General features: G+C 36.5%; 2 protein-coding genes and 2 pseudogenes across 4 annotated transcripts; 3 read left to right on the forward strand and 1 right to left on the reverse strand.

The window, feature by feature from the left end:
• The first annotated feature begins 10174 nt into the window (after positions 1-10174).
• On the forward strand, positions 10175-13695 carry LOC143573255 (BEL1-like homeodomain protein 1). Its single transcript, XM_077058185.1, has 4 exons — positions 10175-10901; positions 11318-11691; positions 11766-11826; positions 13071-13695. The coding sequence occupies exons 1-4, from the start codon at positions 10203-10205 to the stop codon at positions 13611-13613; spliced, it is 1677 nt and encodes a 558-aa protein (XP_076914300.1). The 5' UTR covers positions 10175-10202; the 3' UTR covers positions 13614-13695.
• A 9139-nt stretch (positions 13696-22834) lies between these two features.
• On the forward strand, positions 22835-24731 carry LOC143573248 (E3 ubiquitin-protein ligase PUB23 pseudogene; annotated as a pseudogene). The gene is made up of 2 exons (XR_013142393.1): positions 22835-24171; positions 24577-24731. The product of XR_013142393.1 is annotated as an E3 ubiquitin-protein ligase PUB23 pseudogene (transcript).
• A 6611-nt stretch (positions 24732-31342) lies between these two features.
• Positions 31343-41774, reverse strand: LOC143573258 (protein virilizer homolog; annotated as a pseudogene). Its single transcript, XR_013142394.1, has 28 exons — positions 41190-41774; positions 40944-41030; positions 40689-40811; positions 39983-40610; positions 39039-39404; positions 38844-38948; positions 38541-38723; positions 38329-38470; positions 37650-37828; positions 37479-37564; positions 37350-37398; positions 37202-37268; positions 36586-37068; positions 36415-36514; positions 36205-36338; positions 36039-36106; positions 35737-35953; positions 35432-35647; positions 35190-35345; positions 35058-35111; positions 34818-34951; positions 34671-34740; positions 34550-34602; positions 34369-34501; positions 33244-34283; positions 32734-33178; positions 31714-31785; positions 31343-31403 (listed from the first exon to the last, which is right to left on the reverse strand). The product of XR_013142394.1 is annotated as a protein virilizer homolog (transcript).
• Positions 41775-62357: 20583 nt separating this feature from the next.
• LOC143573250 (uncharacterized) lies at positions 62358-67603 on the forward strand. Its single transcript, XM_077058179.1, has 12 exons — positions 62358-62434; positions 62567-62587; positions 62688-62788; positions 63564-63621; positions 64154-64197; positions 64276-64356; positions 64441-64511; positions 64604-64714; positions 65721-65803; positions 65887-66103; positions 66211-66294; positions 67393-67603. Exons 1-12 carry the CDS (start codon positions 62413-62415, stop codon positions 67460-67462), a joined length of 963 nt encoding a protein of 320 aa, XP_076914294.1. The 5' UTR covers positions 62358-62412; the 3' UTR covers positions 67463-67603.
• Positions 67604-72089: the final 4486 nt, after the last annotated feature.

Below are 72089 nucleotides of genomic sequence, written 5' to 3' on the forward strand. Positions count from 1 at the left end.
GAATCTACACAAGTGGAACTCAACGCTCCTGACTTGCGAGGAGGTTACAGAACCTACCAGCATCACACCCAAAGATCAAGCAGAAAAGTCGGGAATTTCTGCACGTGACATTAGGACTTCTGCGGGAAGAATCCCCATGGAAAACCTTAAAAACTAAAACCTTTTCAAAACCCCTTGTTTAAGTCCAAAAGTTCACCTCACTTATTAACAATTTCATGAGAAGAACATTGGACTGGGGAGACTTGAAGAGGGAGGTGCCAGCAGAGCCCAGTTGGACCCGCAAGACTCACCCTTGAAAAGGGACGTCTGCGCAGAGACCAACTGGATCCGCAGGACCCACCATGCTCAGAGACGTGACGTCCTTACGCGCAGTACGCAAGCTGTTCCCCGCAAGAAAAGCCTCCCAATGGTGAAGTACTCTGCCTGTTCCCGCAGCTGCGGATACAAGCCATCAGGGAAGGCTACCTGCGCAGCAAAGCTACACGCACAAGGCACTTAGCTCTCATAATAATTCAGTAATGTCACCTGAAGAAGGAATGAGCAAAGCCGGGAACTCTCCCGCACAAAGCCGGGAGAACTCCCGCCCAAATGAGCCAGTCCGTACGATATCTGGAAGATCTTTTGTACTGTACCTGACGAGGTATGGACAAAAGATCTGACCAAAGATACGACAGCTCACTGACAACAGTATGACGAGCAGCACGCTCTTGTACTGTATGTCACTATTAGCCGCTGCCTACTCACCAACCTGTCGGAGGACGTGCATAGCCTGCAGTTGGTGGAACAGGAATAGTACACAGCCGGCCTGGTCACTATCAGCCGCTTGCCTACCCCACCAACTACCCAGCATGGCATGTGCGTAGCCCACAGTTGGCAGAACAGGAACACTATTCAGCCGGCCGTACCTTCTTGCAAACCTACCTTCGGCTATAAATACTCCAACACCTTGGAATGGTATATGATCTTATCATCTCATCTTATATCTTATATCTTATACCTGATATCTGCTCTAGCAATCTCTTAATATACACTTATATTCAAGAGCAATCTAGTCTGATTCTCTCACCGCCCGAGGGTGGTCACAAGGAGGTACCCTCCCCCTTCCCAGTGACGAGCTCACGGGTGTCTGTTTTGCAGGTTATCAGAAGAACCATCTTTGCCGGGTCTAACCCCTCGTGGGAAACATCTATTTAACCCCCAGATTATCCGTAATCTGCCCGGGGTCGATTAGTGTTTCTTCAGTTGTACTTTAACGACCTTGACGTAATATAAAGGACAGTTACTTATAAGTGTATTTCAATAAATAAGTTGTTAATAGTTAGATCTGTTTATTTTATTTTCAAATATTAGGTAAACCATTAGTTTATGTTAGGAAGATTCAGTATTTTTATGGGGCAATTTCATAAAATAGTAACCAAGTTTCAAAAGTGTTTCAAATTAGGTCATTCAACTTTAAAAAGTGTTCCAATTAGGTCACTCAACTTTCATATTTTATTAAATTAAAGGTTTTAACATGTTTTTTTAATGCTTTTTAATTTTTGTTTCACATAGAAAATCTTTTTATCTTTTTTTTTATGTTGACGTTGAGTGGCGGCGTGGATTTTATTTTTTATTTTTGAATTTTAATAAATTTTACGTTTTTTATTTTTTTTTAAAATATAACTACCTATATTGCAAATTCCGACCCCCACATCTTATTCTCCATTTCTTTCTTATCAAACAAAAAAAATCGGTGAGACTCGATTTGAAGATTTAGTGACCCGATTTAAGAAAAATATGCATGAGTGACCTAATTGAAACATTTTTGAAACTTTGTTACTATTCTATGAGATATTCCCTATTTTTTTTATTTAACATAGTTCATGTTGGGTAATTAACATTCAAATTGATGTCTTTAAGTTTTTTTTAGTGTTAGAAAAATAAAATGAAAAGAAACTGAATTGAGAAGAGGTTTGTGTCCCACCGCCCACGTAATAAAAGAAAACCCGTCAAGGCAAGGCGGTCCTGGTGGAGCCGAAATAAAAACGTCTGTATATTTTAATGAATAACGAAATATATAAGCTAAAATTTTAAACAAGGATTAAAGTTATGTATAAAAAAACGTTTTGTACCGAATATGTTTAAAATGACTAAGATTCATGCCTAATTTATAAATAAATATTAAAAAGATGTATGAATTTTGGTCCCAGAAAATCGAAAAATTACAGGTGTCATGCCGGTTCGGCTCACACTACCCTAGGAATGGCCATGCATGAAGGTTTTTATAAAGATAAATAAAACGAAACAAAACTTAAATTCCTTAGCAATAGGGAACGAACGGTTGCCACACAAGGTTATTGTAACCTATAGAGTACTAAATAATCTTACGAAAACAATATAATAAAAAATACATGAGCATAAATGGCATAACTCAAATAAAATAAAAAACCAAAAAATATATGAATTAGTTTGTATAAAACTTAAAATTATTAATAAGTTATAAACAAATGATAGCTTATCGCTATTATAATATTATTTGTCAATTTATGTTTTTATGATTTCATCTAAGCATAATTAAGAGATTTTTTTATTTTTTTTTACAAATTTTACATGTTAAATAACTTTTATGATAAAAAAAACAAAATAAAATAAAATCATGTTGCCTTTTTATGTGCAAAACAGTGTTAAGAGGACTTTTTACAAGAAACACATAGGTTAGTTTTTTTATAGCATTGTCCTTAAGTTTGAAGATAAGTATATAAACTTGTTATTCTATGTTGATAATAAATAAATGAATGTCATTCGTAGGTTAATTACCTAATTAGATAAAAGTCAAATAGACTTCTAGGGGTTTGGTATTGAATAAAAGATTTCACTTTCTAATCTTTCTCATTTCCATATAACACTATTTATGGAATTGTGACAGAAAGAAGCGGTAGTTTGTTGCAAGGGCAAAGCTTCATTGAGGTCCGGGGTGGCCTCGGCCCTCCCTGTTTTTTTGCGTAGTAGTGTAAATTTACCTGTTTTCGGCCGAAAATTTATATGCGTATTGTAAGTTTAGCTTTTTTCGGCCGAAAAATTTGAGCCCCCCCCTCGTTTGTAAAGTTTTGTATACATTTTGAGCTCAGCCCCCGGTGCCTCAGTCCAAGCTTCGCCACTAGTTTATTGTATTTGAACGCTTTTAAGTCAAACATAATTAATCTTGATGACTGCTTTGTGATCTTAGACTAATTTAGACTGCATCTTTAAGTGACTAGGCGTCTTACATCATAGTTCTACAAGCCTAATTGGAATCTAGCTCATTTCTAACACTCTATTATAGTAGATATGAAATAAGATCATATACATTTTATTCTTAATATGAAAAAAGGGAGAACCAATTTTTTGTTATTATTAGGTTTAATTTTTATAGGTTTTTGTTGTTATTTTTTGTTCGAATTTGCTAATTTTCGATTATGAGGCGTTATAAGTATTTACTTATTTATATTTTGTTGTTATTAGTAGATTTTTTTCTTTTACTGTTATAAGTATGTGTTGGTATTTACTGTTATTATTTTTTTCTTAATTTTGATTCTTTTGTTGTAATTTTTAGGTTTTTTTCTTTGTTATTACAAATCATTGTTTATGAATATTGGTATTGTAGCAGGTATTGTTTCTTACATTCTTATTTTTTTATAAATTAGTATTATTTCCTATGTTCTCATGTTAAGATTATAATGTACATGAACCTTCCCTAGCTAGTAGATGTTGGTTCTACATTGCAATGAACTTTATGGTAGCCATGCATCATGTTCTAATGTTCCAAAGTATTAGCACGCTTCAAACTCGGCTTTCATCGAAATATCCCTCATATATTCAATCAACCATATACGTTATAGATGTCAAATTGATTCGCTAGTCTAACTCCTAAGTGATATCCTTTCCTCATTTAATTTCAAACTACATATTTAGAATAGTTAATTTAGTTCAAGTTATGTTATTACTTTCAAGGCCGTCTTTGAGGCATGGCAGGGTAATCGACGGCCACAGGCCCAACACCTTGCTAGGTCCAAAATTTTTTTTTTCAAAATAAATTATATGTATTTTTATAAAAAAAATAAGTATAAACAATGTTTCAACACAATTACATAACTACTAGCTTGGTCTAGTGGTAAAGGGCTATGACATCTAACCAAAAGGTTGTGAGTTATAGTCTTATTTAAGACAATTTTTAGATTATTTTTATACAAAAGTTTTTTACACAACTCAAATCATAATCAAATAAGCCCATTTAAAATTAAATTGTTTAAATCCAACAAAATATTTTTTTACTTAAGGGCCAAAAAAATTTCGCCTTTGGCCCAAAAATTTTTTCGCCTTCTCGGAGCCGGCCCTGATTACTTTACATAAATCATTTTAATTAAGCTTCTAGATTAAATAATGATAAGGGTTGATTATTAGTAGTTGCACGCACAGTACCTATAATTTTTTTATTTTTTATTTATTGTTAATTTTTGGCTCCATATATTAAATAAAATGATTCAATTACAATAGAGAGGTGGATAAGCGGGCAACAAGCTGCACCACACCACCCCCTTTTAAATAGCACAGTATCTATGAATCGAATCATCGATACTTGTCCTTATCCTAACTGTATTATATGTTGTGATATGTGCACTTGTTTATACTTGTAATTAGTTGATTAGTTATCATTTTATAAATTTTAGAACTAATTATGCAGTTTTTACTAATTACTATTACTTTATATACTATCCAACACACATCAACATATATGTAATGATGCTTCAAACTCCTTTACAATAAAGAGTTAAAAGTTTTGCAAATATTTCACTTCTTAAAGAGAGAGAGGGAAATAATAAAGATAGATAACGTTAGTTAATTTATGCTAACGTCTTAAAAATTATAATTATTTAGATTTTAGAAAGCCTTCTCAATCTAAGTATGTAGAAAAATACAACGCGAAAACATCATAAAATGACATGAAGAAACATACAAACTAAGGGGCTGTTTGGTGGAGTCTGAATCTGAACCATTCAGAGGCAAACGTCTGAATCGGTCAGATTCAGAGCGTTTGGTTCAACCCTTGGGTCTGATTCGGTCAGATATTTTACCTCTGAATGATTCAGGGTGAAACTGATGCTGAAGCTGAATGAATCAGATGCTTGTTGAATGAAATCAAGACCAAATTACCCTCCATTTATAATCCGACCACCATGCTTGATGAGTCGTCGCCGGAGAACCAGCAAGGTCTCGTCGGAGATGCGGCTCAAGGTGAAACCCTAACCGCCGTCATCCATTCTCGTTGTAAAACCGACCTCAGCAACAATCGAACACAGCCACCACAACCTTTCACCATTTATTGTTGCATCCACCCTTCAAATGTCGTCATTAACAAAGTCACCGGAGAATCGATGGGCTTTATCTGATGACCGGTGACCAAAAAAAAGGTAAGAGACGAAGGGGAAAGGTTATGTTGTTCAACAAAAGCCTACCAACACACCACCATCACTAGCCGCCGTGCACCGCTTCTCTTGAGGTTCTCCGGTGGAGGTCCGTTAGCAATTTCTGGGTAAGAGACAAATTAGGGATAATATATATTTTTTATAGTCTGTATAGTATTGTATATATTTGTTTAGTATTTGTTTAGTATTGCATATAACTTTTATTACAATTTTGTTTAGTATTATATTAAATGTATATTATTTGAATAAATAGTTTAAAATTTTCTAACTTTTTAATATATTTATAGATTCTAATTTCCCGTTTTTTGTTTAAAGAACTAGAAAATACATTTTTTTTCATTAATGAATATAAATCTAGTTTGTTTATAATCATTTAGATCTTTTGAATGAGATTAATACCAAATCTACGTAAAGGGGTAAAATAGTAATTTTACATAGTTATTCAGATGTCTAACCAAACAGACACATTTCATTCAGCTCTTACTGTTTCAGATCATCTTACTCGTTCAGATCTCTTACCCATTCAGCATTTAATAATTCAGAGGTTTCCCTAAGCTAGGGAAATAACCATAAAGATATCCACACGCACACACAAACCCACAAATTAATATAAATAAAACATTAAGAAGTACAGGAAAAAAAGAAAGAAACTTTAATTTTGAAAGCAATAAAGTAGAATGTATGATGGTATATGGCCCAGTCTTCCCTAAAGGATTTAATATCAATGAAAATATCTAAAATATCCATTTTGATCATCCATGTCAAAGTTTTGTTCATCTAATCATTTTTTTCCAAAATGTGCATCTATGTATTTTACCTTCGAACCATCCTTAAACTTGGTGAGACTCACAGATTTTAACCAATAACTACTTGTCGCGTGTCTCTTTTACCATCTGACTTCTCAGATGTTCCGCTAGATAATGTCTTTATTTTTTAATGCTTGGTTATATTTTCATTAGATTATAACTTTTATTTGATTTTGAAACTTTACAAATTAATTTAAAAACATGCAACAGATATTAATTTTGAAATTGGTTTAACTGTCATTGTCAAGGTTATTAAAAAATATATAGCTTTTTGCTAGAATTGACATTATCAAAGTTTAGATTAACACTTTGATTAACTTAAATAAGTGTTTACAAAATTTGAATGTTCTTAGTTTAATATTTTAAATACTTAAGTGACATGTATGCACGTCCACTTTAGTAACAAGCTATACCTTTTATAAAGTAACAAATAATTTAAACATTAGAAGATTAAAAAAACAAATAATAATCAAATAAAAAGGTTAGAATTTTGTCCCAATTGGCAGGAACATGATGGATGACCCGAATGTACTGGGTTTGAATCCTGATTCCTATCAGATTTTACCAGAGCATTAAAACATGTCGTGCTTTCGAGCGAGGTGAGCCAACTGGGTTTTACCGGAAACGCCAAGCCAAACTCGGATGTCAGCGTGGATCCCGATCATGTCAACGTAGTTGACCTGAGTGAGGTGGTAGGGCGCGACGTGCTCACGCGGTGAGATAACTTAACTGTGAAAGCGTGACGTGTTCGCGTAGTGAGATAAGTTAACTTTGAAAGTCAATGTTTGGGAAAAAAATTAGAAAGTGTTAGAGCATTCCCAACCCATCCCCCATAATTATGTGAGGGGGATTGGTAAATTATAGGGTAGAGTTTTGAATGGTTGTGAGTGTAAATTATAGGGTGGAGAGAGAAATGTAGTGATTTTTTGTAAATTTGGGGAAACATATAGGGAACATTGTTTGCCCCTACTTATTTTTTAATATTTGTTAAATTGGTTGTGAGTAGAGGAGAGAGAAAACTGTAATAAGAAATGTATAAAAAATATTATTTAATTAAACAGAAAAGAGAAATGTAATGTTTTATAGTGTAATTATAGGGATAAGGACGGGGGATGGACTATGAATGCTCTTAGGGCAAGTGAAGGAGACATTTCCTCATTTATCTGCTGTTTATATCCTCTAACACAACTTTGACACATATATAAGGCTGAGGGGTGTGGGGGGCTCTTACGGGGGGCGCGAGTGGGGGCTCCAGCCAATAATATTGTGACGTGTGGCAGAGAGAGAAACTGGATAAGGGGGGTGTTGGAGCCCCCGCTGGAGCCCCTGGCCCTGGTGTGGAGGGGCTCCAGCAGGGGCTCCAGCGGATTTTTTTTTTATTTTTTTATAAATATATTAAAAAAACGTATTATTAAAAAAACTCATAAATTATTAAAAAAAACACACATTAAAAAAAACACATTAATATCTAAAAATAAAATAAAAATTAAAGTACTAAAAAAACATTATTCTTATTCTTCGGCTTGGTCTTCTTCGATCAACCTCTTTCGGATACGTTCCTTTTGCTTTTCCATCAGCATTTGATCGACCGGATTTAGGTTACTGAAGTCTCTTGTAAGGAAGTCCGAATCTCTCATTCGACTTTTTTCCTTTTTGTCATTAGAGACCACCTCCATGGTTTTGTTGAATTTATTGAGGGATTCAACAAGATCGACGATGTTTACGGCTCCCCCCTCAGCCGGTTTTTTCCCCTTGGCGTCCCGTCCCAATGGCCGCCTCCTCGGCGGTGAAGACGTTTCCTCCCCCGCAATGTTTAGGTCGAATCCAACGCGGCAATCCGACCCGGCGGAAGTGCTATACGCTCCAGACGAACTAGTTTTAGTCCGTTTCGGCCCTACTTCCGCATCATGGTCCGGCGCCACAAGCTCAACCCACTTGGAACACCTTTTCAACCTCTCCCACAACTTTAAATCGTCCCACGTCTTCACCGTCCCATACCTCCGCAAACACTCCTGCCTCCACTCTTCGACAGTGAAATTGTAAACCGCCAAATCATCACTGCCACTTGGTCTCATACGACCGGCGTTCCTGTTGAAAAGATTAGTAAACAAGCCGACAAATTTTCTGATTTCGGACCACCGACCCGAAATCATATTGGCGTTTCGCTCTGTACTCCCAACGAGCGTATAGAACGTCTCCCTAACCTTTGTCTAAAAAACCTTGCTTTTTTGGTAGTCGGCTGCAAAATGAATAATTAAATTAGATTTCCAGTTAACTTTTTTATTAAAAATCATTTTTAAAAACGTTAAAACAATTACCGCAACGCCGATCCTCAGAAATGACTATCCAAGCCCGACACAAGGCTTCCTTCTCATCCGATGACCACGGAGTGGTTTTCCGTTTCGTCCTCGGAGTCGAAGCCGGTCCCGGCCCGTCCGTTGCAAGTTGTTTTTTCCGGTGGACGCGTCTTCTTGCTCCCGTAGCATCACCGTGTGATTCTTGTGTCTCTGGAACAACAAAGTTAGGAGACGGTTGTATGTTGGATGGTTGAAAGCCGGATGTTTCTTGCGGCCCCGAATAAAACATCGGTTGGTCTGGTGACGACCATAAATCGTCGTCAATATAATCTGAATCTAGGTTTGGGTACCAATTTCCAGACATTTTTGGGTATTATATAGGAGTTTGGGATATTATATAAGGGTTTGTAAGGTGAAATTGTGTTTTGATATGGTTGAAATGGGAGTAATTTGGGGTATTATATAGAGGTTTAAGGGGTTTTTTTTAAAAAAATCGGAGCTCCAACGGCTCTTTTGGGCGGGCCCAACGGCTCTTTCTCTCTCTTCTCCCGCGACCACACTCACGCCTGCCTGGGGGCTCGCGCTCGCGCCCCGGTTTGCGCCCCGGTGGTGTGGGGTTAGCGCCTGGGGGCGCGAGCAGAGGGGCTCTCGCGCCCAGGTTAGCGTCCCACACCCCTCAGCCTAACAACAGCATCAATCCCTATTTTATTATTATTATTATTATTATATATATTCCTACTCTACTCTCTCACACCTAAACACACATATATATCTATCTATCAACCTACATCTTTCTCTCTCTAAAAGTTATCTTTCAAGAGTACTGAACAGGTTATTATGAACATCAAAGCTTCTGCATCAAATGATTTGAATAAGGAAGGTCAAATCAAACATCCCTTAACTTCAGTTTTCAAGAACAAATCTTTGTAATTCAGTTCTAGTTTAGAGAGAGAAACATATATCTATATCTATATCTATCTTAATCTGATTTATATTGAAATCAAGTTGAAAGTTTTTATATTTTATAAACTTTCTTTTTCAGTGTTTCTAAAGCTCAGACAATTAATGAATATTTCACCTTTCTTCCTATCTTTTTGGATAATAATATTAATAAGCTTGAGATAATATCATATTAATATTTTATATTACATGTGGCTATCTAATGATCTATATATTTATCTACAGTCTACAAGTGTCTAGGAATCAATATCTTTCATATATATATATATTATACATATATATAGATATTAATCATATTAACCTCTATGCCTGCAGTTGTTTAATCATGAATTCATGATCATGATGATGATAATAATAATAATGATGATGATGATGTAACACGTGCACAATCATCATATGTTCAGGTACCTCCAACTTCAATAATATTACCATTGATAATATATATATCATTTACTGATGATCATTCTTGAATTAAATTATCAGGTTTTATTTAATAATATTTCTGGGAGTTCAAGCAGATATTTTTCAGTTAATATTACAGTTGCGTATGGGTTGAGAAAACAGGTAAAATAAAAAAATATGTTTTGTTTATTATAATAATATTATTTTATTATTGGCTAATCTTGTGCATACAAGTGTTTTTTTTTCTGATAATAAAGAATAATTGTTTGCAGATTTATTTATAAAATAAAACATCTATGGCTACTTATTATAATGGAGCTTCAGATAATATTCAAAATGGAGATGGGTTGCAAACACTAGTTCTAATGAATCCAGAATATGCATATTATTCATATACACAAGGGAATATTAATAATTATGCTTTTCTTGATCATTCGAATAATCCGGGAAACAATCCGACTATGGGGGGGCCACCATCGCCCGCTCCGACACAACAACTAGTTGGCATACCGATGACAGTATCTCAGCCGGCATCAGTTCATTCCAAGCACGGGACCATCCAGCGGGGCCAATACATGTACAATCCTGTTGAGATGGTCCCGCGTGAGGTCACATCTTTTCAACAAGGTCTTTCTTTAAGCCTGTCTTCTCAACAATCGAGGTACGCGTCGCAGGCCGCCCGAGGCGGCTGCGGTGGTGGGTCCACTTCATCTGGAGTGAGTAATAATAATAATAATAATAATAATAATATGTTGTTGGATTCAAAGTATTTGAAAGCAACACAAGAAATTCTTGAAGAAGTTGTGAATGTTGCAATCAAGAATCCTGATCAATCCACCAAGAATTTGAATATTGCTTGCGGCGATCCAGGCGAACATGGATCGCCGCCAGTGGTCAGCAGAGAAGCCGAAACCGCCGTCAAATCTGAACTTAGTACAGCTGAAAGACAAGAAATCCAGATGAAGAAAGCAAAGCTTGTAAACATGCTTGATGAGGTTCCAAATGAAATCTATTATTATTATTATTATTATTATTATTATTATTATCATTATAACTGCTACTACTATTGCTACTAGGCCCTGGCAACGGCGAGCCAAAAACACGGCCTAGCCATGTTTTTCTCGGGGGCACTAAATTTATATATATGTTTTTTTATAATTATAAAACCGAAAAATTTATTGAGTCCTCTATATAAAATATTAAAACCTCAAAACTAGTACTATGTTCAGTTATGTTTATTGTTATAACGTTAATCGTCAATTAAAAAAAATAGTTTATATAATTCGTTAGAGCCTAAAGGCCTTTTTTTTGCTCGTATAGGGCATTTAAATCCTCGTCTATGCAATTATTATTATTATTATTAAAGATTGAACCTTTTTTCTAAATTAATTTATGGGTTTTGAATTTAAAGGTGGAGCATAGATACAGACAATATCATCACCAGATGCAGCTAGTAATATCATGGTTTGAACAAGCAGCTGGGCTCGGGTCTGCGAAAACATACACCGCACTCGCTTTACAGACGATTTCAAAGCAATTCCGGTCCTTAAAAGACACGATAACCGGACAGATTAAGGCTGCCCGAGTTAGTTTAGGGGAAGACAATAATGATAAAGCGGATGGTGGCGGTTCGAGGCTAAAATTTGTGGATAATCAGCTCAGGCAACAGAGAGCTTTGCAGCAACTGGGAATGATCCAACATAATGCTTGGAGACCTCAAAGAGGATTACCCGAACGCGCTGTTTCGGTTCTTCGTGCTTGGCTTTTCGAACACTTTCTTCACCCGTAAGAATCGAAATGTTCGAATAATTGTTTTGAGTTTTATGGATTTGTGATTGATTTATATGAATTTGGTTCAGGTATCCAAAGGATTCTGATAAACATATGCTTGCCAAACAAACAGGACTTACAAGAAGTCAGGTGACTGATAATCTATTAATTTGTATGTCGGTTTTTGGGTGCGCGTGTAACTGAAAAAACTGATCCAAAACTGAAAACCCGATCTGAAACCGAAAAAACAGAACCAAAACAAAAACCTACAGTTTGGTTTTGTAATATGTAAAAACCGAACTTACGATTCGGTTTTGGTTTTGCACGTAATACAAACCGAAAAACCGAATTTATAGATTTTCAATTTTCTTTAATTTTTTAATTTAGGTCATTTATAACAATTTAATAAATATGTTATTAACTAACAAAATAATTTAGGGCCTAGTTTCTTTTTCCGACCCAATTTCACAAGCTTAAATGACAAAACCAAAACCAAAATCAAACCCAATCCAAAAGCCAAAAAGCGTTAAGTGAAACCGAATAGTAACGATTTTATAAAATTTTATTTAAAGCAATTTATAGTAGTTTAATAAATTTTTAACTCAAACATTTTAGCTCTAAGTATATAATAATCAATTAGTTATTTATTAACAAATTGACCTTGCCCAAATTCATTGTTTTGGGCCAAATTTGTTTTTTCGGCCCAAACTTTCAAGCTTATCCAGCAATACCAAAAACCAAAACCGAACTGAACCCAATCTTAAAACTGAAACCAAATGGTTTTTCAAAATTTCAAAATAAGAAGTTTCGGTTTAGCTCAATATCAACCCAAACTGAACTATGCACACCCATAATTTGTTTATTTTGGTATGTTTCAAGCGAGAGTTCAAGTTCTATTAAGTTACACAACACAAGTTTTAATATGATAACCCAAATTTTTAATATTTGTAATTTTGCAATCGGTATAAAGTATTGTCGGCCGCAACACCTTGCAGGACAACAACTAGTTAGTTATTAATTAACAAACTAAATTAGACCCAAGCTTAAAAGGCAAAACCGAAACACACCCAATCCGAAAACCGAAACCAAACACACTACACACCTAGGGTTGTTCACAAGTCGAGCCAGGGTGGGTTCCAGCTCGAGCTCGAATTTAAATGAGACAGCTCACCTCGAGCTAATTTTATTTGAGCTTTTATCGAGCAAGCTACGGGTCTTGAGTCGAACATAACCCAATATGAAAATGAAAAAGCCAAAGCAGAACACTTTTCAAAAATTCAAAAAATTTTAAACAGAAGTTTCGATTTTTGTTTCGGTTTTTGCTCGAACAGACCCAAACCAAACCGTACACACCCGTAGTTTGATTATTATACAAATATTTGTAATGTATATAGGTTTCGAATTGGTTCATCAATGCTCGAGTGAGGCTATGGAAGCCAATGGTAGAAGAAATGTATCTCGAAGAAACTAAAAACACCACCCAAAACCAAAACAATCCATCTTCGCCGGAAAACTTGCCGGAAAACTCGCCGGAAAATCAAAACCCAGCATTCCGGCCACCCAAACACGAGCAATCCGTCCATAAACCGCCGCCACTCACCTCTCCGTCCACCGTCACACCCACCACCACCGTCAATTTCCAAAACCCCTCTAGTTTCACCCTCGCCGGAACCCTAGAACTCGCCGGAATCGCCCAATTCAGCCCCAAGAAGCCCAGAAACGACCCGCAAGACGGTGGTTTCACGATCACCGGTAACAATTCGACCGATTTCATCGGCGGGTACCCGATCGGAGAGATTGGAAGGTTCGCCGGAGATCAGTTTCAACAGCATTATTCCGGTAACGGCGTCTCGTTGACTTTGGGTCTGCCGGACGGTCAGAATTTAGCGATTTCCGGCAGCCATCAGATTTTGCCGGATTTTGTTGCGCGAATTTAATCAAGAAATTAGGGTTTAAGGATATTATATATATAGATATAGATATAGATATAGATATAGATTTAGGGTTTTAATGAAATTGGTTAAGGATTGTATCGTAATTTTGTATCATTAGATGCATAGTTGGATTGTATGTATGTATGTAAAACTAGTTATATGTATATTTGGATTGGGGGTATACAAAAAAAAAACAATATTTATAATCATATATTCATATCATTTTTCCTCTTGTGCATAAAAGTCTAAATTAGAGGTGTACATATCTGTTTATGGGTTCAAACTGAATAGGTTTGATTGACTTTGGTCAAAATCAGTCCAGGTTGGATTTTAGGGGAAAACAGTTGAACCCATGGGAACCGATTTGGGTCGGGACGAAGCTGTTTTCTTTAAAGTCGGTCGGGTCTTGGAACGGTTTGCGTCTCCGAGTTATAGCTGGTATATGAACAGTCTGGTTGGGTTGTTTGAAAACCGGTTTTGGTGTGTTATCGGGGCAATTCTTAAACCGGTTTATCGGTCTGAAACCGTTTTTCTCCCAATTCATCAAAGGAAGAGCATATTGTTTTCTTTGAATTGAAACTATTCCCGTTATTGTTTTCTTGAGTAAATTCCGCATTGGCGTGTTGAATTATCAATATTAACTAGGCACGCTCTTGGTTGGTTGTTTTAGAAACTACAATTAGTTCAACAAAATTTGATGAAATTGTGTATGAAACTATGCTTATATTGAAGCATACCATGTTTGTTATAGTGTTTAATATTTGAAAAATATCCAACGTTAGCAGTGCCGGCTCTACTAGTGAAGCTAGGGCTTGAGGCCTCCATATTTTGAAAGCTTGTATAACCTGGGTTTGTTGAAAGGTTGAGAGATTGATCGAATTAGAAGGAGAGCCGTTTAACAAGCATCCTCAAGGTTTACAACAACTAGGTGAAGTGTGCAGATAATGAAACTAGGTAAAAACATGTGGTTAAATGGGAAAGCAGAATGTGAGTCACTAATTTTCTTTTCTTTTCTTTTCTTTTTCTTCTTTTTTACTATTTGTATGTGGTATACTTTTTTTTCCTATTAAAATGCTTTTACTCTTATTTTTATTAATCCATTTGTTTTATGCACATATCCATTAAGCATGTTCTTTATAGTTATATATTAATCTATTTGTGTTTGATGTACATATCCATTAACTAAGTTATAAATTATATATGCTTATCAATATTTAACCTTTTTATTATAATGAATATTTAATTCATATTTGTATAGTAGATGTGTAATAACCAAAGGTTGAACATTAAGACTTTTACATTCGTATTACACATAAATCATGCTATTAACATTTATTATTATCGATATTTAAGAAATAAAAAAGCGGGTTGATAACAATAAGACTCGAAAAAAGGCCTCAATTTTTCAAGTTGCTTTAGGTCTCTAAAAAGGTTGGGCCGGCCCTGGACGTTAGAGTAGCCAACTAACTTGGGATTTTATATTTTTGAAAGATACATAACATGTGTACTACAAAGATAATGAAATGTGTGTAAGTACTATGACTTGTAACTTGTTAGTGCATACACAAGGAAAACAATAATGGGTCACATATAATTAGGAGCATAGGAGGTTACATCAATGTCCCACTTGCACTTAAAGTGTGGTACTTCAAGACCAATAGTTTCTTCATCATTAAATTGGATAATGGATCATTTTGATACATTTATTCAAGACTAACAAATTTTTCTATAAATAATTTTCTAATAAAGTAGTGTTTATACTGAAATAAATGTCAAACGGGTAACAAGTTGTGCTGCTATTCATATTTAAGTAGCAAAACTAAGTTGTTTTAAATAGCATTCATAAATCGTGGGATCATAATATTACTATTCATGAAATCACAGCAAGTAGCTTCACAGCTTGAGGCGTTAGGATATCAAATGCAATTATGCAAATAGTATAAACACATGTTGGTTGTCAAGACACGTTTTCTCGTGTTTGGTTACTTTGCAAACAACTTTAACGCCACTTGACATGCCGTGAAAACATTACTCCTCAAGCTCACAAGAGGGGAAACCTCTATCAGATCTAGACATCTAACGAGTCGGTCAAGAAACTCACACGTGCTTCATTTACGAAATTTGATGGCTTTCTTCAATAAACAAGACAATTGTTTCATATGCATCTACATTATATGAGTCCATATAATCGTTGAATGATACTATAAGGTTCTCATAATTTGGTCACCAATGAGGTAGTTAGGCTCGGCTTATAAGTAGAACAAAGTTGAGTCATCGCTTAGGGCCCACTAAACTAGGGGCTTCAAATTAGGAGAGAGATCATGCGAGAAGTCAATTTATAATGAGAAGTAAAAGAATTAAACAATAACTATTAATTATATTTGATCTAGTTATTAATTATATTTGATCTATTGCATACATTCAAGTTTGTAAGTTTGTAATTCTAAGATGTCTTATTTAAACGGATTTAATGCGGCAAGGGTATTCTGATATTTTATTGTTTATAATCATTTTAGAAACCCAAGTGTGTTAAATATCTAAATCTTGCATGCATCATAAATCAATTTCAAACTTTCCATAAATAAAAGGATTGTTAAATAAGATATCTACGCATATGTATGGGATGTTTTGTGATGTGTATATACCAACGATAACTCCTAAACTTAAATGATTAAAAGCTTAAAAACATATCTGATTTGACATCAACTAGGGGTGAGTAGGGTCTTACCCGCAATACCCGACTCGGACCCATTTTAGGGTATTCTCGGAACCCAGGAACTGACCCTGTTATAAATAATCAGGTTAATCTCTTCGAGTCTCGTGAGCATTACTTCATTTATGCTCACTTTTATAGGAGGAGCAAACGGGTCTTGCCCGCCATACTCGGCCTGGACCCGATTAATAGTATTCTTTATACATGGGAAACAACTATATTAAAATATGATTGGGTTTGATCAATTCGGGTATCGTGAGACTTGGGGGTCTTACTTGGTTTATGTTCACCCCTAACATCAACAGTTCGCCAAAAAGTCAAGTTTAGGCGTTGCATACAAATATTGGCCACATTAGCACATGGTTAAGTGAAAGAGGTCTATTGTCCAACATATAGAAGTCTCACTCACCCAAAAGGGTAAAGTCTCGCTTGCAACTGAGGAAATGAGAGAAGCAATCCACAAGGAGCCGACTTGGTCAATGAGTCCCATCATATAAGGATGTCTTTGGCATCCCATGTATTCTCATTCTAAACCCGTTTCTCTTACTCACTACTCTCTTCTTACTCCAATTATACTTTCTTAAGAACAAGTAGGTTATTCTCACGCTGAAGGTTGATCACATGAGATCACATCGTGCAATGAGTTAACACTTTGTTCATCTGCGCAGATCCATTTAAGCAATTAGGCCATGTAGCCGTCTACATCATCCCTTACCATTATTTGTTGTAACCACATTATGATGTCTTACGCATATATTTTTATTTCATATAAAATGATTATGATGTACATTACCCGTTTCTTTAATTCGATCAACCTATCCGATATGTATGTCCAGTGAACCAATAAGTTGTCGGGTTAGATATTTGGTATGCTATTGTAAACATCGACTAAAACCATACCTCTCTATCAAAAATGTTGAAGATGATACTTAATCCTCCCTATGATAATGATAATGATAATGATAATGATAATGATAATGATAATGATAATGATAATGATAATGATAATGATAATGATAATAATAATAATAATAATAATAATAATAATAATAATAATAATAATAATAATAATAATAATAATAATAATAATAATAATAATAATAATATGCTTACATGGGAAAGCCGAAAGAACCTTGTAATGGTAAGGTACAATTCCGTAAATTAGTGGGGATAATAAAATATATAAACTTTTAAAAGTGAACACTATATAAAAACAAAGAAAACCAAAACAGCGTTTTATTTTTTTATTTTAACTTCTTCTTCTTCTTAATTTTTCGCTTTTTGAACCGAAAGTAAGCATTACCATTTCAAAGATAATAAATTTACATCTATACCTTTTAAAACCTAAGATGTTTTGTCAATTATCAGTTTATTGCTTCTATTTTGATCTTTACAATTTAAAACTATTTAAATTTCTAAAATTCTTAATTACCATTTATTTGTTAATAGATAACACTATTAATACTAATTAAAAAGATGAAAACTAGCAAGCAAATAGTTAAATTGTTGTTTTGTATAATGATTCTCTCTTATCAATGTATTATAAATTTATTCTTTTCGTATTTCATTTAGTTTACAAAATATTATTTTTCATCAGTTATTTGTATAGTACATGTGTCTTAAGTTGACATATTTTATAATTAACTTATAATATATACAAGCAGTTTAAATAAACAAAGAAACCCTGCTTTTTGGATTTTCCATAATATTCAACCATAGTATTAGAGAAAAGTTTATAACGTAAACTGCGGATTTTGTGGTTATGGACCGTTCAAATCTGTTATTTAAACAAAATTTAAAGTGTGTCTTTTTCGTCCATAGAGTTTAATTTTTGCTGTAATTTCCGTCCATGTCATTAACATATTTTGGACTAAAATAACAAATTTTAACAAACCATATGAACGAAAATTATAATGAAAATGAAACTCTGTCACACCCTCAATATCCACTAACGGAGTTTTACCTTCAGAGGGTGTGAACTAACAGGATCGGAATCATTAGTTACAATCAAACCATAAATAAAGTTTTCAAAACACGAAAACATTTAAGTGTAAATAAGTGCGGAAGCGTAAAAACATTTAAACCCAATAGTTGCGCCACGCAGGACGACTTAAAACCCAATTAATAATAACAGTTTAAAAATGAGTTTGCATAACATAAGCGTTCAAAGTAATGCATGATCCTATACCGCGCGCCCGCCTCGGCTACCTAAGAATAACATACTAAAAGTGTCAACACGGGGTTGGTGAGTTCACAAGTGTATATAAAATAAAGCGTTTGCGTTTAGCGTTTTGCGTTTAGCGTTACCAGATAGTGTTAAATCAATTATATATCTACAGGTAGCTAGCCTATTAAGCAAGTATTACTAAGTGTTCGACACCGAAGCTGACTGTTTATCATGTGCCTTGCCACCAGGTCTATCCCGACCATGGTAATGTGTTAGCAAAAATTACACCCACTCGACCTCCAGTCGAGCTTAGCGTTGGGTGGGGTTTGTCAAACCCAGTAGTACTACTCAACAGTGACTCGCTATTATCCAATACTAAACGGTTCGATGTGTGAAGGACTTCAATTGTTTCGTTTGCCACTTAGTCTTTACAAGTGATATATAATAAATAACAAAATCTAAAAGCGTTTCGGAGTATGTATTCTCCCCCAAGTAAAAAGCGTTTTAAAATAGTTAAAAGGGGAACGTGAAACTCACTGTTTGCGAAGAATTCCAAAAACAAGTCACCCAAGTGATGCGTGTCACCGAAAACTCTCACTAGCGTTCTAAAAACAACAAGGAGATTTTCTAAGTGTCGGAACTATTATCGAGTCTCTAGACTCGGCACATAATACCTATGCACAAGATACGTTTCGTGTTTCGTTTGTGAATCGTGTGTGTCTCAACAAGCACATTAGTGATACGTTACGTGTGTGAACAACTATTTACGTGTCAAATGTTAATGGTGTACATTACTAGCAATTATTCCCCGCAAGGGCAATTTGGTCAAAACATAACAATTATCTAGCAATTAGCACGTTTCATGTATTTTCACAAAGTTCAGCAGCTAGTTTCATCAATACAGAATTTTACTTGAAAGATTACTCTATTCAACTGGTCATAGCATCTCAATTAATTCACCAAAAATCGTCACAAAAGCATACATGAATTGGGTTTCCAGAACATATTTTATTGTATTTTTATTCTACATAGATTTCTCACAATGATCAAAACATTACAGCGAACTCACAGCAGTCAAAATCATGCGCAACAGAATGTTATTTGTTATTCCCGTTAAATGGAAAATCCAATTAATGCAAGACCAATTGGGTTAGGTTCTTAACTCAACAAGTTAACTTCCAGAAGTGGAACCAACGCATTTGGTCTTGTAGTTCATGATATATGATATTTACAAAACAACCTAACAGCAGGTCTCACAATTCAGATTTGCACTTCAGTTTTGTAAAATAATAAAAGTTAACCTTTACTTGTCCAAAAATTACAAACTTGGACTTTATTGAAACTAGACTCATCATGGTACCCTGTAGTGTTAACAAACTCGACCAATTTCCACATTAACATTTAGTTACAGTTGTCTAAACATAATTTACAATCTGTCCAGTACCAGTTTTGACCTTTAATCACATTTAATTCGTTTGAGTAACCAAAACACCTCCAAATTAGGCGTGGTTGGACTTTATGAAAACTAGACTCAGAGTACTACCTTGTAGACTCATAAATAGCTCAGTTTGCTTTTATATTCAACAAGTTACATGTCGTTCAAGTTTAACAATCTTTGCTGTCCAAAACTCAGCAAGCACAAATAATCGTCTAACATGCATCCTAAGCATACGACATAACTCCAACATGCAATAAACATTATTAATCATAAAAATCAGTAGTAACCCTCTAGAGTTTACAAACAATCAATAATTCATCAATCTTTCACCGTTCAAAATCACATATGATCATCAATATCAATAACCAACACATAATCAATCATCCTCTAGCAATAATCAATCATAAGAACACTTAATACATGATATTCAATAATTAGGGTTTCATATTTATACCTTAAAAACGCAGAAACAACCAAGAGAAACGTGAGAGGTGCTTAGAAACGAGTGTAGGATGCTCCGATTACGAAGAACAAGATCAAAACACAGTGATATGTGTGTGTGTGTGGGCTGCCGATCGCCAGGGAGAAGGGGGGGGGGCTGCCGATCGGATGTGAGGGAGAGAAAGAGATTAGGGTTTATTATTATTATTAAATAATAACATGTTACACATAGGTCCCTCAACTTTTAAATATTACTTTTCTAGCTTAAATTAACTTGTTTGCATCTTGAGTTAGTGTTCTAACCAATATTATCACATAACACATAAGTCTAACACATAATTATCACATAATTATTGTTTTGTTGTTTTTCGTTTATTCACCAATGGTTTGCGTCAACTCGTTTGCGTTTCGGTACAATCCCGAAAGACTACACATGTAGTAATTTGTCAAGCGTAATTTAAAACCTTATTTTAAATGTAATGAGATGTGCGTTATAGATCAAGTGATCTTAAGTTTGAATTGACGGAGTTTGAGTTAACGGAGTTAACCTGAAATTGACGGGTGTCACAAACTCCGAGAACAGAAATTGCAAATCTAAAGCTTTTTGATTAAAATAATAAAATTTAAAAAATCCACGAGTATGAAAACTGCACTTTACTCAAGTTTATAATCTATGAATTTTAAAGATATATTAACATAAACATAAGACTGGTCTTGCTCTCAAAACATTTAGGTACATCCAATCGACCTAATTCATTTATCTATCGACAAACGTCGGTAGCCAGCCAGACTTCAAAATATTTAAAGTCTATAATTCAATAAGAAACAGGTCATTGTTGTGAGTTGTGACTATTTACAAATATGCTATCAAAGTTTTCTTTTGTTTACAAACTTGTCACTTTGTTTTTGGTTTTTATCAATTTTAGATCATGATATTTTGTACATTTTCAAGTTTTCATTTGTTCTATTAATGTAATTTTATTAGCATGTCTTTTTTTGTGGTGAAATTAACATCAAGTTGACTTTTAAGTGTTTTTTTATTTATATTTTTAAACGACTAAAATCCGTCGATAATTTACATCGTTTGTCTAACTTGGGTTAGGACACATGATCTTCCAGAGTTCCAGTAAAAGGCAAAAGTCTCTATCAACTAAGCTAGTTTCACATTTACTACTTAAAGTGTTGTATTTAAGATAGTTTTAAAAAATTCTACAATTTATAGACTATAATTTAGGATTGAAGCTCGAAAATACCATTTATATGGAATTCGCTTTAGGGCTTTAGAAAATTGAGTAGTTCCTCATTTATAATCTTAAGGATTCTAAGACTTGTCTTGAACCTTCCATGACTACCATTTTCGTCTAGACTTATATAGTTAGTTGTAGAGTGTTCTTAAGCCTTGATTTTTTATGTAGTACACGAAAACTTGTAGTTTTCAAGAATTAAAATCAAAATTTAGAAGGGACGACACACAACTTGTCTCGTCTTTCGTTTTTGTTTAATAGGTGTCTTCGATAAACACTATGAATTAAGAACTTGATTATCAGTTAATGTATTTTTTCTCTTCATCAAAACTTTATCATGTTCCATAAACGCCAAAGGGGGTATACATTCACGAACAATGTCATGTAGTGATTAATGTTGTCGTTCTTTATAGGCATAACCAAAACGATACACATATGTAGATTACACATCTCAATTAATCAATTTCCTAGCTCAATATGAAAATTAGATGGATCTAGAACTAGAAAACCCTTAAGGTAAACACACACAAAAGAAAAAAAGAATAAACATACGAAAATCTAAACAAAGCACATACAATATAAAATTTCTGATGACAGCATTAAACCAGCGCGACAACAATCTTAAAATTGTTTACGTAACCGAAAAACATCACAAATGTAAGCACAACATATTAAAGCAAGGTCATACTTCCTTTGGTAATCTATAATCAAAATTCTTTAGATCAATACATCATGAAATATTCAAACCATAGTATTTTACTATTTTAGAATCCAAGATAACAAGCTTATAAATCTCACTCACTAAATGCAAAAAATGACAAACTTGAATGACCTAAAGTTGCAATTTCTTAACAATGAAGTCTTATCCTTCAAAGTTCACACTTTGCCACCGCACTCTTGCACATGCATTTATTAATAACAAAGTAAAGTTGTCTACATCTCGAGCCTCAAAACACCTTTGAAAAGTCAAACCTCTTCTCTCTTTGACCAACCACTTGCCTTATTTTTCTTTATTTTGACTTTCAACACACAAAAAAATATTCCATTTTCTCACTTATTCCCCCACCATATATATATTAAACCAACACATTAGTACATTACCATTTCATTTCCTCATAACACCAAAATATAAACACTACAACTATCATTCATCAAACATTCAAACCTCAAAAAAAGCCCTAAAAACCTTCATTCATTCATTTATTTTCCAATGGGTGAAGTTCCAACTTTTTTCATATGTCCAATCTCTTTAGAGCTCATGAAAGACCCCGTAACGCTTCCAACCGGTATCACATACGACCGCGAAAGCATCGAGAAATGGCTATACACCAAAAAAAACAACACTTGCCCGGTCACGAAACAAGTCATTTTTGATCATGTAGACCTTACCCCGAACCACACCCTTCGTCGATTAATCCAATCTTGGTCCACAATTAACCCGATATCCGGTGTTGACCACCTCCCAACCCCGCGGGCCCCGGTCTCCAAACCCGAGATCCTCAAACTGTTAAAAGATTTAAAGCACCCAAACACACGAATGACGAGTTTAAAAAGGTTGAAAGTTATTGTTTTGGAGAGTGAAACAAATAAGAAGTCAATGGAAGTTGTGGGAGCAGTTGATTACTTAGCTAAATATGTTTTAAATGATCATTCATGTTATATTAATCATTCTGATCATCAAGATTTAGGGTTTGAGTTCATGAACACCGCGGTCGACGAAGCGATTAATATTATTCATCATATGCATATTTCAAAAACTTTGTTACAAAGTTTGTTCATGATCAAGACTGGTGACTTTGTTGAGACGTTAACACGCGTGTTGCAACGCGCGGGTAATAATTACGAAACTCGTACATACACCATCATGTTGTTGAAACTAATGTTTGAAGCCGCGGAAGCCATGCACATGCACGTAGTATTAAAACCCGAGTTCTTTGAAGAGTTGGTTAAAGTGTTGAATGATAATATTTCACAAAAGGTGACCAAAGCTACATTGAAACTACTTATTAATGTTTGTTTATCGGGTAGGAATCGAATAAGAGCGAGTGAGGCGGGTGCGGTTTCGGGTTTGATTGATATGTTATTAGATACTATGGACAAAAGAATATCCGAAATGGTGTTAATGGCATTGGATCTTCTTTGTCAATGTGCTGAAGGAAGGAGTGAGTTGTTGAAGCATAGTGCGGGTTTAGCGGTTGTTTCGAAAAGGATATTTAGGGTTTCGCCTTTGGCGAGTGAGAGGGCGGTGAGGATTGTGCATTCGGTGGCGAAGTTTTCGGGTAAAGGTGGTGTGGTGGTGGAGATGTTGCAATTAGGGGTGGTGGGAAAGCTTTGTTTGGTGTTGCAAGTTGATTGTGGGAGTAAAATGAAGGAAAAGGCTATTTGAGGTTCTTAAGATGCATGCCAGGGTTTGGAACAATGCTTCTTGTATACCACATACTTTGATGGCTTCATATCCATCATAAAAATGAAATTTTTGAAGGTTTAGGTTTAGATGATTATTTGAAGAGTACAATACACTTGATTGATTTTGTAAAAAGATATACTTTGTGATTGTAGTTTGTTTAGAATTAACTTATCATCATCATTATCATCGTACTCAGTATATCCCACCAATAGCAAAGCTATGGTAGGGTCTGAGGAGGGTAAGATGTAGACAGCCTTACCTCTACCCTATAAGGATAGAGAGGCTGCTTTCGGTGAGACCCCCGGCTCGATAGTAGTTTTGCATCAAGCCTTGGACATAAGGCACATAGCACTCAATCATCGGGACACCGGCTGATCGGTGCATGTACCCTTGTCTTTCGGCTATCAACGCCACTACATGATGCCTGATTAACCGTCCGTCCCTTTTAAAGTTATTTTCACGAGATTAGTAAAATAACGTCAAAATTAGTGCAATTTCACTTTTGCCCACCCGAGGGTTCACACATATATACATCATATGTGCGCACCACAAGCAGGGCTATTTAGAATTAACTTAATTGAGTATAATTTTATATATCATTGTTTTGAGCACACAAATTTGGTGCTCTATTAATTTCCATCAATTTATTATGATTAAATTGTTGATTTTGATCAAGTTATGTTTTTTTTTATAAATGTGAACCATAAAGATGTTTGGAGATTGTTTTAGGTTGACGGAATAAATTATTCAATTCGATGGAGTTTATATATTTATTTGTATTGTGTCGTGTTTGACGTACTGAAAATCGTGATAAGATTTGAATCGGTCTATTTATTGGTTGTACGTGAATATTAGTAATATACAGTGACTTCATAACAATTTAAACAACTAATTACTCTTGATCATATAAAATATTTTTGTAATTGGTGTCTTTTAAATTGTTTTTGTCTTCTTATCTTTTTATTTCCGGTTACAAACTTAGTTTTATATATTAAGCACTAGATTAAAGGAAATCGGTGACAGTGAATAGATAATTAATTAATTTAGTAAATGAAGTTGTTGAAAGTTAGAAGGTGATAAAGATTTAAACATGGAAATTAATATTAACTACTAAAATTTATTGATAGTTAAGAGAAGGGATTACTCCATAGAATAGTAACCAACTTTAAAAGTTGTTTCAATCAGGTTATTGATAAAAACTTTTGTTCCAATCAGGTCACTAAACTTTCATTTTTGTTCCAATCCTAGATATTTTACCTAGATAGCAGGTAATCTAGGTTTTTTTTAATTTGTCAATGTTTTTACGTTGCATAATAACTTTTAAAGTTTGCGAAAATTAATAAAAATGCGAAATATAATTTTAAAATTCCGAAAATTTGCAAAAAGAAGTTCGGAAAATTGAGTTCGGCTTAGAACGGGTCAAGGTCGGAACGGGTCAAAACGGGTTTCGGGTCAGTTTTTTTAACCAACGAATCAACGTGTTTTTAACACGTTACAGCTCGTTTTAACAGCAAACAACTCGTTTAAGCGATTTTTTCAGTTCGTTAGCAGCTCTTTTAAACGATTTTTCAGTTCGTTTCAGCACCTAACAGCTCATTTAAACGATTTTTCAGTTCGTTTCAGCACCTAACAGCTCGTTTAAGCGATTTTTAAGTTCATTTAAGCACCTAACAGCTCGTTTAAGCGATTTTTAAGTTAGTTTCAGCACCTAACAGCTCGTTTAAGCGACTTTTCAGTTCGTTTCAGCACCTAACAGCTCGTTTAAGCGATTTTTCAGTTCATTTCAGCACATAACAGCTCGTTTAAAGCGATTTTTTAGTTCGTTTCAGCATTTAACAGCTCGTTTAAGCGATTTTTCAGTTCCTGTCAGCACCTAACAGCTCGTTTAAGCGATTTTTCAATTTGTTTCAGCACCTAATTGCTTAAACGGGCTGTTAGGTGCTGAAACGAACTAAAAAAATCGCTTAAACGAGCTGTTAAATGCAGAAACGAACTGAAAAATCGCTTAAACGAGCTGTTATGTGCTGAAACAAACTGAAAAATCGCTTAAACGAGTGAAAAATCGCTTAAACAAGCTGTTAAATGCTGAAACAAACTGAAAAATCGCTTAAACGAGCTGTTAAATGCTGAAACAAACTGAAAAATCGCTTAAACGAGCTGTTATGTGCTGAAACGAACTGAAAAATCGCATAAACGAGCTGTTAGATACTGAAACGAACTGAAAAATCGCTTAAACGAGCTGTTAGATGCTGAAACGAACTTAAAAATTGCTTAAACGAGCTGTTAGGTGCTGAAACTAACTTAAAAATCGCTTAAACGAGCTGTTAGGTGCAGAAACAAACTAAAAATTGCTTAAACGAGCTGTTAAGTGCTGAAACGAACTGAAAAAAATCGTTTAAACGAGCTTTTGCTGTTAAAACGAGCTGTAACGTGTTGAAAACGCGTTGATTCGTTGGTTTAAAAAAACTGACCCAGAACCCGTTTCGACCTTGACCCGTTTTAACCCGAACCTCAATTTTCCGAACTTTTTTTTGCAAATTTTTGAAATTTTAAAATTATATTTCGCATTTTTACTAAGTTTCGCAACCTTTAAAAGTTATTATATAAAGTAAAAACATTAAAAAAATTTAAAAAACCTAGATACCTGCTATTCAGGTAAAATATATAGGATTGAAACAAAAATGAAAGTTCAGTGATCTGATTGAAACAAAAGTTTTTATCAGTGACCTGATTGAAACAACTTTCAAAGTTGGTTACTATTCTATGGAGTAATCTCTTAAGAGAAATATATAAAAAAAATGGTCAATTTCATATAATAGTAATCAAATTTTAAAAAAATAATCAATTTTGAATAGCCTTAGATAGGCAAGTGTACGCAATCTATTCTTTATAAATATATTTACTGCCCATTTTAGTTTATATCTAAAGGTTAAAAGAAAATCAAGTTTGTTAGAGTATCATAATATTAAGTAATAGAGTTATTAACTTATTTGTTAGGTAGGTTTCTCTTTATGTGACCCTTTATATCAATTTAGTTATTAGAATATACAATTTTTGTTAACATGTTTATAATGTTTAATTAATTTGTTTTAGGGTATTAAGTAAATTAATATTATTACATTTAATAAATAATAGTTGGTGGGTCGGGCCATGCCGTGTCGGAAGGACCAAAAATCGGATCTTGAAAACCTTACAGCTAAGATTTTTCGGTGGTGTATGAACTCATATTATTATATAATAAAGTGTTATATATGCTTTTCTTTTGATCTGTAAGATGCATTTGTAACAACTTAAAAATAACAAATATAAAAAAATATTTCCTAACATGACAAATTTAAACCATCATACAATTGGTTTTCCTCCTTATTTTACCTCTCATTGTATTATTTTAGTTTTTTTTAACAGCTAAACTCCTTGTCATTTTGAGAGGTATTGACAAATTTTGATTCGTCAGGATCAAATCTGGGTAACCCCTATGTATGCATGTAAATGAACTGAATGTTCGGTGTATTGATTGACGGAAAGTTCGTTTATGTTCGTTTATTCAATATACGAACGAACATGAACAAATTTATTGTGTAACATGAACACATGTTTGATGTTTCGTATGTTCATTTATGTTAGTGAATATTCGTTTATGTTTGTTTATTTATGTTCATTTATGTTTGTTTACATATTAATAGAAAATATTAAATGTTATCTTGAAAAGACATCTACTTATTGGTTTTATATTTGTTTATTTAAGTGTGTTCGTTTATATTCGTTTATGTTTGTTTGTGTTCATTTACATTTGCTCATATATGTCTATTCATCTTTGTTCAGTTATGTTCGTGAATTGTTTGTTTATAACTTAAACAAACAAACATAAATGAATACTAACATGTACATTTTTTAAATAAACAAACACGAAATATATGTTCAATCAACTGTTTGTGTTCATGTTTGTTTAAGTTAAATGAACAACATGAACCGATGAACATGCCCTTATTCATTTTCATTCGGTTCTTTTACAGTTTTAATAGGATAAAGTTTTTACGAAAACCCCCTAACTACAAGAGTATAGCCTGATTCACATTGCAACTTCCGGATATATATATATATATATATATATATATATATATATATATATATAATTTACACTTATCTAAGAGTCAAGATGAAGACTAAAATTTAGGTAAAAGATAAAGAAAAAGTGTATGAAATTATATATATTATGAGTTTATGACTTATAATACCCAATTACGTACGTACCCATGGTTGAATGTGAACTTATTTATGAGTGATCGTATTAAATAGTTATTAATAATAATAATAATAATAATAATAATAATAAATATAAAATAGATAAATGGATGCTGAAGTCGGCCTGCCACCTAAATAATTTATTATTCAATTTTTGTTATAAATTAAAGTAAAACAGGTGGTAAGCCGCAATGTTGGAACAAGAAATTTCATTTCTATAAACCAACTTCAGACTAGCATTTAATAAATTTTAAATGTAGATAACAGATTATAATTCTTATAACAAATTGGTGTTCATTACTTTCTAAAATAAATATTATGTTTTATAGCCAAGTTTCCACAAAATAAATATTGTCATTTTTTTTATAATAATGATCAAATATTTGTAAAGTATATTAGTAAGCATTTTCTTATTAATATTAATAATGGTGAAATATTAATAGTAATGGGATTAAACCCTTGATTTCTACTTCAATTTCATCAAGATTGAGTTAAGCATTAGTAAATTAAGAAGTAATGTCATCACCGTTGCCTAGATGAATATGATAATATGGACAAACACTATCTTTTATACATAATATCACGACTTTATTTTTTGAATTTTTTACTTTCAGTTGTTATTTTTAGTTTCGGCATGACATCGATACCATAATTAACCAAATGGATACCGATAAAACTCTCGCCTCAACGCGCAGAGGAATTCCACTAGTTTGATTACGTTTGCATAATACAAACCGGTGAGAGTGAAAGGAAAACTATTTCATCTTTCATCAACACTTTTTTTTAACAGTTATATGTTATAAACAAGGCCCAAAGTTAAGTCTACAAAGCGACAAAACAAAGGAACCAAAACTACACAACGAAAGAAAAGAGAAAACATGATTACAACATATTTGGATGGTTTGATCTAACACCTAACCATAAAATAGCATTCTCCTCTATCCTCTTCAAAATCGTGACCTCCCGCAAATGTTTATTGTTAAAGATCACATCGTTTCTGGCTTTTTGCACTTGCAAAGAATCCAAAAGGTAATTAGGAAAACCGCTTGAATTTGTCTTCCTATTCTCTTTATCCATCGCATGAACATCGCAAAATCAACCCCCTTTCCCTCTTCTTCTCTACCTCACACATAATACACCCTTTATTCATTATGTCCACTTCCCTTCAAAGTGAAGCGTCCGATTCTATCCAATTCAGTCTTTCACACGAAATAATTCACCTTTGAAGGAGCTCAATAAACTTTATTCCTCTTAACTGATTAAAATTAGCTCATCTATACTCTTTAATTAATTTTCTAGCATCAAATATAACAGTTTTATTTGACTATGTAAGATTGTAAGTAGGAAAACATATTTAGTGTATTTTATCTATTTTGTCGGACACATATTGAGTATTATTATTAATATATTACACGTAATTGTCATTATTCTTAACACACATAATAAAGTCAGTGTGTCAAAGAAAAATATCACCCAAATGTGAAGACTTTATAATAGAAATTTGTAAGTATACGGATGATATAAAATAAAAACAACCAAACTCAATTTATGATGTTTTTAGTTTTAGACCAAGTCAAATATAATAAGCAATCATTCATTTATAATTTATACGTAAGAAAGTGACTAGCATTCAAACCAGTTCTATCAACTATCAAAAGATAGAGTCATCTTCTATGTATAACTCTCTTTTTTTAAGGCTAAATTTTATAAAACGGAAAAAGTAATTGCTAAAAAAAAAACTAAAAGCATAATTTTTTTTATGTTTTAATATGATAAGTGATTCAAAGCAAATTATAATATTGTATATGAAGATTATTAAACTATGAAATATCATATAGTGCACTTTCGTCCGTTTCAGGATTTCAAGTGTCCAAGACAAGTATGAAAAATGGTCTTAAATATAACTATTTTTTTCCCAAAAGATCAGGATACCACCACTACCATAGCCACCACCACTTGACTGTCATCGTCGTCGTCTCCGCCACCACCTTACCACCAGTGTTACCACCACCACCGTCGCCGCCCCCATTGTTACCCTAACCACCACAACCATTGTCACTGTAATCACAGCAACCATTGTCACTGTAATCACAGCAACCATTGTCATTGTCGCCGCATGTCCATCACCGCCACCACCACTATTGTTGACTGACCACCACCATCGTCGCCACAACCCTACCATCGCCATCACTACAATTGCTACCATCGCTTGACCACTGCCCTTGCCGCCTGACCGCTACTACCACCACCGTTGCCACCACCATTTTCGTCGCCGGAGCTACCACCACCATCGCCATTGCAGTTTTTTCTTTTTTCTTTTTTTTGGTAAAAAATTACTTTGAGATAATAGTGTTTTTATTATTTCTATTTCATTCATACAATTTTTTTGAAAAATTTCATTCCCATAGGTTAACCAAACAACACAAATAAATGGTAGTGATCCATTTCATTCCATTATTCATTCTATTCATTCTCTCATTCTGTTCTTCCTTTATTTCATTACCACCAACAAAACATACCCTTAGTTTCGTTGAGGGCTTGACCTAAATACACTCACATGTTTTGCTTCAAAAGCGATATATAAGACAATTATATAACTAGTTACAACATACCCTCTTGTTTACGGAATAAAAACACCATATTAAATTGGTTGATAGCTAATTAAATTATTTTGAAGTCACAGATTTTTACATTACATAAAACAATTTATATTCAAAAATCATTTAATAAATTTGTGTTCATTGGATTTTCAAATATTTCTTGAAGTTTCGAAGTAAGTCGAAAGTCTAGTGAGTTTATTAAAAGTCCAACCAAAGAAAATTAAAGCCAAAAAATAATTAATAATTCATCACCTGTTTGCATAGGCAAATTCCAGCTACAAAATTTCGAGAATGTGTGACCGACGTTATATTTAATTATATATTTTGCAAAATAAAAAATAAAACTACCAATTACTGATGCAAAAACAAAAATGCAAATACCATGCCAAAATTACAATTTACAACAAAGTATACATCATCAAATTAATGCTCATAAAAAGTTAAAACATTAACAAAAAAGCTAAAAATAACTTTTTTCTAAAAAAATAATCACTGCAAGCAGTATTTTTAATCTTTTGAGACATCACCCATGTAGTTTATCCTGCATATTCACAAATACAAAAATAGAACAAGTCAAATATCTACGAAAAATAATAATAGAATTCAAAGTTCAAATAAATAAAAATGGCTACATAACAAGTCAAGTCAACTGATAATAACGTATGAGAAATGTTTGCGAAAAAAAAAAGACATGGTTATAATAAGCGGATATTTCATTTGGGTCGCTTGACCTTTTAATTTGACTGTTTTAGCTTTAGCCCATTAGTCGTTAAAGATAAAACATAACCCGAATCGATCCACATTTATGTAAGGTCAAAATTGTTATATAGAATATGAAAAAAAAATCAAACCTGAAGCATTTGCATCAATTTCGGGTGCTGTTCTAGAAGTTGGACAAGTTTTTCACGGTCACCTAACAGTTCCTACATATAAGAAACAGCAAGAGAATACATTAAAAGAACAGTTGCATATTAATAAAAAAGTTCCTGCAATTATATAAAAAGATTAATAGAGCTGGCAGCTTCAACAAATTTATTTATTAAAGGGTGGTTGACGTCAAAATTTTAAAAATAATATATTAATAATAAATAATAAAAAAAAAAACAATTACAAGAACATGTCATATGGTTCGCATAGGCTGGTTTTGGGCTCAAATTGAACCCAAACCGAAACCGGAAATTCAACTTTTAGGTTTTGAAAACCATTTGGTTTTGGTTTGAACCCAATTCGGTTTAGTTTTTTCGGCTTTATCATATTATTCATATGGACTTGAAATCAATTTAGCCCAATATAATGAATTTGGGCCTAGCTCTTCTTGTTAATTAATGATTAACTGATTATTATACATGTGATGTAAAATACTTTATTACACTACTTATTAAATTCTTACAAATAACTTAAGATTCAAAATTAAAAACAAAAATTCAAAAATTAAGTTCAGAATTTTGGGTTTCGTAACATGCAATATCGAAACTGAACCAAAAATTCTGTATTTACGAAAACATAAAACCAAGCTGTCGGTATTTATTTGGCTTCAGTTGTTTTGGTTCACTTTTTTGGGTTTTTGGTTACAGGTCGGTTTTTTAGTTCCACGTGCACCAAAGTGTATAATTTAATCCAAGTTATTTTGTTTAAATTAACATGTTACCATTGAAATAATATACGTTCACTACGGACATCATTTACACTAGTTATGTCACAAAATCTGAGAATTTTCTAAGTGTTTCAGATAGACTAATTTGACCTCTTACGAACTCTTAACGAAACGTTACTCATTTTGGACTCATTCCCGGTTTCCCAGCGCACCCATTTTGCACCTCTACGAAAAAGATATCCACTTTGTATGTAAATTATGTAAAAAAAGAAAATACCTGAATAGCTTCAGGAGAACTGAAAACATGCTGCAGTGACAATGCAGTCGCATCTTGCTGTTGAAAATTACTACTTTGCCCTTGCTGATGCTGAGCTTGTGATTGAGAATCAAACCGCTGCTGCTGCTGCTGCTGCTGCTGCTGTGGCTGAGTATGTGAAAAGTTCTCTTGATGCATGGTTTGATAATACATGTTATCCGGTTGAACCATCTGCAACATCGCTTGATCGGTTTGTGAAGAAATGGGGACCTGTGGTCTAATATGCTGATGTGGTGGTAGGGGCGGCTGAGGTAGTTGAGGTCGTTGCAATGGCTGCAGCTGAGCAATCGGTTGTACAGAAGGCAACCCGATTGGAAAACTTTGTGATTGGTTTTCTGGGGTGTTGCCATAAACGTTATATGGCATTGCGGGCCGGTTGAACATCATTGGCGCCATTATTTGGGAACTTTTGTTCATAAACCCCAGCCGGGCCATATGAAGTTTGTGATGATGATTTAGGATTCTTCATACGGTCTATCAGGTGTACCGTTTCTCCCGTCATCAGACGGGTCAAAAAACTTTTTCTCAGAAGAAATACTCGGTTCACGGGTCAACGTCATCTCGGGTCGTGAAACTGACACCCGTGATGAAAAGTCGCTTTGATTATTATTATTATTGTTGTTACTATCATCAAAACTGGATTTTAAAGGTGTACCCAAACGGGTATCACTTTCAGTCTCTTCGACAATTGAATGAGGTGAGTTTTGGTCATCAATGCCAGCTGGCTGTTGCTGTAAATTATCATCAGGTTGAGGAAACGGAAGCCCGTCATCAGACCCGGAATCTTCACCTCCAAAAACTATGTTTAATCCTTGAAGATCGTCATCTAAATCGGGTTTCAAATTCTTGGACTTATTCGTTTTTTCAGCATCGAGGTCGTTACCGGGCGGTGCATTTTTCATTTGTGGGCTTCCAGCCAGGCCTGCTGGATTGTGTCGTTCTCGTTCACGGGCCATAAATTCATCCACGTGAATAGACGGTGGTCTGCCACTACTGGATCCGATCCGTGGGACTGCAATAACATTTGAACTAGTGGTCCCATCGTTTCTCTCTCTAGCAACATAATCATCCACATGCATAGAAGGAGGCCTGCTAGTATTGGGCTTCCGGAGCCTAAACGTGTCCCTACGGGTCGGGCCTGATGGGGCTGTAAACGGGGTTGAACCACGGGAAAACACACTTTGACTTGGGTTCTCACTGAGTGGGTAATCGACTCGGGGGCGTCTGTTTGCACCTTCCAATGGGGTGAGCTTTCTTCTGAGTGATTGTCCGTTTTGAGAAAACGGGTCGCGCATGTTTTCAGGGCACTCCCACATGAACTTGTCCCCGTAACTATGTAAACTCAAAAGATCAACACGGTCAACACTGAAATTAGATATCTTTTGTATCTTTGACGGACGTTGACTTTCACTCGGCAATGACTTAAAAAAGCTAGCGATGGCATCATTGTCCTTTGCTGAGTTATCAGGCGATTGCAACAAAAGCAACAGTGAGTTTGCATGTTCTTTAGCCTGCTTGTTATTAACAACAATGCAAAATTACACAAAGGATAAATAATTAAAGAAATTAAAAAAAAAAATCAAATAAATTACACACCTGACTGGAACCTAGTAAGGATGTAAACTTAATTATGTACTTGATGTTCTCCTCTGAAGAGTTATTTGGATTACTTGTACCACAAGGAAGTCCAAACAAGTATTTCATTGCATCAACCATCTTTAAATTCAAGCTGAAAATGAAGGTGTTTGTTTAGTTTAGTCAATAACCATGGTCATATCTTGCATATAATAAAGCCAAACAGACCACTAGCTCTTTTCCAACAGGTAAAAGCTGAAAACAGGAACAGATCAATATACGGTTCATATTAGAAAAACACAACTTGTGAGAGTGGAACCTACCTTGACAAGTGTGAAAAGCTGGAATAGTAGCAGTGAACAATCTTCAGCCGTCAATTTCTTTGTATTGAGCCTAAATCAAAATACATATTTTTTATTATTATCAATAGATAAATTGAAGTGAAAGTATGACCCAAAAAAAACAAAGACCTATCATGCCTAGAATCAGATAACAGAGAAATTGACCTAAATACAGGGATGCACCAACTAAGTTGAGGAATTTTAATACTACTTTTAAGCGCTTTAGATAACAATTGTATAATGCCTTCACTCAACAATATTGGCTGTCAATGAAAGATAAATATCAAGCCATAATTCATAAATCAAACAGATATGTGGATGATACATGTAAGGATATTTTTTTAAAAACAAATTATATATAGAAGGAACCTTCGCATGTGGATGCTCGAGTAAGCTAGCAATAAAATCGAGTGATCTGCAAACCTGAAACCAACCAAACTTATCATGACACGCAGATCTAGCCGTTACAATTTCAACCCATATATACAAAAAAGATATAACCTTATAAGCGTCTGTATCAGTTAATGTCGATGAGTCAGATAACCGTTCATCAATCCAGACTATTATGGGCCTCAAGAGTATAGCAGCACTCTCAGCATGTATACAGGCCACACGGATAATAAATATCCTCAGCAAATCTTGTATGACAACCAACGCCTGTTCAAACAAGATATTAGTATTATAACAGAACTCAAGATTTTGAAAAATAATACTCACAATAATTGGAAAATGTGTACACTTACACTAACAGCACAATGTAAAACAATCTCCAAAATCTCGTGGAGGATTGGTGTCAGCTGCCCAATCAGCTTCTCCTTGTGCCCTGCCTGTAAGTACCAGTTGATCTCTTTTTCCTTTGTGGGGCCTAATATTGTTGCAACTGCCAGCTGGCGGAATACACTCAGCATCGGCATTCCTTTCTTCCAAAGCGATACACCTTCATCAGGTAATAAATCGTTCTAGAACAGAAGGAAACAAAAAAAAAAGTAAATGCATTACCTATTTGTGATTAAATAAAGTAAATGAAGTTGATTAAATATATACTTACCAACAGAAAAAGTAAACTGCAAGTTTCTTTTGGACCCATTGCAAGTATGGACGTGGTGTGAAGACATTCGAGTAGAAAACTAAAAAGATTTGGAGTCCAACCATATGCAGGCCAACACGCAAGTGCAGAGACGATCAGATGGCATGCAGCTTCAAGCCCAAGGGCAATATTGGGATAAGGGTAAGATAAATCAACTGCACATGCAGCTAATTTTGGGCTGCAAAAAAGATAATATAAGTAACTAAACTCTCAAATATATTTTTAAGTACTCTGCCATTAATAACTCAATAACTCAAAACTACCTCAGTTCTCGATGCAAATGTAGAAGTGCCTTCATGAGTTTTTTATTTCTGTGTTGCTCCTTTGTATCCTACAAAGTATGGGCGTAAATGATATTTATTTTTTCTTTCATTTACATTTTTACTGTTTAATAATCAACAGATGAATGTTAAAACTTAAAAGGCAAACCTTTAACTTATGCAACATATTAATGAGAAGAGACAAACAAGGAACTAAAAGATCAACTATGCTCTGTTCACGGTTACGTTCGAGCAATATGTCTGAAGTAGTATTCATTTCTGTACCCTCGTCAACGAGATAATCTGTCAGAAAAGTAAAGATCAGTAAAATAACTGAAAATAGATATATTATAAAATAACTAAACTTTCTACTACTAACCATAGTTGTTAGAGGACTTCTCAAGCATCAGCTTACAATTGATAAGAACCGCATGAATAACCATCACAGCCCCTTCATCATATAAAGCACCAGCAACAACCTTCACCGGTTAAATGTTTGTTAGCTTATTAAGATTCAATAAAAATATAGAAAATGTTTATAATCACATACGGAATTATCTGAAATGAAGGCTAAAATTCGAAAAGTTGTAGTCAACTGAGCAACTGAGGAATCACGAAGAGTAAAGCCAAGAAACCTCGACTCAGTAATCAGTTTCCCTAACAAACTATCAATTATGTTTCCATCAGAACTTCCAGAAGCATCTCCAACAACATTATCAACATCCATGTCATCAGATGCTAGAATGTTTGTTGATGCCATGTGTGCATCTCCACCAGAAGCTAACACAGCAGCATATCTCAGAAGACCAATAACCCCGTTTTTATGATAAACCACACCACCATCTATCAATTCCAAAAGCCGGGTAGGGGCATCTTTCCGGGTTGACCCAGGGGAGGACGAATGTAGGGCTTTGTGAAGCTCCTTGGCATGCCCGATCCATGAACTCAGCGATGATGATGTGGAATCGAGAACGATGATTTCAAAAATCTCGACAAGCAGAGTGAAAAATAGCAAGATTCAGTGGTGATGCACCTGCATGATCATTATATTGTTGAAATGAAACATGTCACAGCGGTTAAATTGTCGAATGTAACTAAACATATATTCAAATATTTAACAAGCCATTATTTTTTCTTAAAATATCAAATTTTAACAATATAGTTACCACTATTCACAGGTACTGATTCCAGCTCTTTAACAGAATGTAATGCAGCAATCAAAACAGAAACAGCCTGAAAACAAAAACAAAAAAAATAATAATATGATAATGACCCTATAAATATACGCAACTATAACTTTCATAATATGCTCACCTCTGGAAAATGTCCAATAGCCAACAAAGCCTGGCGTCCACAATCAGACCTGAAATCATTTAAACGCTCATTATACTACAAATTTATTATGAAGTTTAAGATCATCCAAAAGGAAATTAAATGTCACACCTGGAAATACAACAAAGCTCCCACAAATTCCATAGAAGCTCATCTAAATGCCCTTGTGAGGTAATCAGACGATCGATCACATTCATCTGAATATAACAGTCATTAGAAGTTTATAACACAAAATATAGAGTAAACACAGTTAAACTGTTTCAACTAATATAGGATACTAACCACCCTTAAATGTGTCTTCATAATTATTCCAATTTCACGTGGATGACAAAAGAAACCCTTGGATATTAAGACCGCTGCGTAACGAAGAGGGATAGACTCTTGTGTACTCGAATCAGCTCCCTTTAAGGAATGAATTACAGTAGTTGAGAGCTCAGGGTCAAGCATAAGGAACATTAAACCTGATTAACCAACAAAACATAACAAACATAATATTAGAGATCACAAATTGGTGTGACTGATAACGGGTCAAAATGGGTTTGGGCTAATATTAGAGATCGCAAATTGGTGTGGCTGGTAACGGTTCAAAATGGATTTGGTCAAACACGTAGTTTTGTCTAATATTAGAGATCGCAAATTGGTGTGGCTGATTACGGATCATAATGGGATGAATTTAGTTAAACGCGTTGTTTTGTATAACAAAGATTTATTCGAACACCCTATGTTCAAAATTATTACGTTTGTTTATAAATAGTTAACGTCACATTATGGTTACAAAAAGATAACAGATAATCTAATTCTTCTGATTTAAACAACTTAGGATGTTAACCCGTTTGAGTTAATTTTTATTTTATTATTTTTACCCATTTGAAATTGGAAACCCGAACTGATTAAAGTAAATGGGTTAAAATTGCTACATGTGCATGATAGTAATAACAGCATGAGGTTTGATTTTACAAACCTGACCGACAAAAAACAAGTGAAAGGATTATGGATGCAATGTATGATGTGATATCCATAAAGACATCCCTAACAGGCCCCACTTCAGATCGCAGTGTAGAGGATGATAAAATTGCAGCAGATAACGGTAGAAACCCTTTTTCCTGTGTAGAACAAAATTAAAATACAACCAGTAACCTTGAAATATACAAAAGAGCGTAAAAGTAACAATACCTTAAGAAGAAAAAGTAGGCTCGAGTCAATATCCCAATTTGAAAACCGATAATTTGACGAAGTAATTAGCTTGCTAGTAGCTTTGTATGATAAAGGACCATCTGTTTCTCCAAGAATAAGTGACCTGCTTGTGCTTGCAACTTGAGAAGGATCTTCAACTAATGGGTTGGAAGTTACTAATTTCTGCAGCATTTGGTCAAATAGATGACAGATAATCAACAATTGTGCCACATGAGGTTCATTAAGGTGGATTCTGGATCATGTGATTTATATAATATCAAAATCAAACAACGTAAAACTCACCAAGAGCTTCCTGAGTTGAAGTTTAGCACTTGTAAGCATATCGATAGTGACAGGCACAACTTTACCAGCAGTAGATAAACCTCCCAGTGCATGTAGCACAGCAAACTGTAAAATCTTATACTTATTTTTGTAATTACTTAAACAAAACAACAATCCAAAAAAGTTATTAAAGAAACAAATAAACAAACTCACAACCTCGTATCTCGAAGCAACTTCATAAAAGCGTACACGATGAAGAATATAGGTGGCGAGAGAAGCAACATCATGCCGTGGCTTTTGCATCAACAATTTAAGTAACTGATTATAACCATCACTAGTACCAGTTGGAATCTTATCATCTTCACGGGGCCACCAGTTTAAGAACCCTTCACAACCAATAGAGAACCTAGTAGCCTGTTTGATGACTCCTAGAAGAATTAATGTAGCAGCACTTGAATGCACTTTGGTGCAGAAAATGTCACTCAGTTGCTTCACGCCCCCACCGTTAACAAAGTGAAAGCAGCTCTCTTTATAAGAACATAACAAAAGTGCAGCACTTAACCACACCATGATAATCTTGCTCTGAGAAACAAAGCAAAAGTTTTAGTAAATGGATGCATGTTGCACATGAACGAGTAAAATTAGCTGAAAAAAGATTAGTATTTCAAAATTGTTTGTTTATTTAATAAATGAACGAAAATGAACAAAAGTTTTGTTCATTTGGTTAAACGGATGATTACATGTCGTGTTTGTACATTTAAATTCATTTTAAGTGAATTAATCTGATTTCTTTTATGTTTTCATTACTTTACGTTTGTTTAAGCTTGTTCCTTTACGTGCTTTAATATATTCATTTAAATATGTTAAACCCATTACCCTTTAGCCAAGTTTTAATAACGTTTTAGGTCCAACACATTGTTGCTCACATTTACTTTTAATTGGTTTTAACTCAGTAAATATACTCAGTTATGTTTTACATTTGAGACCCGTTCATTTATACTGCCAACAAACAAAAATACACTTGCATAAACATGTTCAATTTCTTAACAAACGAACACGAACAAAAAAAACCATGTTCGCTTAGTTGTCCATGTGTGATCGTTTTGTTCAGTTAAAATCAAACAAACACGAGCATTCGTTTAAGAGAGAGAGTAAATTACCTGTGAAAGTTGAGCACCGACGACACTCTCACAATTACTGAGATTGTTATAATGTTGTGTCAGAATATCCACCAACTGTTTGGAATTGACTAAATCACCCTCAGACTCAAGAAAAATATCATCGGTCATATTTTCGGTCAGAAGGCTATTAAAGATATTAAGAAGCTCTTTCCTGGCTTGACTAAAGTCAAAACATGATTCTTCATGGTCAATTGACTCTTGATTTCTAGATGCACATTGCAAGCTTTGAGTTGAATACATGGTTGCCGCAGACACGAGAGAATTAATAACCGTGTTCAAAGCATCATATCCTGCATTTGGCATCTCTAGAATCTTGAAAGATAACTGTAAGAACTGTTTTATTTCAACTAATATGTCTTTTGCGATAGGTTTAAAAGTCAATGACTTTAACGGAGATATGGGTTCCTCAATGGTTGAATTTATAGGATTTAGTGCAGGTGGGAGGTCATCAAGGTTGCCCTCAACAGTTGCTACTGTGTTTGTTAACGAGCTGTCGAGATCAACTTCTATGTTGAATTGACCAAGATCTTCCCCTGTGTTTCCATATATGACCAAACTAAGGCTCCGGTAACTTCCCCTTACAACCAAATGACTTGTTACAATTGCCGGAAACAATAGATGTACTTATAAGTTATAAATAAAAGTATTTTGGGCACAGCTTTTAGAAAAATTTATATTAGGTACCTCAACTTCAAGGACATTTGAAGATGAAGGAGAGTAGAGAAATGGCTGGCATAAACGCCTAAACCGCGTTTCTCCTTCACAATGAACAAAAACCTCTAGAGCAAATGAAGGAGGTGATGTGGCCCTGTATGCAATAAAAAGAGAATCTAGCTTTGAGTTATCAACGGATATGAACGTCTAAATATCAGAATTAGTTGAAGCATAACATCGCTGTTGAGTTTTGAAATAAATGTAAAAAGATGGGTCATAATTATACCCCAAAAGTGTTACTGAGGGTGATGATGACGATGAGCTCTGCTCAAGAAACTCAAGCAGTCACAACAACAGGTTCAGAAAATACCACCTGCAAAAATGAGAACAAAAATATGGTTGGAAACTTTGATACAACTCACATTTAAAACTCTTAACATGCACAATTGCACACCGTATTGTGATATTAGATAAAATAAATTATTTAAAACAAAACGGGTGAAAAGTATGAATAGGAGGACAAGACACAAACCTCGTCAACATATTCATCAAGGTGTGTGTGAGCAAATGTCTGGGCAAATAACACAGAAGGTTCGGGCCGGCCCATTGCTTGTTATTGTATGAAAGTCCTTTCTCCACTGAAAATCTTCTAACAATAAAGTCCAGTAATAATCTTAAATGAATGCTTACAAAATATCAACTGTATTCCTTTGTTCTAGAACAAATATCTCAGTGTGATGTACTGATGTATGGTCTGTATGGTCGCCAAATAGATTATAGCCTACATTTCCAAACAAAATTCACTGGTCAATAGAAACAACATAGACTTCAATATAAAGACTTGAATCGATACTTGCACCAAACTATATAAGCATGCTGGCACTATCTAGGTTAACTACCTGCAAACTAAAGCAACCACATTCACACAACATAAAAAGAAAAACAGAAGAACTACACTTCCACAATGGATGCCAGTGATTTACTTCTAAATCTATGTTGTAAAAAGCCCTTCAATCATGCACCTAGGCCCTCAAGCAAGGCGCAGAAAAAGCGCCCCGCTGCCATTCAGGCGATCATTCAACCTTCGAGCGAGATTCTGGCCAGATTTTAGTAAAATTCTGGCCAAATCCTAAAAAATCCACCAAACTTCTGCAAATAGTGGGCAAAATGGTCTAAAACACCAAAAACGATCTGGAACCAGCCTAAACTAACCCCAAAACAAGCCTAAAACATGTCACCCCCCCCCCCTCTCCCTAAAATGGCATGTTAATGCTACGCGCCTTGCTTATATCGAGCCCTCGCTTTTTAAGCGCCTTGGGGCTTAGACAACTGTGTTCTAAATGATTAAAAATCTATGTCTTCAACAAGAATTGCTAACTACAACAAGCATCATAGAGTACCAATTGCGTGAAACATAAACATAACAAGTCCCCTGCTAACATGTAATCCAGATTGAAAACCCTAGACAATAAAAGAGAACATAACAGCATTATTATTTGCTTAAGTCATGATACTTAAACGTTAAAAGAAACCAATTCACCTCTAAATTTGACGCTTTGAGTAGAAATAAACTACTTCCAACACACCTTAACCGGTCTATAATCATTAAAACCTAAAAAGATGGGCCTAATTTCCGGACTAAATCACAATTCATACAAGAGGCAAAGTTATTGTACTTCGAGTAGGATAAATCGAAGACGTTAAACTAAAGGCTTAGGTCAATATTTGCACCAAACTATATAAGCATGCCACCTCTATCTTAGTTAAATTACATATAAACTAAAATAATCACATTCACTCTACATAACTCCAATTCCAGTGCAGATGCCAATGATTTACTTCTAAATAGTTAACACTGTAAATGTTTTCAACAAAAACTGATAACTACATCAAACATAAACAATCAAAATCACCTTCTAACATGTAATCCAGTTTCAAAACCCTAGATATTCTAAAGCCACAATACTTCAACATTAAAAAGAACTAAATCACCACAAAATTTGACGCTTAGTGTAGAAATAAACTACTTCGAACACACGTTAACCACAGTGGCGGATCTAGGAAATTTTCTCACAGGGGTCGAAATTTTTTTTTAACTGTACATAATTAACCATCGCTATATAAATTTTTTTTTGGTCTGGTTCGACCATCGGGTCGGGTCGAATTGCGTCAGTCATATATATAGAAAAAAATGATAATCAAACAAAGAATTATATAAGAAAAACAAGTACGAGAAACTTTATTATAAATGCATAATTATTGAACAATATATCTAGCTTTGCTATATATGGGCTTTCATTTTCTGAAATCTAACCAAAACATCATCTAGTTTGACATTTATAAGCAGGTTGTTTTTTAATGAAATAAATAAAATCATCGTTTAAACTCTCATCACCCATATGATTACGCAAATTGGACTTCACGTACTCCATCGCCGAAAAGCAAATTGCAACGCATACGGTTGCAATGAGTAATAATGATATGAGAGGTAACTTCAATTAACGAATAAACAATACAACAATGCAAATGAAGTAAGTGAGCAAAATAATGTATAGGCGAAACATTTTTTTAGATCAAAACACTTAATCCGTTAAATTTATCTGACCTATTACTTCCGCCATCATACTTCTTTTATTTAATTAGCTTAAATGTAGATTAAGTTGGGAGTTTGAGACTTGTGTTTAAAAATTGAGCATAGATTAATTAAGCATTTGAGCTTAAACTTGTATTTTAACTATTTCCTACTAAACTCAAATTTAGTTGGTACATTATTTATATACATTTATATAATTAAAGTTGTAAATATGTCAAAAAAAATTTATTTGGGTCGGTCTCAAATTTCATAAGGTTATTCTCAAAATCCCAACAGGGTCAATGTGCCGTCCTCGAAATCACACAGGGATCGGGGTCAAAATTATACAGGAGTCGGTCGGGATTTTAACACATATATACTTGTAAAAAAAATTTTCACAGGGGACGGAGGACCCCCCACCTCAAAGTGTGGCTACGCCACTGGTTAACCAGTATATGATCACTTAAATCTAAAAAACTCAAACCAATTTCCTGATTGAATCTATGCAGTCGATATCACCGATCGGTTATCGGTCCCTTGGTAAATACCTGTCAGAATATCGGTACCGATAACATCGGCGATATTAACCGATATATCACCAATATTCCTGATATCAGTGTTTTAAGTTTTCATTAAGGGGTGTTTGGGATTGCTTATTTTCACCAACTTATAACTTATTAACTTTTTGAAAAGTAATAAGGTGTTTGGGATTGCTTATGTAGTGAGAGGAAAAGTTATATAAGTTAAAATGTTGTAACTTATTAACTTAGGGGTGTTTTATAAGTTACAATGTTGTAACTTAATAACTTAGGGGGTGTTTGGGATTCCTTATTTTACCTCCTTATATATATGTACTGATACACACATGTATACGTAACAACCATACATTCACAAAACTGTGAATACTATCTCGGTTGTTTTATTAATTAATTATTTTTGTTTTCTCACATCTTAAAATTCTCGTACTACGAATCTTGTGAAGTCCCATACGAAAGTTGGCGAAAGTGCGTTTTTTGAATAAGACCAAATCCTGGCTTATGTCTAGCATTTTCCCTTTGTTGGAAATACGGAAACCCGCACCTTAAATCACCGATCGAATATTCGTAAAATTACTTAGCGGCTCATACAAAAACAAAGCCGGCCGGAACGTAAGATGATCTTACAATGGTCTTTCAATAAAATAATCTTGTATTAGTCGGAACATGATCCCGTTCTAGCTAGGCATGCGGTTTAAAACTCGAGAGTGGTTGTGTAAATCAAACACTGAGTTTTCTTTAAAAAAAAGGGTTCGACGAATCAGACAGATTCAGAAAAATTCAAAGCGAAGTTTTTTTTATTAGTTTTCTTTCCACTTTTGCATGATACTTAATTTTGTATTTATTGACACCATATTATGTTAAGTATATATAATATGGTTGTTTAGCATTGTATAGTACCAATCACATCCTACATAAACTAAACCCTAGATATTAAAATAGAACAAAAACAGCATTATTATTTGCTGAATCGAACTAATTCACCACTTCGAGTATCAATCAACTACTTCCACACACCTTAACCGGTCTATGATCACTTAAACCTAATTATGATACAATTACTGTGGATGCCATAATCATCATAATAACTACATTAAACAACATTATAGAGTACATAACAACATCAAACATAAGGTAAACCCTAGATATTAAAATAGACACTAACATAACAGCATCATACTAATTCACCGTAAAACTTAACGCTTCGAGAGATATTAACTGCTTCCAACGCACCTTAGTCATCGATGTATATAATGATTTGAAGTTAAATCGAAAAATATTATACAAAATAACAGACTGAATCGATAATAATAATAATAATAATAATAATAATAATAATAATAATAATAAGAGGATTGAAGAATGAAGGGGTATGCACCCGCCTTAACATCGAGCGAGGCGGGTCAACCCACAAGATATAGACAAGAGGCTTGAAATCAGGATGTCATGAAGACACAAAGCCAAAACCTATGCGCGTGGCGCATATCACATATGCTCACGCATATCACATCTGCGCGTGGCGCATATCACATATGCTCACGCATCACATATGCTCACGCATATCACATATGCTCACGCATATCACATATGCTCAAGCATATCACATACGCTCACGCATCACATACGCTCACGCATCACATATGCTCACGCATCACATATGCTCACGCATATCACATCTGCGTGTGGCGCATATCACATATGCTCACGCATATCACATCTGCGCATGAAACATCTGCGCGTGAGAATAAAGAGAAGACCTTGCGCATCCCCGGGATAGGCGCATAAAGGACAACACAACAAATGAGACAATAGTCTAATCCAAATCAGGATAAGGACAACCATGATTGTACTCATCAGACAACCTTCCAGAATGTATCTTTTAAGGAATAAAGAACGTGCTGATGTTGACAGCTGCCAATGAAGGGTGGACAACTCAGCAAAACTCATGTGCCACCACGTGATGGCACATGGGTCAGGTAAAATACATTGGTCAAAGAATAATCAATGAAAAAGCACCAGGTGTCCTAAGTACACGTGGCGCGAAGCAATAGGAGGAGGCCAAAAATGCCCTAATTGGGTCTGAGCCCAATCATTGGAAACCCTAATACTATAAATACCACACCACCTCCACAGTTGGGGTTAGGCAAGAAATATATTCTGAATCCTTTACTCATTTTCACATTCTTATCTTCTCCTGCAATATCTTATTCTCACACCGGAGGGTTACCCCAAAGAGGACCCCTCTGTCCCTTTCTGAGGGGTAAGCTCACGGTGCTGTTCGTTTTGTAGGTGGAAGAACTCGTATCTCGGAAAACCATCGGTGATATAACACACTCATACCCGAGGAACGTAGATCGAATACAAGTAAGTCGATACACGTTTCTTCATTGGCGCCATCACCTGTTACAACGGCAACAAAACCACTATTTCATCAGTTCTCTCTGAAAATCTTCACCATGGTTTCCGGTGTTCGAAACAATGATCAAGTTCTGGAGGATAATGAGCTTGAGGATGTTAATGAGAGACATCAGGTTCTGAGGGCGCCGCGTGACACTGCGCGCACCACCAGTAACCATCCCTTCAACACAACACCTCATAGCCAGACTGAAACTCCCCCAGACGATCTCACGTTCCAAAATCTAACTGGTACAAAACAAAAAGGACCAATGGGTCCGGAAGTTGAAACCAATGACCCTAAAGAATGGCTCATAAACGAACAACAGCGTTTAATGGACAAATACAATGAGCTGGTAAAACACAAAAAGTTAGCCGACTTAACACAAAGGCTCGCATTTGATAAACAAACCATTCAGGGAACAACAAAAAAGGCGCGCGCGCCGGAAGACGGTCATTCTGTTCACACCGAACACGCTGATATTAGTGATGAGAAAGAGGTGCACAGCATGAGGAAGACGCGAGATACTCATGCAGGAGGTTCACAGCTTCGCGCACACATGAACATAGCACCTGGAGCCAAAGCTGATATGGATCTATACACACCATACAACCCGCAAGCGAAAGAGCAAGTGGACGTAACCACACCATATAGGCCAGCCATCTTGGTAAAACATTCAAAATTCACTGAGCGCATTGCGAAGGCTCCCATTCAACACAAAACCAAGATGCCAAGTGGTTTAGGCAAGTACGATGGTACAACAGATCCAGATGATTTCTTACAAGGTTTTTACAACACTGGAAACCTAGAAAGCTGGACGATGCCAACATGGTGTCACATGTTTGCTCGCTGCCTCACGTGCGCAGCGCGTGTCTGGTTCGAAAGCTTGCCGACAGGACAAATCGATGGGTTCGAAGAGCTATTGGAAAAGTTCCAGGCTCACTTTGTACAGCAGCGCAGACACACGCGCGACCCCGATGACATCATGCACTGCGTGCGCAGGAATGATGAAACCATTGAGGACTACATAACTCGTTTCAATCAGGAATCTCTTGCAATTGGAGGCATCACTGAACAACTCTTGCGCGTTGCCTTTATACAAGGTGCGCGCAGTGATCAACTCCGCAGAGCTCTCGTGAGCAGAGAAGGCATGCCAACCACTTGGGCTAAGCTTATGGAAGTATCGCGAGTCTTCGCGCGAAATGAAAAACAAATTGCCCAAGACAGAGCAAGAGATAGAGGGCATCAAACAGAAGCACCACGCAACAATGAAAGGAGGGGCAAACAAAACTCCGTATGGTCCAAGTTGCAACAAACCAATTATTCTCCCGCAGAAAAGCAAGCGCAACAAAGTTCACCCCAGCCCCAAAAAGACATTCTTAATCGTGGAGAGGGTGACAAGAAGGAAGGCGGCAGAGAGCCTAATAGACCTCTACCAAGAATATGGACTCCCCTCACCAAAACGCCTTCGCAAGTGTTAAGCACAGAGAATGTCCATTTTAAAAGCCCCAGGCCATTACTCCATAAGGGACCACCAAACAGTTGCAAATATTGTGAGTTTCACAAATCCACAATGCACAACACCGATGCATGCCACCATTTGAAGGATGCGATCGAAAAAGATGTGAAATCAGGCAAGTTGGCTCACCTAGTAAAAAACCCAAGACCAGAGAACGAACAACCAGACGGAGCCTCAGCCAGTAAAAAATTCAAAAGAATCTGTGTAGCTGAAGGAGGAAGGCAAGGGCAAAGATCGAGGAAGAGAAGCGCGCAAATCCAAGGGGATTGGCGCGAGCAACAAGTAATCTTTCCAAGAATCAGAGGAGGCCTGTCTATCAGCAGTCCTCTAGTCATCACTGCACACATCGCTCATTATGAGGTGTCAAGAGTCCTGGTGGACACCGGTAGTGAGTCAGACATCATGTATGAGCAATGTTTCGGGAAGTTGGATCCAGAGGACCAAGCAAGGCTCGAAGTTGTGAATGCACCAATCTCAGGTGTCTCAAACGAAATTATTCACCCCCTAGGTCAGATACAATTCGAACTAACTATGGGGGATGAGAAGCACAAGCGAGTTGAAATTGTCAACTTTCTGGTCTTGCCCGCCACTTCATGCCATAGTATGATCCTGGGTAGAGGAACGATTGCCCAATTCAACGCCATACCGTCACCAGTGCATGGCGCGTTGGGGTTCCCAACACCAACAGGAGTAACATTTGTGTATCGAGATCATTTATGCGCAGTAACAAGTATACCTCGAGAAGGGAGAATGAAGCTTCCAGTGGCAAACAACGCGCCAGAGGAATGGATTCTCAACCCAAAATTCCCAGAACAAACAATCACAATCGGAGCTACGATATCAGATGACACAAGGGTGAGAATGAAAAGATTGCTCACAACGTATACGTCGGTCTTCGCGTGGCAACATTCTGATATGACTGGGGTTCCGCGAGACCTGGCGCAGCACTCTCTCAACACATTCAAGTCTGTAGAGCCAATTGCTCAAAAGAAAAGAGTCATGGGAGACGAGAAGGCAAAGGCCATGAATGAGCAAGTAGAAGATCTACTGCGCGCGAATATCATTCGCCCAATACAATACCAAACATGGGTAGCCAATCCTGTGATGGTAAAGAAGAGCAATGGGTCATGGAGAATGTGCATTGATTTCAAAGACCTCAACAAAGCGTGTCCAAAAGATTGTTACCCCCTCCCAAACATTGACGCGAAGGTGGACTCTGTGGCGCCATTTAAGCTCAAATGTTTCCTGGATGCCTATAAGGGCTATCACCAAATTCAAATGGCACCGCAGGATGAAGACAAGACTGCTTTCAGAACTGACAAGGGTGTTTTCTGTTACACAAAAATGCCCTTTGGTTTGAAGAATGCAGGAGCCACTTACCAAAGACTCATGGATACAATTTTCAACGAGCAGATTGGAAAAAACTTAGAAGTCTACGTGGATGATTTGGTGATTAAAATCAGGGAGGAAAAACAAATGCTCAAAGACATCGAAGAAACCCTTCGGCGCCTAAAGGAAGTAAACATGAAGCTCAACCCGAGCAAATGCACATTCGGCGTGGAAGAAGGAAAATTTCTCGGCGTAATGGTCACCAAGGATGGTTTCAAGGTGAACCCAGAGAATGTGGAGGCTATCCTCAGCATGCCCTCACCATCCACCATGAAGGAAGTTCAAAAGTTGAATGGTAGATTGGTATCAATTAACAGGTTCCTAGCAAACCATGCAAGCAAATCTACCCCATTCATTAACACATTGAGAAATTGCTTAAAGAAAAGCCAATTCAAGTGGACGCCTGAGGCCGAGCAAGCTTTCAGTGAGATAAAAGAATGTCTGATAAATCTGCCTGCGCTCACAACTCCACTACCTGGTGAAACTTTAACGTTATACCTGTCAGCAGGAGAACGCGCCATTGGCGCAGTATTGTTGGTGGATCGCAAGGGAATCCAAACACCAATTTATTATGTAAGTCGGGTGCTGACAGATCCGGAGACGCGCTACACCATCATAGAAAAGTTAGTTTTATCACTAACGCATGCGTCGCGCAAGCTTCACAGATATTTCAATGGTCATCCTATTGAAGTCCTGACTGGTTACAACATCCAGCAAGTCTTGCGGCGTCCCGCGCTCTCAGGAAGGCTGACAAAATGGGCGCTGGAATTAGGGGAGCACACGATCACCTATAAGCCTCGTCCAGCAATCAAGGGACAAGTCTTAGTTGATTTCATCGCAGAAATCCCTGAAGGAAAAGTCGAAGAGGCTCAGCGCGAAGTAGACCCCCCGCAAGCCAATAATGGAGAAAACGTTTGGAGATTATTCACTGATGGAGCTTCAAACAACGAAGGGTCCGGCGCAGGCCTCAAACTGGTGGATCCAGAAAATCATGAGTATACCTACGCAATCAGGTTGGATTTCAAGAGCACCAACAATGAAGCTGAGTATGAAGCCCTGCTGGCTGGTTTGCGCATCGCGCACAACTTCGGAGTTAAAAAGCTAGAGGCTCATGTAGATTCATACCTGGTAGCAGCACAAGTCAATGGCCTTTATGATGCCAAGGAGAACACCATGCCTCTGTATCTAGAGCAGGCGAAAAAACTCACCGAACAATTTGACTTTTTCAAAATCATACACATTCCGCGCAGTGAAAATAAGTCCGCCGACGCGCTAAGCAAAATGGCATCAACCAGCTTCGATCATTTTGGCAAAGATGTCAGGGTGGAAGTAATGAGCAACCCGTCAGTGGGAGCGAAGTCTGTTCTTGTAATTCATACAACACCCTCATCATGGATAACTCCAATAATGGAATTCTTGAAGGAGGGAAAGGTACCAGACGATCACGCACGGGCGAGGAAGATAAGACACAAGTCGCAGAACTACGAACTGCTCGATGGCACGTTATATCGACGCTCTTATCTTGGACCACTCATGAAATGCCTAGACGCTGAGGAAGCAAGCTATGTGATCAGAGAGATACACGAAGGAATCTGCGGAATACATGCTGGCCCGCGCATGGTGGTCGCCAAGGCAATGAACGCAGGTTACTATTGGCCAGGCATGTACTTGGACGCATTAAAAGAGATCCAAAAATGCAAAGTGTGTTAGAGCTATATGCCAAATACCATGCGACCAAAGAACAACTTGATTCCGGTGACCTCTGCATGGCCTTTCCACAAGTGGGTAATCGATATTGTGGGTCCCTTGCCGCAAGCGCCAGGGCGAGTAAAGTTTTTGGTAGTGGCAGTAGACTATTTCACAAAATGGGTTGAAGCCAAGCCACTGGCAAAAATCACAGCCGAGGCAATGAAGCAATTTATTTGGAGCCACATCGTATGCCGTTTTGGCCTGCCCATGGAAATCGTGAGCGACAATGGCAAACAATTCACTGACAGGAAGATATCCAGTTGGCTCAAGGAATTGCGCATCAACCAGGTCTTCACTTCAGTATACCACCCTCAAGGGAATGGCCAAGTGGAACGCGCGAACCAGAGCTTGCTGAATGGGCTGAAGAAAATGTTGGAGGGAGAGTCCCATGCATGGGTCGAGGAGTTACCTAATGTCCTGTGGGCGCACAGGACATTAAGCAAAACCAGCAATGGCGAGTCCCCGTTCAGCCTAACCTATGGAACGGAGGCTATGATTCCAGCAGAAATTGGATGCCCATCCTATAGAGTGCTCATGATGAGTAAGACGGATAATGAGCAAGAAAGGAGGTTGGATCTCAATTTACTTGAAGGGCGCAGAGAGGCGGCTATCATCAGTGAAGCCAAATACAAGAAAAAACTAGAAAAATATTACAATCAGCGCGTGAAAGAATGCCACTTTAAGAAGAATGATTTTGTCCTTCGAAACAATGAAGCTAGTCGCGCAATACCCCCGGGAAAGATGTCTCCCAACTGGGAGGGACCTTATCAAGTCTCGGAAGAATTGGGAAAAGGCGCATACGCTTTAAAAGATTTAAATGGACAGAAGATCCCGCGCACATGGAACGCAGCACAACTTAGAAAATGTTTCATGTAAAAGTTGTCAAGTTTGTAATCAAGGCTTTTTAAGCCATTATGAATAATGATACGCGCTATTTTCTCTTAATATGCGTTTTATTACCTTTTGCATACATGTTTCACACTTCCCTTTATTAATTTTGAGCAATATGACAACATTGTATTGACATCAAACTAAAAATAAAACGAAGTAAAACATACATGCGCGAGCTTCAAGCTCAAACGCGTTAACAAGTTTTAACTCTAAAACGTCAGGGCCTTAGCCCAATAATATGAGCCTTAGCTCAGGGCCTTAGCCCAATAATATGAGTCTTAGCTCAAATTACTCATAGCATCCATCCTACGTATTGCGCAGCTGGACCATAAAAATACCTAAGCACAACTAAGGCAAAGCACATGCCAAAGCATAGTTGTTAAGGTCTCAGGTCGGGGCCGCGCATGGGATTATAATGGATATAAGCAGAGTAACACATACTGACACGTAAAGGCTAAAAAACTCATTCATAATTCCCTATAATAAATGCGCGATAACGTCGCGCAAAAGAGGAACAATGAAATGCTAAGGCACGTGTCAGCATATTCAGAATATTGCAAAATAACTTGAAATATGACAACTGTTAAGGATTAAATAAAATAATTTCCTTACAGCCTTGTCCAAGTTTCAATGTGTAAGCATACCTTATATTCAACGAGCACAAACATGCAATATAAAGAGACGAATTGGGAATGCGCAAGATGCGAATAAGGGAAAAACAAAATTTCATTCCACAAACATAGAAGTTTACAAATTTACAAATGATGAGGTAAAAACTACAAATACAAAAAAAAAAAAAAACAAGAAGGGCTTTTCATGTCTCTATGTCAATATCAGCCTCTTCTTCGTCCTCATCATTACTTCCTCCCTCAGCATCTGGCGCAGCTCGCTCCTCGTCATCTCCAAACTTACCATAATCAAGCTGTTCGTCTTGAATATAGTCGTCTTCTATTATGATAGCGTCAGGAGTAGGTCCTTTGGCCACGCCAGAGCCGCTGGCAGAGGTAGCGTTGCCCGCGCCATCATCATTGCCACCAGTCCCTTCACATTCATCAAGTAATTTCTTTAAAGCGCCAAGATCGGGCTGGTCAGCAAGCGCGGCTATCTGCAAGTCGCAAGGAACAGTATGAGTACAAAAGATTATGAAAATAAGTCAAGTAAACTCATTAAGGTTAAAATACCTGCTCAAGGATGGGAATTGGAGTATTCAAGTACTTCTCCCCCACCTCAGCCATGTCAGCGCAGACAACGTCGAGCTGATAAGGGTAGTCGGATGGATTCTTCTTTAGCATGCCATATTCATAACCATCCTTAAACCCTTCAGCTCGACCCACCAAGCGCGACGCCGCATTACAATCCATCACAAGGGTCTGAAACTCGTCTGAGTATTTCATCGCATAAGCGCAACGAGTCACACCCTGTGAAATCAGCCATTAACGGTCCTGCGCGAGGGAGGAAACAGACATCTCAAGAGCAGGGATCTGAGAGTTTAACAACTCAACAGTTTCCTTGGCTTGTTTTAGCTCTTCTTTGTCAGACGCCGCTGCCGCCAAGGCTTCATTCTTTTCCGCTCGCGCAGCATCGAGCTCTTTCTTCAGGCGCGCAACCTCACTCTCCAATAAAGATTTCAGTATTAACCTGCGCAATAGTTTGGTCACGCGCCTCTGCTTCCAACTCCAGGTCACGCGCTCGATGCGCGTACTTGGCCGTGTCTGCCTCTGCCGCTTGCAGCTTCTCCCGCGCAGCTTGCAGCTCAAGCCCGCGCTTCACAAAAGCAGCGTTGGCACTTGCCCGGTTCTCGCTAAGTTCTGCTTGGAGTTTCTCAGCCCTCTCTCGGGCATCAGAAAGATTCCAAGCAGAAATCTTAGCCTTTTGCTTGGCCTCCGCAAGGGCATCACGTACTTTTATATAATCATTGCGAAGCTCTTGGGAGGCAGCAAAGAACGCAGACCCAGCAAAAAGGTGGTCATTAAGCAAGTCCACGCGAGCGCGGTCCTCTTGAAACCTCCTTTCAGCTGGAGGAACAGAATGAGCCCAAAAGTCTTCACATACGCCCATGGATTGGAATGAGCTCTCTTCAGTGATATTCCAGCTCGGGCGGTATATGTGATCGGCTCCCTACAAACACAAAGCAACGCAAAGAAAGGTTTTAGTTATCTAAACACTAATTTGGAAGTCTGCACAGCGGAGCAAAATAAACTTATACCTGCGGAGAACCGGCAGAAAGGTTAGCGCCAGCTGGCGAGCTCCTGCCCGCCCCATGAGAAAAAGGCTGCGCCACGAAATCTCGTGGCGCTATAGGGCTTACGCGGCCACCATCAGAATCTTCAAAATTAACCTCCTCATCATCCTCTATAACAGGTCTCTTCTCTTGCGACTTGGAAAAATCAAAAATAGTCTCACGAGGAGGGCTGCGCGCAGGAGGAGGTGAGGGAGGTCTTGACGCTGTTAGATCAGCGCGTAAAATAGTTTCCTGCTCCTTAGTGATCCCAATGAAAGGAGATTCAGTACTTGTTGGAGCAGGAGCAGAACTAACGGCGCCAGCGCTAGCAGTGCCACCAGCAGCTTGTGTGCTAGCTATAATTCCTATTAAAAAACCAACAAGGAGAAATGATTCATGACTTGAACTAAAGGAAAAAATCAGACAATCAAAGCGCAATAAATACCTTGGCGCACCGCAGTCCGCGAATTAAATATCGCCATGAAGTTCATTTTCCCCCTTTTCGAGGGTAAAACAGGGGACTTCAAAACAACCTTCGGCGTAGCCTCGGCACCTTGCTGCGCCTGAGGTTGAGCCACCAACGTTGCCGGCTCTACAAACATTTGAGTGAACAAAGCTTCATTAATGACTATCAGAATCACGCTCATAAAACCACAAAAAATAAACAAAGTATACCTGTTGGAGAAGACGAAACACCAGGCACAACACCGCTTCCCTTGTCCGCCGCGCGCAGAGACGAGGTGGCGGCACCATACCTCGTGTGGACGGGAGGACTGCCCACACCTCGAGGCAAAGAAGACGAGGAAAACTTGGAAGTAAAACCCTTGGTTTTCTCAAGTCCCTTCGCCTGAGTAGGAGGAAGATTCTGGGAAACAGAGACATCATCTTTTTTCTATATTTTACTGGCCCCTGCGCCAGTTTTGCCTTTAGCCTTGCGCTTGAGTTTTTGCGCTTCAGCTTCTTCCTCCTCCACTTCCTCTTCCACAAGCTCCAACTCATAATTAGCGAGCGCATCTACAATACGCGCAACAGAAATGTTAAAACCAAATTTGGTACTCTAAGGGCCTAAGCACAAATACAAAGGCTTACCAGGCGCATCGCAGTAAAAACAAAATTCTAAATCGACAGGGATGAACATATCATCGAAGCGATCAGGGAAAGCAACTTCCCCAGCGCTCAGCGCGACAGAGCCACCTTCCGTATGCTCGTCATAGGCGGCGTGGATGTACTCCTTGCTTTCTGCATAAAACAAGACAAGTGATATCAGCAAAACGAATTATACTCGCGCAAAATTAATGCAATGAACAAACAACCCACCTGAGCCATCAACATGAATGACATGCTCAGTCCCGCTGTCAATCCACCTCTTACTCATGCCAACCCCCACCAACGCTTCCTCGCAAATTTTCCTGGCGGGGGATGGTTCAGCAGATAACTTCTTAACCCACGCGCCAGATGGATTCTTAAGAACGTCATCATCCGCGGGCGCGGAAGTAATCGCGCGCATAGTCATGCGGATGGGAATCACACCAGCCTTGATATAAAAGAATTTTTCAGCCCAGTCATGAAGGCTTTTGAAGGAAACAGTGCAGCACTTAACCTTCTGACTGCGCGGTGTGAATGAGAACCAAGAATCTTGGATTTTCGGCTTATAAAAATATTGAAAGCGCCGAGGGGTGGGCTCCTCGCGCTGAGCTTTGCACATGAACTCAAAATGAGTCATGCGCACTAGTCCACAGGGATGAACCTGAGATATATGAATCCCGTAAAACTGGAGGAGCGCACCAATAAACCTCGTCATTGGAAGACGAAGATTACAGTGGGTGAAAAAATGAGAGTATAAGAGGATCCGCCGCCGTTTGCCCGGTCGCCGGGAGCAGACAGCCATACTCAGGGAGAAAACCCTGAGAGGCGACGAGATTATCAAAGTCAGGTTGTTTCAACTTGCAGGGAATCTCATCCCATCTCTTCACCGCCTTGTTCTTCCCTCCCTCATCCGACGAGGCCTCGGCAACCCGTTTACCCTTGCCGGTCTTCTTCAAAGTAGACATAACCACTGATTTTACACGGCCTTTACTAGGGGAAATTGTGGTGTCTGGGTTATCAGACATACAATTGCGAATCGAACAATATGGTTACTTTAAGCACGGAAATCTGGAAGCAAAGATAATGGCTCTTAATCGGAATGTAAATTGAAGAAGCAAAAGCTCTGAAAATGACAATGGAGATGAAGAAAAAACCGTTCAAAAGGTTTGGTTTTATAGGCCCAGGGGAGAGAAAGAGAAACAAGTAATAATCAGATCTACGCTCACGCGCCCCCACGCGCAGGCGTAGGCCAACATAAGCGCGACACGTGTTCCTGACACTGTATGAGGAGACGTGAAAGGCAACTGTAGCACCTCGAGCACGCGAAAGGTCTGACACATAACGTCTCAATCTCTGATGCATGTCAGCATCAACCAACTACGTGCATTGACGATTCGTTTTAACCAAAGGGGTAGAATTTCGCGCAACGCACATATGAGAAATGAAAAAGAAAAGACAAACCCTGTTAAAAGAGCTAACTATTAAGTCTAATATCTATCTTACCTCGCTCGCGCGAGACAAGACACACATTAGACTGGGGGGGCTTGAAGGGGTATGCACCCGCCTTAACATCGAGCGGGGCGGGTCAACCCACAAGATATAGACAAGAGGCTTGAAATCAGGATGTCATGAAGACACAAAGCCAAAACCTATGCGCGTGGCGCATATCACATATGCTCACGCATATCACATCTGCGCGTGGCGCATATCACATATGCTCACGCATATCACATATGCTCACGCATCACATATGCTCACGCATATCACATATGCTCACGCATCACATATGCTCCGCATATCACATCTGCGTGTGGCGCATATCACATATGCTCACGCATATTACATATGCTTACGCATATCACATGCTCACGCATATCACATCTGCGCATGAAACATCTGCGCGTGAGAATAAAGAGAAGACCTTGCGCATCCCCGGGATAGGCGCATAAAGGACAACACAACAAATGAAACGATAGTCTAATCCAAATCAGGATAAGGACAACCATGATTGTACTCATCAGACAACCTTTCAGAAGGTATCTTTTAAGGAATAAAGAACGTGCTGATCTTGACAGCTGCCAATGAAGGGTGGACAACTCAGCAAAACTTGTGTGCCACCACGTGATAGCACATGGGTCAGGTAAAATATCTTGGTTAGAGAATAATCAATGAAAAAGCACCAGGTGTCCTAAGTACACGTGGCGCGAAGCAATAGGAGGAGGCCAAAAAGGCCCTAATTGGGTCTGAGCCCAATCATTGGAAACCCTAATACTATAAATACCACACCACCTCCACAGTTGGGGTTAGGCAAGAAATATATTCTGAATCATTTACTCATTTTCACATTCTTATCTTCTCCTGCAATATCTTATTCTCACACCTGAGGGTTACCCCAAAGAGGACCCCTCTGTCCCTTTCTGAGGGGTAAGCTCATGGTGCTGTTCGTTTTGTAGGTGGAAAAACTCGTATCTCGGAAAACCATCGGTGATATAACACACTCATACCCGAGGAACGTAGATCGAATACAAGTAAGTCGATACACGTTTCTTCAAAGAAGAACAAGTAGTAGTACCTGGTGATGGATTCAAAATCGTTGGCGGAGAGAGAGTCGATTACTCGGTTCGGTGATTTTGATCTTCAAATAATCACCGGACTAGGCTATGTGAGGTTAGGTTATGTATGGACCGACGGTTTAACTTTAAAACCCCCTATTTTTTTCGCAAGTCGAACTCGCACCGAAACCTCCTCGTTTTAAACTTTACTTGTCACCTCAGCTTAGGGATGAGCAGAAAATCGAATTAACCGAACCGAAGCTGAATTAACCAAAACAGGTTAAAAAACCGAACCGAAGTTCATTTTTTGTTTTTTTGGAAAAAACGAATTTTTGATTTCAGTTCAATTTTTCATTTTTAAAGAATCGAAAAAACTGAATCGAATCGATTGATGGTGATCAAGATTATGAAGATGCTGAATAAATATTGAGATTCAGTAGGATCGGTTTTACCATTCAAAAGGGGTGGCGGCGCAGCTAGTTGTCCGCTTACCTGTCTCTTTATCTAATTTGATCCTTTTATTTTTAATATTAACACCTTCAATGGTAATCCAATTTAGTAAAAAAAAAATATTGAGATTAAACTTTAGTGTTTTTTGGTCATGAAATTTGTTGAATTTTAAACTCTACCACTCTAGCAGCTTTTTATTCGCATGGTTGCACGAAACACGCGCCTGTTTTTGTTTTTTTTAATTCATTACATGGTGCTATAATACGCTCTTAAAAGTTTAAAATCATTATTTTCGCTTTTATATTCTTTTCGGTGTCTACACAGAATTGGGAAAAAAACCCGGCTATAACCAAACCGAAACCGAACGATTTGTATACTCAAAAAACGATGACTTCGGTTTCGATTTTGCCTAATAACTGAACCGACTGTCACACCCCCATCTTAGGCCTAGGAGTGCGACTCAACAGTTGGCACCACATTTGTATATAAATCAGAGTTACGGGTATTAGCGGAAGACTTTATAAAACATGTGGATTTAAAGTTAAAATATTTATATTACAAAAAGACGAGACGAAAGTCTCGTTTAGATTTACTTGTTTATAAGTTTAACAAAAACATCATATTTTAATACTTAAACAAAATATCCGAGCCATCGGATTCTTGAGCCCTTCGTCTTTCAAGTCTATTCTTGGTTACCTGCAAAATGTTATAAAATACGTTAGCAATGATTGCTGGTAAATATGCTGACGCTAAAAATATTTTCTTTTACTTTGTCACCCCTCGAGGGTTACGCAAGCCTCGGCCCATCTTGGCTTAGAAATAATAAAGTTAAAACAACATCATTATAAACTCGAGTCTCTACACTAGGTCACCCCAGCAAAACACCACAGCGTTTCGACGTACTTAGCTACCATAAATATACACAAGGTCATTCTCACTCGAACATACTTTGGTTCGGCCCATCATGGCTAGAGGTAGTGACCAGGCGTGGTGCGATGTGCCCACCGTATTTAACCACATATGTAAGGATCCAGACAAACGTATACTACAGCCTGAGGGCTAGGCTTTTACTCTTATTCATAATGTTTTTAGAGACACTTGGTCTCATGTAAAGTTTTACACATAACACATTTGTTTGTTTGAAAACAAGTTTATAAAAGTGGGGCGTATTCACCTTTTCAAGTGGGATCGGCTTCCAACACCGTCCGTGAGCCTTTCTCTTGCTATCTCGCACCTATAAAACGAGTATAACTTTTATTAGTCGGATATACAATCCGGCTTAAGACCTTCAGTCTTTATTTATCTCGATGAACCTTTAGTTCAATATTCTTTTACTTTAAAACCTTTAGTTAAAAAGTAATATTTATAAACCTTTAGTTTATTATAAAAACCCGACGTTTCTTCTTCTTTAAGAAACGTACTCTTTTCTTTATTATTTACGAATACTCATTATGCTTAAATAATATTTATAACAAAGAATATTTATATAACATATATATATATATATATATCTTTTTCTTTCTTTCTTTTATTTTCTTTGTTATTTATTTTCTTTGAGACATCGAGTATAATTTCGACTTGGGGAATTAAGCCTTTATAATATTTTATTAATATTTTAGTCGGGCATTATGCCTACCTTTACTTGGCTTAAAATCCCTAGATACTCGGGCCGCACTTCGACGCCGCTTGATCAACACTCCTTCCTCGTACAATCTTTCTCCTTACTTTGGCACGCTTCTCGAGGCACCAACACTTCACCACGCACTTCGAGATGATCGTCGGGATGTAAAAACGACACCACCTTCTTGTTCGGGATGTCGTCGAGGAGTGGTACGAATATCGAGGTATGGCACGGGAATCGAGGAATTGGGCACGGTTTTCAAGGTGGATCGGTGGCACGAACTTCGAGGTGTAGAGAGATGTTTAGAGAGAGAGTTATAAGCTGAATTTGGTGTGAAAATATGAATGCCCGGAGCTGCTATTTATAGGCATAATTTTGGATCCCATCGCGGTACGCGATGGGTTCCTTGGCTGGCTCGTCGCGTAGCGCGACGTAGGCTTGGCCAGTCACACGCTAGACCTGCCACGTGGTGACACGTGGCAGGCGTTACGCCGCGTGGCGACACGTGGCGGACGTGTTGCCACGTGGCGGACGTGTTGCCACGTGGTGACACGTGGCGGCAGATGATGCCACCGTGTGCCGCGTGGCACACGTGTCACAACGTGTCAGACCATGTCATCGCGGTACGCGATGACGTTGGTTCAACGGCGATCGCGTATCGCTGTTGACTTCTTCCAGAAGTTTTGACCAAGCCCGTCGCGATACGCGATGGGATTGTTTTTGTCCTGGTCGCGTATCGAGACAGTACAGAAAAACAGAATTTTCACTTTTCACCTTGGAGTTAGGAAATTGGCAGAATTGATCCCTATACTTTGGAAAGTTGTCATTTTTGGCCTGAAATTTCCGTGATGTTGCACCGACCATGCTCAGCCCTACCTCAACCACTTGGTTGAAGATCATTGGCAAAATATATTATGTGTATCGATGCGAAAGTGAATATTTGAGTCGAAGATAGTAAGGTTTCAGGTTCGAATCTGATCTCAAACTGGTTGTAGAGTAGCGGGTCTTCGGGCAACGGGTTTTATCCGAAACATGATATATTGGGCTGTTATATCAAGGAGCGAAATAAGATAAGTGGGAAAACAAATTTTGGGTTTACATAATTATAACACGTGACGCAACCAGTTACTTATTTATCAGGTATGAATTTTTGTCATCGTTAATTCGTGAACATTGTTATTCACCTTCTAAATCTTTGTATATCATATATGATAGATGATTTAAACCTTCATTATATGTCTCTTTTTTTTAATTCATTTTCATAATTACTGGTTTTCGTAATAATTAATTACTTGTTGTTTTGTAGATTTTTGTTGTGCATTCTTTATCACGTCTATTATTGTCTTTCTAGCGATTTGTAAGACTTTATGAGCTCTGAGGCTGGGTGTTGTGGTTGCCTTTGGCCCCCAACCTTGTCACTTGTATTTTTTGATTGGTTCCCTAACTAACTCGCCACAAATCTCATGACAAATTTGCCCATTCTCTCATTAACAAACTAGCGCAATTTAAAACTGAAACCAAATTTTCTTTAATTTTGCAAGATGTAAATTAATATGTTGCAGATGAGTGAAAGGTAAAATAAAAGAAGTGAAGAATATAGGACAAGTACCTGATAATTATGACACGTGACATTGAATAGTTATTTGTTTATTAGACACAAAAAATAAGCCGCATCTAACTGAAAATCTCACCATTTGCATTGTAGAAAGTGCTTTATTTTATTTGTATATTTTAAATTCCATCTCTTATTCCATAAACAATATACGCTTTTTTACCAATTTATTTATTAATTGATTTAATTTTGAGAAAATTTTCAAAATAAACATTTATGAAAACACGAGTAGTTTATGATTGCACATGAGTAGTTTGTAGAACCAGTTAAAACATCCCACGTGCCTTAAACTAACCGTAACGAGCAAGTTTACTAATCATTTGCTCGTCACGGCTAAATAAGTTTCATGTGTCGTAATCAACACCCACAGTAATTCATAAGTCATTTAGTCGCGACGACTAGTTTACCTAGTTTACATTCCCTACACGAGTAGTTTATTAGTGGTTAACTCGCCGCGACTAGTATAACCTTACAATCTACTCGTCACGACTAAAGAACTTATGAATTACTCGTAGGCGTTGACTACGAAGAATAAAACTTATTTAGTCGTGACGAGTAAATGACTAGTAAATTTGCTCGTTACGGTTAGTTTAAAGACACGTGTTAAGTTTTAATTGGTTATACAAACTACTCATCACGACAACATTATAATACTTATTTTGAGAATTTCTTGCAAAATGACACCTAAAACCTGAAAAACGTTTTCATAAACGGTTATTTTGAGAATTTTCCCTTTAATCTTTCTTCAATAACTTACATTCGTTAACTTCTAAGAAAAAACCAAATTCACAACTACGTTTACTCTTTTTTCGCTCGCCATTCCATATATAACTTATATTTAAAATCGAGTTTTATATATGCGTACCAATATCATATCATACTAGGGGTTGTGTTGTGTGGTTCGGTTTTTTAAATTTTCATTACATGAAAAACTTTACAAAATTACAAAAGCATAAAACCAAACCGTCGGTTTTTATTTCGGTTCGATTTTTGTTTCGGTTTAGATTTTTCGATTTTTTTCAGTTTCGAATCAGTTTTTCAGTTAGCTTTACGAACTTAACCGATTCCGACCGAAAACATCCGGTATCGGTATTTCTGGTTACGCCCTGCGAAGTGCAAACCAAAGTCCAAACACCCCGCAGTCGTCTCTCGAGCTTAATCCATGGCGTCAATTCGAATGATAGGCACGTATCTTCTTCTATTCATTTCATTTTCTCTCAATATGCGTGTGTGTGTTTATATATATAAACCCTAACTACTTACTAACAGTTAATTATTATGTATTACTTGTTACAATTCCAATTCAAATCAACCAGACATTGCGGTTAACTTCACAGGTTAGGTTACTACTTCATTACACACCAAATCACATTAACTTATTTCAATAGTTTGTTAATTAATAGTTAATAGAATAAATTTGCGATAGTTGATACACAGATGGCATGTTTAAAGGCGTGTATAACGGAAAACAATGTCACTTACCTGATATTGCAGCTGTTTTAGCTAGGGCTTGGACCGCTGGCGTTGATCGAATTATCGTAAGCTTTGTATCTTGTTGTTTCAGATTACGTCAATGTGCGGTTCGGTTTTTGAATTTTGTAAATCCGTTCGGTTTTGGTTTTTACGGTTTTTTCATTCGAGCTTTGAAGTTTTTGCGCCAAAAATAAGGACTAAAATAATGATTATTTATTTTTTGGAATGGCGACTTTCTTGGGTCTGGGCCACTGCATTGCCTAAATTGGAGAGTCTTGTTGCCCCACTCTGGTCTGACTATGTTGTCTTAACCGGGCCACGCTGGCTGGCTTCAGAGTTTGGCTTGGGCGTTTCCTCGGGAAACCATACTGTCGGCTGCCACTTGACAGTCGTTGTGGCACCACAAGAGCAGAACTCTCTAGCGTAACACACGATGGGCCGAGTTCGAACTAATAACCTCGCAAGGCGTAGCTCAAATCCTTAATTGCCTTAATCCACCAAAAGTGACATAAATGGGGATTGAACTTGGGTCTCTACTGGAGAACCCAAGACTCGTACCACTAGGCCACTAGTGGTGGATAAATAAAGAATTTTGTTAATTAATCTATTTGAATTTTTATACATGTGAGCTCAACTATTTTAGTTACATATACATCAGATTCTTATAATTCACTTAAAATGAAAGTAAAAAATGAAAATGTATAAATTTGGTTTGATTTTTTCGGTTTTTATTACGTGGAACGTAAAACCATCGTCGATTTTTGTTTTGGTTCAATTTTTTTTGGTTTGGTTTTTTTCGGTATGCACACCCATAAAATTGAGGGGATGTATTTGGTGCAGGTCACAGGAGGATCACTTGAGGAGTCAAAGGAAGCTTTAGCTATTGCTGAAACTGATGGTCAGTCAATGTGTGTGCCAGGGGATTGCATAAAACTGAAAAAATATAATCTGAAACCAGAAAAACTGAACATACCAAACCCAAAATAACATAACCGAAGGTTTGGTTTTATGTTTTGATAAAATCCGAGCATGTAGAATTTTATTTTTTAATTTGAAATTTATGCTATTTATAATAATTATATATAATGTAACCCAAATGTTCTAGCCCAAATGTATAATAATCAGATAATTATTTACTAACAAAATAATTTAGTCTCAAATTCATTATTTTTGCCCAATTTTTTATTTCAGCTCAGAATCTTCAAGCCTAAATGGCAAAACCGAAAAAACCGAAACCGAACAACTCTTAAAAACTCATAAACTGAAGTTTCAAGTTTTGGTTCGGTTTGAGCTAAAACCGAACCGGACCATCCCATGCACACCCCTAGTGTGCCAATTTTAGTATAATTTTACCAGTTTTAATATATTGTAGCATTGGATATGTTTTATTTTATATAATACTTGTTCATAGGGTGTAATGTTTGTTTCAGCAAGGCTATTTTGCACAGTTGGAGTACACCCGACACGATGCAATGTGTGTATTATCTTGTAAACATTTGTTGCTAATATTGTAAATTTATTGTGTTTATGATTGTTTTTAATATGGTTTCAGGAGTTTGATGAGAGTGGAGATCCAGAAAAGCATTTTCAGGCGCTTTTGTCACTGGCTAAAGAGGGAGTTGAAAAAGGGAAGGTATTATAAGTACGATGCTGAATAGTTTTTTTAAGTTATTAAAATTGAAAAAAATTGTTGATGAATTTTCTTGTTTTTCAAAAGGTAGTGGCAGTTGGTGAATGTGGATTGGACTATGACAGAACTCATTTTTGTTCACCGGATATTCAAAAGAAGTACGTACTGCTTGAAGCGTTTAACTATATAAAGATTGGCACATTTGGGTTATGGTTTATTGTTTATTTTATATATATATTGTTGTCACTAGGTATTTTGAGAGGCAGTTTGAATTAGCAGATATCTTGAAGCTTCCAATGTTTCTTCATATGCGAGCAGCTGCTGGGGATTTCTGTGAGATTCTTGAGCAAAACAAGCACAGGTATTAATGTATGATGCATACATGTGCGTGTTCCTTTTTTTTAAGAAGGAAATTTATTTACAAGACTACAATTACCAATAAGATATGAGTAAAGTTACGAATGATAGTCGACGAATCTCATACATCACGTTGTATAAAAAGCAATCAGTTGGCATTAAACCAGTAAGTGTATTAAGTATCATCTTGGTTTTAAAAAGCGTGTGGTGCTCCGATGGATTTTGATCCCAAAAGCCAATGCTTGGTGCGTGCGTGCGTGCACATCACGCATAAGGCATTCGTTATTAAAAGTAAGTACAAAAAATACAGTTAGTATTTTAACTTGTAACTTTTAAACAGTACAATATAAGATATTCTTATCATCAGCTGATGGTCTAATTTGTTCAAATACTCAAACCCATTGTTCAATCGATGGTCACATTTGTTCAATCAGATTTGAAAAATTCAGACCCATTGCAATCAACGGTCCAATTTGTTCAAATACTGGTCAATTATATAAGGCGCAACATCACCCATAAGATCGCATCAGAGCACTTCATGTGTTGCACACACCATGAAACTGCATCGCATGATGCGATCTCATCACTCCATCATGTGATGTGCGCATTACGTGCACATTTTAATACCAATATTAATTCATGCCTTTTCAAAGTCTAATTTGAACAATAAGCGCATTCTTTTTTTGCTGATTTGAGGCTGTTTACCACCTCATTGTCAGTTATAACACAATCTATAGTTCATAACTTCATATATTAGTAGTTTAATTATAATAAAGATACTATCAAGTGCATTTTCCCCTGTGTTCACTGTACCTTATAAGAATTCAGATTTCTTTTGATTTGTTTACTTAGACAAATTCATAGAGTGAAATACCAGAATATTCTTGGTTGGTTCCCTCTTAAACCAAGGAACAAGATGGAAAATATATTATATGTTATAAATTTGGTTATTTTATTAATCGATCATATAAAAATCAGAATTTGGTTAAATGTTGTTTTTTACATGACAGGTTCTGTGGTGGTGTTGCCCACTCATTTACCGGCACTCCTGAAGACCGTGACAAGCTTCTGGCATTTAGTAATCTCTTTATAGGTCAATATCCTTCTATGTTGTAACCTGTAAGCTGTATTCTGATTTCCAATAATGTACAATTTCCTAATTTTAATATCTTATAGGTATAAATGGGTGCTCTTTGAAAACTGCTGAAAACCTTGATGCTCTAAAGGGTATCCCGGTTGATAGAATGATGATCGAGACAGATTCTCCTTATTGTGAGATAAAAAACACTCATGCTGGAAAGAATTTCATAAAATCCACGTGGCCGTCTAAGAAGAAAGAAAAGTATGACCAGGATTGCCTGGTCAAAGGGCGGAATGAACCCTGTTTAGTTCGGTAAGTACAGTCTTAGATTATTGTTTTAGTTATATTGCTTTTATAGAATTATAGTCATAATTAACACATTATTTATTTGTATATTTATAACATATAATAATCTTCAGGCAAGTACTTGAGGTTGTGGGTGGGTGTAAAGGTGTTGCTGATATAAACCAACTGAGCAAAACACTATACCACAATACATGCAGGTATTTTCGTCTTTTAGCATTAAGAGTATTTTTGTCATTTCACATGTGCCTAGTTGGAAAAACTAACGCCTGTCCATTCCAAGGACCATCCGTGTCAAACTTTAGAAATATTGGAGAGCATACATGTAATTTTTCAAACTTAAGGACCAAATTTGCAATTTGGCCAAACTACAAGGACCATCCGAGTAATTAAGTCTTTGTATTATAAAGCATTTGGTTCAATTAGGGATGAGATCCGTACCATTCCAGTACTTTGGGTACGGTACTTGCTTTGGTATCACTTTGTTCTTTTTTCTAAAAAAGTCTCCACTAAACTTGGTATCGGTATCGGTACGATTATCTATAATACCAACATCGTAATACCACAACCAAAACTGTAACAACACGACCTGAACATGATTACCAAAACTAAAAATGAAACAAATCAACCATAATATAAAATCCATTTAAAATCAACTTGAACCAGGGATGATTTTTCTATTGATCGATGGGAAGATTAGCATATATAAGGCAATTAGGTTTTGAAAAGCTCGCTTGATGACAAAAAACGCATGTAGTTAAGTCATGAGTGTTGGAAACCCAATAAAAGGCCCTACATATTCTAAATGGGTACTGGGTACCCGTAAGGCTATGTGTAGTGGAGCTTGGGGCGATTTGTGTCATGTGGAGCCCAGTCAGCAAAGAGTGGGTTTTTGTTTTAGGGTGTAATGATGTTATAGCTCATTACACACACACAAATATATATATATATATATATATATATAATAATAATCACACAACTTATTATAATAATATATCCCAAAACACAACCCAGGACTAGAATTTGTCGCCCACCCCCCACTTCCACACATTTCGCCCCTTTTGTAGCCCCGGGGGGCGGTGTTCGCGTACCAAATACCCGTACCTAAAATCAGTAAATCTGGGTACTTGCGCCCGTACTGAATAGACGTGTACGGGTATTTGGGAATAAAATCTCATCCCTAGGTTCAATCCTATAATTTTAAGGGTCGAAAATTACTACTTTGTCCCCGGAGTTGAAACCAATTCACCAAATCAGTTGTGTTAATTATTAAAACTCGTTTGTTCGTTTACACGCAGGGTTTTCTTTCCTCATGACTTGGATTCCGCAGCAGATGCTATTCTTTCTGGTGTTCAAGTATCCAAGTAATGTGATTTAGACTTGTATTTAAAGATATGATTCCTCATAATTAGGAATAAAACCAACAAATCCATTTCATCTCATCATCAAAATCAAATCATATTTTGTTGAAAGCACTTTAATGTGCATATAATTATAGAGATTATATGCATGCTAACAAACCATGTAGTGAGTGTCTATTTAGAACCCTTTTAATTAGCAACTTTTATCTTTTGCAAAGCAACACAAAACCAATTTAAAAAAGTAAGTAAACAGATAGGATTACATTTCAACAAAAAAGTTGAGTTCATAAGTGGATAAACATGCAAGCTACCTTTTAAAGGCGACAATAAAAAAAATAGTTAAAAGCGGGCACGTTACCATCATGTAGACAGGAAGCCCTTAACTAACCAGCTATATAACCAATGTACTGTAAAGTAACTAAAACTTAAATAAAACGAAAAAAAAAAAACAAGGTTTGATAGTAGCATCGTGGGTTGGCCCTACCTGATTTAGCCCGCTTCTTGGGCATTAACACTAGGGCCGTCCAAACCGCTCGTCGCTCGAACTTGCTCGTTTTTTCGCTCGATTGTAAACGAGCCGCTCTGCTCGGTTCAGTTTGTAAACGAGCCAAGCAACGAGCAAAGGTCTGCTCGCTTCGGTTCGGCTCGAATATTTTTAATATATTTTATAAATAATTATATATGAGCAAATATATAAATATAGAGACAAAACACATAAATACATGCTTACAATTATTTTAACCCCTACAAATTTCTTATTTCATCAATTTTATAGTTTTATTTGCTCGCTTCAAGTTTTTAGAATACTATAAGTTCGTTTACATGATCATTATATCTCACTTCAAATTAATTTTTAATAAATATTTACAATCTATTGCACGTTTGTCTAAAAACTACTAATTTTATTCATAAAATATATAATTTACAACCTTCAAACTTGTTTCTTATTGAAAGTTTTAAAGTGAAAAGGAATAAATAATGCTCGAATCGCTCGATGTTTGATCGAAAAATGCTCGATTCGATTTGTGCTCGTTTTGGTTTTTGCTCGGTTTGAATTTCAGCCGTTTCGGTTGTGAACAAGCCAAGCAATGAGCAAGCCTTCGCTCGGTTCGGCTCGGCTCGTGAACAACCCTAATTACACAATAACAAAGAAAGGGGAAAAGAGCCCCCCCCCCCCCGGTTCGTGGGTTCGTAACTTGGCATTGGTTAACATGGGGCTAAGGTGGAGCGGGTGCTAGCCCACAACACCCAGTCTAATCGTTTATTTAGCATAAACTTACAAAATAAACAAGCTAAACATTCATGATTAAGTAATACGTCTAAAGTACATATTTGTAGATATTAAAGTGATTATAAAAAACAAACCAAAAACATATAAAATTCAGATTGATTTTATGGATGATTATGTGATTTATCATATAAGTCTCTATCCCATTAAAGACAAGATATCCAATGTTTGCTACACCACAAAAGTTGCCCCATATTATATGGAAGCCAAAACAAAATCCAACAAAAGAAGCCCTTTTTTGGTGATTATAATTTGCACTAATAAATTCCCATTAATGAAAGTTAAACTTACATATAAATAAAATAATTAAAAGAGAAGCCTTGGTGCTTAAAGTACCACTTGTAAGTTGTACACATCTCCATTTTCTTCCCTGGCCACATGTCATATAAGTAAATATTTGTTGCTTTATAGTCTTAGTGGAAGATGATCAAGTTAAACTTTTAATTGCTACAACCAAAACTCAACCGTTGACCGATGTGTAGATTTTATACCTGATTTGATTCGGTTTAACGGTTTATTTACTCACCCGTATCGACAAATAAAACATATGACGGTCGTTTATTGTGTAACCACTTATGATTAGAGAACTGGAAAACTACGTAAGTATCTGTATATACAGTAAAAAAATCAAGAAAAATTTGATATGACTTATCAAGACGGAAAAACACATGAACAATTATTGTGAATAATTCTTATGTTTGTTAATTAGAAAATATAACTTAAAAACGTATTACAATCACTCAAACCATAACTCAGTTGCTCCTATTTATAATGGTAACTCTAACTTAGTTAACATGAAACCCAATTGTCTACCATTAAGCAACCCATTTAAACAACCCTTTTAAATCTCGGGCTAGGCTTTTTTCTTAGGACAAACAACAACTGAACCAACAAAAAATGTGATACATGAAACATGTATCATGTATGTAAGCGTCTATGTTTTTCTTTTCCTCTAAAACGGAGTGTTATACACTATATGTGGCTCTTACGGTCAGGGACAAGGCTTCATGCCTTCATGGTGGTCCCGATCCTCCTGTTTTTTTGTTCAGCAGTGTAAATTTACTCATTTTTGTTAACAATTTTGAGCTCGGCTCCCTTATTTATGAGAATATTTATGCGTATTGAGTCTAACCCCCTGTGTTTTTGTCTGAGCTTCGAACCTGTAAACAATTTTCCTTCACTGATCCTTTACTAACTGGGGTTTAACTCTGTATAATAGAATAATTAGTTGTATGCCAGAATTTGGATTGTTTTGACTCGTGGCTTCTTTGGTTGGCCTGAACTGATTTGGTATTTACTATTTAAAGTGCTTTTTCTCTTGGATGCTTGAGATCCATACGCATGGTCGTGTGTTTTGGTTAACTTTCAAGAAAACAAATTGATCTAACTCATCAAATCGTAAACACACATGATAAATTTAGATTGAATAATTCTTAATCAACAACTAGAAAAATGTAACTCTTAAACTGATTACAAGCTTATCTAACCATAATCACAACTTTGATTAGGCTGTATAGAGCTTGACTCGATACAGCTAGAGATAGACTCGAAATACTAATTAAAAAATAAATTAAACTCATACGTTTATCTACTAATCTAATTAAGTATCATAAATTACAGGGCCGGCCCAAGGGCCGTGCAGCCCGTGCAACCGCACAAGGCCCAAAAAATTTTGGAGCCCAAAATTTTTGAATTCAGGATATGCAATAGATAAATTAGATACAAACAAAAACTAACTAAAAGTGTCTTGTAGCTCACATGGTATGCTCCATTATTTACATGATTGATGTTGGACTTAGGTTCAATACTCGGCAACTGCACTCTTTTTCCAATTTTTCCAGACCTTATATTGTATATTTTATGGGCTACAACATTTTTTCTTTTCTTTTTATTGCTTGGGTCAATTTCTTTGTTTGTATTAAGATCTTTTATCTTATTTGTATATCTAATATATAGTTTTTTAAAGCAAAAGCCCATAACTGAAGTTATAAAATTCAAATTTCGTGTAATTCAAAGAACAAAAGGTATTAGTCTTTTTTTTCAATATACTAATCCGAGCATTTTTTGGTTATCTTCAAAAGTAATTTCAATATATTGGGGCCAATATTTTTTTCTTGCACGGGGCCCTTGAATTGCCCCGCATCCTCAGAGACGGCACTGATAAATTAAGTACAACTCGTTTAATATATTGTCTGAATGTCTGTAACTTTATATTAATCGTTTTGATTATAAATAACAAAAATATAAATTAAAAATTAATAAATTAAAATACTTCTAAAGGATACGTGGGCAGATATAATCTAAAAGTTGTTCTTTAGTTTCTTTCCGTCTTACAAGATTTGCTCGAATCTTTCAAGAAACAGACTTTCAAAATAGTCACTAGTAGTCTAAAATTTTCCTTTTATACATGACCCTATATGTAAAAACAAATGTTTTTTTTTTTCTTTTTGCAACGACGAACACTGATTACACCCAATGAAAAAACTATCATAGGACTCGATTTCTTGAGGCCTAATTTACATAGTAGTGCGCTTCACCTATGCTTAAACTCAAAAATATGGCACTTGAGTGGGATTCGAACGCACAACGTCTAATAGAAGAAACCCTTAGATGAACCGATGGTTGTAAAAATAAATTATAAACATTAAATGTCACTGGACTTGGAGGAAAGAAAAACAAATATTTACATAATCCATACAAATGTTTTCTTTTATATATATGCGGTAAAAAAAACTCATATTCTCTTTTACAAAGAAAATTCTAACAATCTTACGAATTTCATCCTTACATACGAAACAGTTGAAACCTCACCCATAAATTGTTTGTGAGAGCATTCACTCGCCTTTCACGACTTTCAATTCTTAAAAACTTAACAAAATTCAACGCCGATGTTCCATTGACGCTCTATCAACATCGATATACATTTTTGTGGTATTTTAATTTAAATTCAAAACTTATACAAATATATTAAAGTTACATGTTTCTTATTGTAGTGAAAAAATCTATGATTGAAAGAAGTTAAAACAGGACCATTGTTGTTTAACCATGTGGAAATGTTTGTGGATTTTGGTCCCAAAAAGTAGTTAACAGTTAAGATTTATGGATGAGGTAAAGAGTGAACAACATGGTCCATGAGACCTTTTTGCTTTTCTAGTAAAACCTTCAATCATCTATACATTTTTACAATATGAGTATATTTATAATAATGAATTTAATTAATATTCAATAAAAGTGAGAAATTTCTTTTATCGTCGTTAAAAGTCAGAAATTTTTGGTGGCGACAGTTGTTTTGGGGCAAGTAAGTCGTTGATGTAAGGTTCCGGCTATATTCTGTTTGACGGTTAGA

This window comes from Bidens hawaiensis, unplaced genomic scaffold (genome assembly GCF_021521415.1).
Source record: "Bidens hawaiensis isolate Kalapana, Puna unplaced genomic scaffold, B.hawaiensis_p1.1 tig00026264_1, whole genome shotgun sequence".
In the NCBI taxonomy this organism is placed as follows: Eukaryota; Viridiplantae; Streptophyta; class Magnoliopsida; order Asterales; family Asteraceae; genus Bidens; species Bidens hawaiensis.

What these genes read in the sequence shown, in the direction of transcription:
- LOC143573255 (XM_077058185.1), top strand. Translation starts at nt 10,203, where the DNA reads ATGGCTACTTATTATAATGGAGCTTCAGATAATATTCAAAATGGAGAT. An exon ending in TTGTAAACATGCTTGATGAG is followed by an intron (nt 10,902 to 11,317) that starts GTTCCAAATGAA and finishes TTGAATTTAAAG; the next exon opens with GTGGAGCATAGATACAGACA. An exon ending in CAGGACTTACAAGAAGTCAG is followed by an intron (nt 11,827 to 13,070) that starts GTGACTGATAAT and finishes TAATGTATATAG; the next exon opens with GTTTCGAATTGGTTCATCAA.
- LOC143573250 (XM_077058179.1), top strand. Translation starts at nt 62,413, where the DNA reads ATGGCGTCAATTCGAATGATAG. An exon ending in GGCGTCAATTCGAATGATAG is followed by an intron (nt 62,435 to 62,566) that starts GCACGTATCTTC and finishes CAAATCAACCAG; the next exon opens with ACATTGCGGTTAACTTCACA. An exon ending in CTGGCGTTGATCGAATTATC is followed by an intron (nt 62,789 to 63,563) that starts GTAAGCTTTGTA and finishes TATTTGGTGCAG; the next exon opens with GTCACAGGAGGATCACTTGA.